We start from the raw sequence: 71,678 nt of genomic DNA on the forward strand, positions 1-71,678 counted from the left end.
ATGGTGCACCAGACAGTCCGGTGTACACCGGACATGTCCGGTGCGCCAGCCACATCACCAAAGCCGTTGCGATTCGACCGTTGGAGTTCTGACTTCTGGGCCCGCCTGGATGTCCGGTGCCGCACCGGACATGTACTGTTGAGTGTCCGGTGCGCCAGTATGGGCGTGCCTGACGTCTGCGCGCTCTGGCGCGCATTAATTGCTGTTGCAGGCGACCGTTGACGCGAAGTAGCCGTTGCCCCGCTGTTACACCGGACAGTCCGGTGTACACCGGACATGTCCGGTGAATTATAGCGGAGCAGCCTTTATGATTTCCCGAGGCTGCCAAGTTCCGGAGCCGTGTCTTCTTGGAGCACCGGACACTGTCTGGTGTACACCGGACAGTCCGGTGAATTATAGCGCGCCGGCTCTGAGAATTTCCCGAGGCTGAGGAGTTCTGGGCGAAGTCCCTTGGTGCACCGGACACTGTCCGGTGCGCCACCGGACAGTCCGGTGCGCCAGACCAGGGAGCCTTTCGGGATGCCTTTAGCTCTCTAATTTGAACCCAACTTTGGTCTTTTTGATTGGCTTGTTGTGAACCTTTGACACCTGTATAACTTATACACTAGAGCAAAACTAGTTAGTCCAATTATTTGTGTTGGGCAATTCAACCACCAAAATTATTTAGGAACTAGGTGTAAGCCTAATTCCCTTTCAATCTCGCCCTTTTTGGTGATTGATGCCAACACAAACCAAAGCAAATATAGAAGTGCATAATTAAACTAGTTTGCATAATGTAAGTGCAAAGGTTGCTTGGAATTGAGCCAATGTAAATACTTACAAGATATGCATGGATTGTTTCTTTATTTTTAACATTTTGGACCACGCTTGCACCACATGTTTTGTTTTTGCAAACTATTTTGTAAATCCTTTTCAAAGTTCTTTTGCAAATAGTCAAAGGTAAATGAATAAGATTTTGCAAAGCATTTTCAAGATTTGAAATTTTCTCCCCCTGTTTCAAATGCTTTTCCTTTGACTAAACAAAACTCCCCCTGAATGAGATCCTCCTCTTAGTGCTCAATAGGGTTTTGATATATCATTTTTGAAATACTACTTTCTCCCCCTTTTGAACACAATAAGATACCAATTGAAAAACTCCAATTTTTAAAATAAGGTGGTGGTGCGGTCCTTTTGCTTTGGGCTCATACTCTCTCCCCCTTTGGCATGAATCGCCAAAAACGGAGTCATTAGAGCCCTCGAAGCACTTTCTCCCCCTTTGGTCATAAATAAATGAGTTAAGATTATACCAAAGACGAAGTCCTTTTGCTCTCTCCCCCAAAGATGGAGAGTGGCTCGGAGCGACGGCGAAGGATGAGTTACGGAGTGGAAGCCTTTGTCTTTGCCGAAGACTCCAATTCCCTTTCAATACACCTATGACTTGGTTTGAAATACACTTGAAAAACACATTAGTCATAGCATATGAAAGAGACATGATCAAAGGTATACAAATGGGCTATGTGAGCAAGTTAGTAAAAGAAATTGCGCGAATCAAGAATATTGAGCTCATGCCTAAGTTTGTTAAAAGTTTGTTCATCAAGAGGCTTGGTAAAGATATCGTCTAATTGATCTTTAGTGTTAATGTAAGAAATCTCGATATCTCCCTTTTGTTGGTGATCCCTAAGAAAATGATACCGAATGGCTATGTGCTTAGTGCGGCTATGCTCGACGGGATTGTCCGCCATCTTGATTGCACTCTCATTATCACATAGCAAAGAGACTTTGGTTAATTTGTAACCGTAGCCCCGCAGGGTTTGCCTCATCCAAAGCAATTGCGCGCAACAATGGCATGCGGCAATGTACTCGGCTTCGGCAGTGGAAAGAGCGACGGAATTTTGCTTCTTTGAAGCCCAAGACACCAAGGATCTTCCCAAGAACTGGCAAGTCCCCGATGTGCTCTTCCTGTTGATTTTGCACCCCGCCCAATCGGCATCCGAATAACCAATCAAATCAAAAGTGGATCCCCTAGGATACCAAATCCCAAACTTAGGAGTATAAGCCAAATATCTCAAGATTCGTTTTACGGCCGTAAGGTGAGCTTCCTTAGGGTCGGCTTGGAATCTTGCACACATGCATACGGAAAGCATAATGTCCGGTCGAGATGCACATAAATATAGCAAAGAGCCTATCATCGACCGGTATACCTTTTGATCCACGGACTTACCTCCCGTGTCGAGGTCGAGATGCCCATTAGTTCCCATGAGTGTCTTGATGGGCTTGACATCCTTCATTCCAAACTTGTTTAGAATGTCTTGAGTATACTTCGTTGGGCTAATGAAGGTGCCCTCTTGGAGTTGCTTCACTTGAAATCCCAAGAAGTATTTCAACTCCCCCATCATAGACATCTCGAACTTTTGTGTCATGATCCTACTAAATTCTTCACATGTAGACTTGTTAGTAGACCCAAATATAATATCATCAACATAAATTTGGCATACAAACAGGTCATTTTCAAGAGTTTTAGTGAATAAAGTAGGATCGGCCTTTCCGACTTTGAAGCCATTAGCGATAAGGAAATCTCTAAGGCATTCATACCATGCTCTTGGGGCTTGCTTGAGCCCATAAAGCGCCTTAGAGAGTTTATAAACATGGTTAGGGTACTCACTATCTTCAAAGCCGGGAGGTTGCTCAACATAGACCTCTTCCTTGATTGGTCCATTGAGGAAGGCACTCTTCACGTCCATTTGGTAAAGCTTGAAGCCATGGTAAGTAGCATAGGCTAATAATATGCGAATTGACTCAAGCCTAGCTACGGGTGCATAGGTTTCACCGAAATCCAAACCTTCGACTTGGGAGTATCCTTTGGCCACAAGTCGAGCTTTGTTCCTTGTCACCACACCATGCTCATCTTGCTTGTTGCGGAACACCCATTTGGTTCCTACAACATTTTGGTTAGGACGTGGAACTAAATGCCATACCTCATTCCTAGTGACGTTGTTGAGCTCCTCTTGCATTGCCACCACCCAATCCGAATCTTGGAGTGCTTCCTCTACCCTGTGTGGCTCAATAGAGGAAACAAAAGAGTAATGCTCACAAAAATGTGCAACACGAGATCTAGTAGTTACCCCCTTATGAATGTCGCCGAGGATGGTGTCGACGGGGTGATCTCGTTGGATTGCTTGGTGGACTCTTGGGTGCGGCGGCCTTTGTTCTTCATCCTCCTTGTCTTGATCATTTGCATCTCCCCCTTGATCATTGTCGTCATCTTGAGGTGGCTCATTTGCCTGATCTTCTACTTCATCAACTTGAGCCTCATCCTCATTTTGAGTTGGTGGAGATGTTTGCGTGGAGGAGGATGGTTGATCTTGTGCATTTGGAGGCTCTTCGGATTCCTTAGGACACACATCCCCAATGGACATGTTCCTTAGCGCGATGCATGGAGCCTCTTCATTACCTATCTCATCAAGATCAACTTGCTCTACTTGAGAGCCGTTAGTTTCATCAAACACAACGTCACAAGAAACTTCAACTTGTCCAGTGGACTTGTTAAAGACTCTATATGCCCTTGTGTTTGAATCATATCCTAGTAAAAAGCCTTCTACAGTCTTAGGAGCAAATTTAGATTTCCTACCTCTTTTAACAAGAATAAAGCATTTGCTACCAAAGACTCTAAAATATGAAATGTTGGGCTTTTTACCAGTTAGGAGCTCATACGATGTCTTCTTGAGGATTCGGTGTAGATATAACCGGTTGATGGCATAGCAAGCGGTGTTGACTGCCTCGGCCCAAAACCGATCCGAAGTTTTATACCCATCAAGCATGGTCCTTGCCATGTCCAATAGAGTTCGATTCTTCCTCTCCACTACACCATTTTGTTGTGGCGTGTAGGGAGAAGAGAACTCATGCTTGATGCCCTCCTCCTCAAGGAAGCCTTCGATTTGAGAGTTTTTGAACTCCGTCCCGTTGTCGCTTCTAATTTTCTTGATCCTTAAGGCGAACTCGTTTTGAGCTCGTCTTAAGAATCCCTTTAAGGTTTCTTGGGTTTGAGATTTTTCCTGCAAAAAGAGCACCCAAGTGAAGCGAGAATAATCATCCACTATTACAAGACAATACTTACTCCTGTCGATGCTTATGTAAGCAATCGGGCCGAATAGATCCATGTGGAGTAGCTCAAGCGGCCTGTCGGTCGTCATGATGTTCTTGTGTGGATGATGGGCACCAACTTGCTTTCCTGCTTGGCATGCACTACAAACCCTGTCTTTCTCAAAATGAACATTTGTTAGTCCTAAAATGTGTTCTCCCTTTAGAAGCTTGTGAAGATTCTTCATCCCAACATGTGCTAGTCGGCGATGCTAGAGCCAGCCCATGTTAGTCTTAGCAATTAAGCAAGTGTCGAGTTCAGTTCTATCAAAATCTACCAAGTATAGTTGACCCTCTAACACTCCCTTAAATGCTATTGAATCGTCACTTCTTCTAAAGACAGTGACACCTACATCAGTGAAAAGACAGTTGTAGCCCATTTTGCATAATTGAGATACAGAAAGCAAATTGTAATCTAATGAGTCTACAAGAAAAACATTGGAAATAGAATGGTCAGGAGATATAGCTATTTTACCAAGACCTTTGACCAAACCTTGATTTCCATCCCCGAATGTGATAGCTCGTTGGGGATCTTGGTTTTTCTCGTAGGAGGAGAACATCCTTTTCTCCCCTGTCATGTGGTTTGTGCACCCGCTATCGATGATCCAACTTGAGCCCCCGGATGCATAAACCTACAAAACAATTTTAGTTCTTGACTTTAGGTACCCAAATGGTTTTGGGTCCTTTGGCATTAGAAACAAGAACTTTGGGTACCCAAACACAAGTCTTTGATCCCTTGTGTTTGCCCCCAACAAACTTGGCAACTTCCTTGCCGGATTTGTTAGTCAAAACATAAGAAGCATCAAAAGTTTTAAATGAAAGACTATGTTAATTTGATGCACTAGGAGTTTTCTTCTTAGGCAACTTAGCACGGGTTGGTTGCCTAGAGCTAAATGTCTCACCCTTATACATAAAAGCATGGTTAGAACCAGAGTGAGACTTCCTAGAATGAATTCTCCTAATTTTGTCCTCGGGATAACCGGCAGGGTATAAAATGTAACCCTCGTTATCCTGAGGCATGGGAGTCTTGCCCTTAACAAAGTTAGACAATCTTTTAGGAGGGGCATTAAGTTTGACATTGTCTCCCCTTTGGAAGCCAATGCCATCCTTGATGCCAGGGCGTCTCCCACTATAGAGCATACTTCTAGCAAATTTAAAATTTTCATTTTCTAAGTTATGCTCAGCAATTTTAGCATCTAATTTTGCTATATGATCATTTTGTTGTTTAATTAAAGACATGTGATCATGAATAGCATTGATATCAACATCTCTACATCTAGTACAAATAGATACATGCTCAACGATAGATGTAGAGGGTTTGCAAGATTTTAATTCTACGACCTTAGCATGTAACATGTCATTCTTAGTTCTAAGGTCGGAAATAGTAGCATTGCAAACATCAAAATCTTTAGCCTTAGCAAGCAATTTTTCATTTTCAATCCTAAGGCTAGCAAGAGAAATGTTCAATTCTTCAATCCTAGCAAGTAAACCATCATCATTATTTCTAGAATTGGTAATTGAAACATTACAAACATGAGAATCAACCTTAGCCAACAAATTAGCATTTTCATTTCTAAGGTTGTCTATTGTCTCATGGCAAGTGCTTAGCTCACTAGATAATTTTTCACATTTCTCAACTTCTATAGCATAAGCATTTTTAACCTTAACATATTTTTTATTTTCCTTAATTAGGAAGTCCTCTTGAGAATCCAAAAGGTCATCCTTTTCATGAATAGCACTAATTAATTCATTTAATTTTTCCTTTTGTTCCATGTTAAGGTTGGCAAAAAGGGTACGCAAATTATCTTCCTCATCACTAGCATTATCATCACTAGAGGACTCATATCTAGTGGAGGATTTAGATTTAACCTTCTTCTTTTTGCCGTCCTTTGTCATGAGGCACTTGTGGCCGACGTTGGGGAAGAGGAGTCCCTTCGTGACGGCGATGTTGGCGGCGTCCTCGTCGTCGGAGGAGTCGGTGGAGCTCTCGTCGGAGTCCCACTCGCGGCACACGTGGGCATCACCGCTCCTCTTCTTGTGGTACCTCTTCTTTTCTCTCCTCTTGCCCTTCTTGTCGTTATCCCTGTCACTGTCACTTGATAATGGACATTTAGCAATAAAGTGACCGGGCTTACCACACTTGTAGCAAACCTTCTTGGAACGGGATTTGTAATCCTTCCCCTTCCGTTGCTTGAGGATTTGGCAAAAGCTTTTGATGATTAAAGCCATCTCCTCGTTGTCGAGCTTTAAAGCGTCGATTGGTTGTCTACTTGGTGTAGACTCCTCCTTCTTCTCCTCCGTCGCCTTGAGTGCCACCGGTTGTGCTTCGGATGTGGAGGGATCATCAAGCTCGTTGATCTTCTTTGAGCCCTTGATCATACATTCAAAGCTCACAAAATTCCCGATAACTTCCTCGGGGGTCATTAGTGTGTATCTAGGATTACCACGAATTAATTGAACTTGAGTGGGGTTAAGGAAGATGAGTGATCTAAGAATAACCTTAACCACCTCGTGGTCATCCCATTTCTTGCTCCCAAGGTTGCGCACTTGGTTCACCAAGGTTTTGAGCCGGTTGTACATATCTTGTGGCTCCTCCCCTTGGCGAAGACGAAAGCGACCGAGCTCCCCCTCGATCGTTTCCCGCTTGGTGATCTTGGTGAGTTCATCACCCTCGTGCGCGGTCTTGAGTAAGTCCCAAATCTCCTTCGCACTCTTCAGCCCTTGCACCTTGTTATATTCCTCTCTACTTAGAGAGGCAAGGAGTATGGTTGTGGCTTGGGAGTTGAAGTGCTCGATTTGGGCCACTTCATCCTCATCATAGTCTTCATCCCCTATGGATGGTACCTGTGCACCAAACTCAACAACATCCCATATACTTTTGTGGAGTGAGGTTAGATGAAATCGCATTAAATCACTCCACCTAGCGTAGTCTTCACCATCAAATGTTGGTGGTTTGCCTAATGGGACGGAAAGTAAAGGTGTATGTTTAGAAATGCGAGGGTAGCGTAGGGGAATCTTACTATACTTCTTGCGCTCTTGGCGCTTAGAAGTGACGGATGTCGCGTCGGAGCCGGAGGTGGAGGTTGATGAAGAATCGGTCTCGTAGTAGACCACTTTCCTCATCCTCTTTTTCTTGTCCCCACTCCGCTGCGGCTTGTGGGAGGAAGACTTCTCCTTTTTCTCTTTGTGTGAAGAAGATTTCTTCTCCTTCCCTTTGGAGGAGTCCTTCTTCTTCTCCTTCCCTTTGGAGGAGTCTTTCTTCTCCTTCCTCTTGGTGCGGGACTCTTCCGATGAAGTGCTCCCGTGGCTTGTAGTGGGCTTTTCGCCGGTCTCCATCTCCTTCTTGGCGTGATCTCCCGACATCACTTCGAGCGGTTAGGCTCTAATGAAGCACCGGGCTCTGATACCAATTGATAGTCGCCTAGAGGGGGGGTGAATAGGGCGAAACTGAAATTTACAAATATAAACACAACTACAAGTCGGGTTAGCGTTAGAAATAAAAACGAGTCCGCGAGAGAGGGTGCAAAACAAATCTCGAGCAAATAAGGAGTGTGACACAAGAATTTGTTTTACCGAGGTTCGGTTCTTGCAAACCTACTCCCCGTTGAGGTGGTCACAAAGACCGGGTCTCTTTCAACCCTTTCCCTCTCTCAAACGGTCCCTCGGACCGAGTGAGCTTCTCTTCTCAGATCACTTTGGGAATCAAACTTCCCGCAAGGACCACCACACAATTGGTGTCTCTTGCCTCAATTACAAGTGAGTGTTTGATCACAAGAAAGAATGCCAAAGAAAAGAAGCGATCCAAGCGCAAGAGCTCAAATGAACACTACAAATCACTCTCTCTAGTCACTAAGGCTTTGTGTGGAGTTGGGAGAGGATTTGATCTCTTTTGGTGTGCTTTGCAATGAATGCTAGCTCTTGTATAGTGGTTGGAAGCTGGAAAACTTGAATGCAATGAATGGTGAGGTGGTTGGGGTATTTATAGCCCCAACCACCAAACATGACCGTTGGTGGAGGCTGTCTGTTGTATGGTGCACCGGACAGTCCGGTGTACACCGGACATATCCGGTGTACACCGGACATGTCCGTTGCGCCAGCCACGTCACCAAAGCCGTTGCGATTCGACCGTTGGAGTTCTGACTTCTGGGCCCGCCTGGATGTCCGGTGCCGCACCGGACATGTACTGTTGAGTGTCCGGTGCGCCAGTATGGGCGTGCCTGACGTCTGCGCGCTCTGGCGTGCATTAATTGCTGTTGCAGGCGACCGTTGGCGCGAAGTAGCTGTTGCCCCGCTGTTACACCGGACAGTCCGGTGTACACCGGACATGTCCGGTGAATTATAGCGGAGCAGCCTTTATGATTTCCCGAGGCTGCCAAGTTCCGGAGCCGCGTCTTCTTGGAGCACCAGACACTATCCGGTGTACACCGGACAGTTCGGTGAATTATAGCGCGCCGACTCTGAGAATTTCCCGAGGCTGAGGAGTTCTGGGCGAAGTCCCCTGGTGCACCGGACACTGTCCGATGCGCCACCGGATAGTCCGATGCGCCAGACCAGGGAGACTTTCGGGATGCCTTTAGCTCTCTAATTTGAACCCAACTTTGGTCTTTTTGATTGGCTTGTTGTGAACCTTTGACACCTGTATAACTTATACACTAGAGCAAAACTAGTTAGTCCAATTATTTGTGTTGGGCAATTCAACCACCAAAATTATTTAGGAACTAGGTGTAAGCATAATTCCCTTTCAACTCTGCAACCAAACAAAAAATAGATCTGCTCCGTTCTAGCTTACCAAACACAGAACAGAGCGGCTCTGTTCCTAGAATCAGGGATGGAACGGCTCTGTTCTACTTGGCTCCTCAACCAAACACTAAGACCATAGAGTAATTGTTCACGTTTTTCTTTTTTCTTGTTTTGCGGACCTTCACTAGCTCGTGGCCTTATAAGAAATGGAACGTTGATTTTCCGGCGTCACTAGCTCTAGGTAACTATTAGTTGCATCAGCTACAAAAACGTTAAGGGCTTCAATGGGTTTGATGATTATTACCTGGCGTTTATTTTGCGAAGGTAATTTGACCTAGGTTATAATAATGATGATTTTTTGAGAATCAATAGTTTTTATGTCTCTAAATACTGAATTTATTTCGGTTTTTAAAAATGTGGTGGTTGGAAAGGTTAAGGATGGACTAGTTCCAAGTGTTAATCGGAGTTGAGAGACAATTATAGTAATTTAGGCCTTTGTTTTTTCCTTTGATCATACTACAAAGTAAGTGTAAACTAGTAGCTTGGTCTAAATAAGTCTAAAATGAGTCAGGTATGGTGCACACTAGTTAACTCTAGATCTAAGTAGCTTAGATGGGGCCTAAAAGTCACTTGAAACACAACCTGTTCACCAAGCTTTTGAATTGGAAGTGATTTTGGAGTGCTTAAAGACGTCAGACCTGAGAAACAATGTCGTTGATCCGATGAGTATCATTCGACGCATATATGTGGAATGCTAGTGAAGGCATGATTGTCAGACTTCGTGAATAGGGTCATCAGACCATTGTGCCTGAGTCCAGTGGTATGTGAAAATAGACAGAGAGGTTCTGGCAACATTGGACTAGTCCGACAGAGCCTGTTAGAGTAAGCAGTGCAACTACAACAACTAGGGTTCTTCCTAGAGGAGCGCCAAACTTTGTGAATAAGGTGTCCATTAGACTATTGTGTTCGGTCCATAGCCATCTAGAATGTGACCAGATAGGTTTCATGAGTGTTACAATGGCCCAACAAGGGATCATTGGATCATAGGCTCCTACATAACACTCTAATGGATGTATCTGACATAGTGAGGTCAATCTAACAATTGTATGTCATCGAACCAAGGGTGATGGTCCATCGCTTAGACATAGATGGTCTGATGCCTACTATTTCACCTTAGAGGTATCACAAAGGCTAGTTGGTGAATTGGAGTGTAGTCCCGTTGCTCATTTGGTTAGCTGAGGAAACCCTTTGGAGTGTAAGAGCCTTTGCCTAGTGAATAACTTGGGAGTTGGTATTAGCGCACTAAGAGTAGCTAATGTATATACGAGAGTCACCTAGAGGGGGTTGAATAGGTGATACCTACAAAACGCAACTTCAAACACGAACTTGGTCCAAATTAGGAGTTAATGCAAAATATGACCAAGTTGAAGCGTGAAGCAGGGTTCTCTTCACTTAATTGCTCTTTCAAGATATTTAATTAACTAAGATCAATATTGCAAGTGAAAGATGGAGCTTAGATATAGGAAGAAAAATCACAAAGAAACAAGCACAAGAGACAAGGTGATTTTTCCCGTGGTTCGGTCAAGCCTCAAATGCTTGCCTATTCCACGTTGTGGTGTCTTAATGGACAAGGGTTGCACTCAACCCCTCTCAAGTGATCCAACTATCAACTTGAGTGCCACGATCTTCCTTATATCGAATATAATCTCATCACAAGGAATCTCCATAAATTGTAGTCTCTTATAGCCGTACACAAAAATCAGAGTTACAACCCAGAGCACAACACAAGGGAGAGAAGCGAGTACACACACAAGAGAAACACATGAAGCAACATACCATAAGAATGAAGATCATAACACATCGCTCTCACAGAAAGACAAGAACAGCTCAGAACGATGCCTGGATCTCACTAGAATGTCATAAACGTGTTGTTGCAGAGTATGATAGTGAAGTTTTGCTCTTGGGGTGCTTGGGTATAGAAGGAGCACGTCATGGGTCCCTATTTCTAGCCCAAGACCAGCCCCTAGTCGTTGTTCATTCCTTCTAAATGTTGTTGAAATCCTGCTATTCTCGGGGGCACCAGATCAGGAATAGTAGCTTCATCCAAGGGATGTGACTGGCCTCTTCCATATCTGATCGGCACCGGATAAGTCCATTTCACCTCTGGACCGAGTGCCACATCATATAGTCGTTGGCTAGCACGCGTCCACAGGAGTTACCCGTTATAGGTAGTTCGGTGCACCACCGGACCACCTACTTGTTGGGGACTTGTTCTCAAATGCTATGAATTAAGAACAAGGCAACATAAAATATTAAATATTAATGCCCTTCATCCGCGGAAGCATTATCTCCCCAAGGATTTAATGAGCTTCGGACGAAGGCCATAAACAAAATATCACGAAAGTCATACCTTCGAGATTAGATTTGAAAAACAATATGAAGTAAAATGTAAAATATAAGGCATTATAGAAAGACATGCCGAAAATGAATAACAATATTCACATATATTTTATTATGTGAACCTAAATATTGAAACATAACATTTAGGTACATTTATACCTTCGTCTTAGCAGAAAGCAATAATTCCAGTGTAATGTGCCAGCAATAATTCCAGTGTAATGTCCAAAAAACACCTTCCCTGAGCTCGTTGACGAGAAACGATTCAGTTTCCCAGCGCATAGCGATCCCACCTTGCAGAGTTACTGTTTGGTCTCTGCGGTCCACCGCGCAGCGAGTGCAAGCGGCTGTCCGCCTGGTGTAAAAATCCTGGCGCTTCGCCTTCTTACCTGCAGTACTATATAAACAGACGAGTAGGTGTGAAGTTACCACAGCATTCATTGCTATTTGCACTGTTTTGCTGCCAAAATTTTTAACCATAGCCGAAGCTTGACTCTCGGAAACGAACGAAGCTCCAGCTTGAAGCCTGCTTCGTCAGAAGAAAAAAAACTTCGGAAGAAAAAGTATTTAATTCCCACAAATTCAGAATTAAATGGCCAGAGTGCGCTCTACCGCTAGGGTTGAGCGTGAGGGAGGCGAAGCTGAAGGTTCGGAGACTATTCCCATCTCCGAAGCGATGCAACGATCTGGGCTGGTAACTTCGGAAAAAATCCCCAGTGCTGATGTAGAACAAGCAGAACAAACAACTGCCGAAGCAGAAGAAGAAAACATTGAGGAAACTGATCCTGAAGATGATTATCGTATTGCTATGCCAAGTAAGCCCAGCCACTTGGACTTCGGAAAGTCTACTGTTTCGAAGGCTGATCTCTCCAAGATGGTAAAGTCAGGTTTTTTCAGTGAAAGTCAGAAGAAGCTACTACGCTTCGGGGGGGAAGAAACTACCCCAAAGCCGGAGAAGGATGAAATTATCATTTTCAAGAGCTTTCTAAAGGTTGGATTAAGATTCCCCCTGCATGGGATTATCGCAGAGGTATTGAAGAGGTTTGGTATCTACTTTCATCAGTTGACTCCTAACGCTATCGTTAGGCTTAGTGTTTATATCTGGGCCCTCCGAAGCCAGGCAGTGGAGCCGTTTGCGGACAGCTTTTGTCGAGTTCACGAGCTGCACTATCAGACGAAGGCTAGAAAAGATGGATTGCATGATAACTTTGGTTGCTATAATTTTGCTTATCGGAAATCCACAAAATTTCCTGTAATCAGCTACCGAAGCAAATGGGCGGCAGGTTGGAAGTCGGAGTGGTTCTATGTCAAGGTTGATGACGACAAGGAGAAGCTTGTGCAGAGTCCGCTTGAACTAATTTTCGGAGAAACCCGACCTCGTTGCAACATGACACCAGAAGGCCCAACCCAACAAGCGTTGGATGAATTCAGAATTATTGCAGAGCATATCAGTACAAGAGACCTGGTTCAGGAGTTTTTGGCTTTCAGGGTTTTTCCTAGTTTAAAAGAATGGGAAATGCCGAAACTAGAGGGGGAGAAAAAAGAAGGAGAACTTGTGCGGTTACCCTACTATTTCAAGTTTAAGAAATACTTTAAAACACCTTGCCAAGAGTGGTTGGATACAATTGAAGTAATGTGCAATGAAATACTCGGCAATTACTCCAAAAAAGAAGATCAGTTGATGACCGCGGCCTTCGGCACCCGTCCGAAGCGAAGACTGAATCGAGTGCTGGACGCCTTGGGTTTTGAATACCCTGACTACGAAAATCTGAATAAAGGTGTCGGAGGCCGGAAAAGGAAAAGGATAACCGAAGCCTTAAATGAAGATGAGAAAGAACCATCAAAGAAGAAAATTCCGAAGAAGAGGAAAGCGTCTTCTCCGAAGCAAAAAGTATCCGACGAAGAAGAAACTCCCGCATCACACTCTGCCACTGACGTGGAGGAAATTTTGAAGGTAATGACTGAATCCCTGCCTGCGAAGCTAAGTTCATTGGGGCCTCAACTGACAAAGTTTTTTCAGAAGGAAAAGGAGCCCGAAAAAACGAAGAAAACGACTAAAGCAAAGAGACAAAGAATCATCGGTGTGACAGAGGTCATTGACAAGACACCACCGAGAGCTTCAGCTCAGAAGATACCAGCGGCTGAGGGAATGACAAATATTGAAATCACACCTTCGGAGGTCGCGGCTGCCGAAGCTACCTCAATTGAAGATTTGAACTTGGAAAGCACAATTGAACACATCGACAAAATGCTGCTAGACATGGCCACAGAAGAAGCTACTACTGCCGCCGAAGAGGCCGTGGCCGCAGCGTCGGGGAAAGAAAAGGAAATTGCTGACGAAGCTTCAGAGGACGAGGCCTTCATGTTTCAAAATTTAGTTGGAGAAAAATTGTCTAAAACCGAAATAGAAGAGCTTAAAGAGTATGCCAAATCTTGCGGATATAAACCAGGAGCACTCCTCTTCGGAGGTATTGATGATGAAAAATTAGACTGTATCCGGAATCAAACTAGAGCTAAGGTTATCGGTACTCTGTCAAAGAGTATCGGTTTTCCGAAGCTAGAAACGGACATTAGCCGCTACCGACGACAACATATCGTTGGTAGTTTATTTTATTCCAATTTCAAGGTGAACTACTTTTCCCCTGACTTTTATTGTTTTGGATAATGAAGACATGTCTAACGAAGGTTGTTTTCATGCAGAGTATGCTGTTGAGCAAAGCTTTGAAAATGCAGCAAGATCTGGAAGACAAGAAACACGAAGTTATAATTGAAAATTTAGAAGGCAAAATAAAAGAGCAATCAGCTACTATTGAAAAGAAGAACTTCGAGCTTCAAGCGACTGAAGGCTTATTGGCGGAAGCCGAAGCTAAAATAACAGAACTGAACACGAAGCTTCTCTGTCAATCTGAACAGTTTGAACAAGAAAAGCAAGAACTTAATGCAAAACTTGAAGTCGAAGTCCAACAAAATTCAGATTTGAAAAAACTATTGGCGGGCCTTCAAGACAAATGTTTGGAATTTAGCAACAAATGTATTCAACGACTGAGAAAAATTTTCCACTCAGTCGGAGCTAGCAGTGAGAAATTCACCCCGTCAGCTGAAGATTTACCAAAGACCTTCGAACATATTGAGGGTGAAATTGATGAGCTTAACGAAGTTATTGCCGTCCATATCCTTCAATCTGTATGAACCGGGTCTTGACGAAGATGCTACCAAAAAAGGTCCCTCCCATTTCAACTGCAACTTGCCCACTGTATCTGGGTTAGCCACTCGCCGAAGCACCAAATGTCCTGGCTCAATATTCTTTAGCCGAACCTTTCTATCACGCCATTTGATTGTTTCGGCTTGATACTTATTGATGTTCTCCACAGCTTGAAGCCTGATCCCTTCTATAGCATCTTTTTCCACAGAATAAACAGCTTCAGAATCTGACTCTGCCGAAGCTACTACTCTTATTGATCCAGTTTTGGCTTCCTCCGGAGTTATTGCTTCGTCACCAAACAATAGTTTGAATGGAGTAAAGCCTGTTGACCTTGATATTGTTGTGTTGTGGCTCCATACCACTTTGATTAATTGATCTGGCCACTTTCCCCTAGGTTGATTGAAGATTAACTTCATTATTCCTGTCATTATAATGCCATTGGCTCTTTCAACGAGTCCGTTTGACTCCGGATGCCTGGCTGATGCAAAATGGATCTTCGTACCAATTTGATCACAGAAATCTCTGAAAGCTTCGGAGTCGAACTGTGTTCCATTATCTACAGTGATGGCCTTTGGTACCCCGAAACGACAAACAATATTCTGCCAGAAAAACTTTTGAATGGTGGCCGAAGTTATTGTGGCTAAAGGCTTTGCCTCAATCCATTTAGAAAAATATTGTACAGCCACTACAACATATCTTAAGTTTCCTTGGGCCGGTGGTAACGGACCTAACAAGTCAAGGCCCCACCTTTGCAATGGCCAGATGGGTTGTATGAGCTGGGTTAAGGACGAAGGTTATTTTTGATCTCTTGCACATTTCTGACAACCTTCGCACTTTTGAACTAATTCCGCTGCATCCGAAGCTGCCTTCGGCCAATAAAACCCTTGACGGAAAACTTTTCCAAGTAACGGCCTAGATCCAATGTGAGATCCGCACAGGCCTGCATGTATTTCTTTCATCAATTCTATGCCTTCGGTTCTAGATAAACACTTGAGTAGTGGAGCACAAACTCCATGCTTGTACAACTCCCCTTCTATCATGACATATGGACGAGCTCTTGCCTCTATCCTCCTGTTATAAGTTTCGTCATCTGAAAGGAATTTACCCTGAAGGTAAGAGATGATCTCAGTTCTCCAATCTTCGCTATAAACAGGAGATATATTGAGGACTGCTCTTTCAAGAAGTTCCACTGAAGGTGCTTTTATTGTTTCAAAGAACACATCCGAAGGTAAGGGCAGCCCCTGTGCTGCTGACTTAGCTAGCAAATCAGCATGCTCATTTTGTCCTCGAGGGATATTTTTGACAGAAAATCCTTCGAAGGAAGCTTCGACTCTTCGGACCGTGTCTAGATATTTTTCAAGTTTCGGATCTTTAGCCTTGCAACTCTTGTCGATATGACCCGAAACGACCTGGGAATCAGTTTTAAGAATGGCCCTTCTGACTCCCATTGCTTTTAACTTCCGAAGACCCAAAAGCAGGGCTTCGTACTCAGTAATATTGTTTGTACAACTAAAATCGAGTCTTGCCGCATAACAAGTTTTAACTTTGGATGGTGAGACCAACACAGCGGCTGCTCCTGCTCCGAAGGTTCCCCAAGACCCATCGCAAAACACTGTCCATACTTCGGCATCTTTATTTGTTTCTTCATCCTGAGCCCCTGGCGTCCAATCGGCGATAAAATCTGCCAACGCTTGAGACTGGATCGAAGATCTATGCACATAATCAATGCAAAATTCATTGAGTTCTGCAGCCCATTTTCCAATCCGCCCAGTAGATTCTCTATTTCTCATAATATCCTTCAACGGCTGTGAAGAAGGAACAACAATATTGTATGCTTGAAAGTAATGCCGAAGCTTCCTGGATGCCATCAAAACAGCATATAACACCTTCTCCAATTCTGTATAGTTTTTCTTTGATATACTAAGAACTTCAGATACAAAATACACTGGGACCTGCTTCTTGACTTGGCCATCAAGCTTCTCCTGAACAAGCGCTGCACTTACCGCTGAGTGTAAAGCTGCCACATATAATAACAAAGGAGCCCCTGGCGTTGGTGGAGTTAATGTTGTTAAATCTATCAGATATTGCTTCAGTTCCTCGAAGGCTTTTTGTTAGCTTGGTCCCCATTGAAAGACTTCGGCTGATTTCAGCACTTCGAAGAATGGTAAATTTCTTTCTGCTGATCTGGATATAAATCTATTAAGAGATGCCAACCTCCCTGTCAATCTTTGGGCCCCCTTTTTTGTAGTTGGTGGCTCCATTCGAAGTATAACTTCAATTTTACTTGGATTAGCTTCAATTCCCTTTGTTGAAACCAAGCATCCAAGAAATTTCCCCTTCTTTACTCCGAAGACACATTTTTCTGGATTCAACTTTAGGCCAGCTTGTCTGAAACTGGCGAAGGTCTCCTGCAAATCAGCAATGTGATTTTCCTGTTTCGTGCTTTTTACAATGATGTCATCAACATAAGTTAGCACATTTCTGCCTATCTGAGACTGGAGAACCTTCGCAGTCATTCTGCTGAAACTTCCTCCAGCGTTCTTGAGCCCCTCAGGCATCCGAAGGTAACAATATGTTCCACTAGGGGTTATGAAACTGGTCTTTGGCTCATCCTCCTTCTTCATCCTAATTTGATGATAGCCTGAATAACAATCGAGAAGACTCATAAGCTCTGACGAAGCTGCTGCATCAACTAAAGAGTCTATCCTTGGTAAAGGGAATTCGTCCTTCGGACAGGCCTTGTTGAGATCTGTAAAATCGATACACATTCGCCATTTGCCATTGGCCTTTTTTACCATAACAGTATTAGCTAGCCATTCTGGGTACTTTACTTCTCTGATAACTCCTGCACTGAAGAGTCTTTTGACTTCATTACGAGCACCTTCGGCCTTGTCATCAGACATTTCCCGAAGCCTCTGCTTTCTGGGTCTGAAGGATGGGTCAACATTGAGCGAGTGTTCAATAACATCCCTGTTAACCCCGCAAAGATCATTGGCTGACCATGCAAAAACATCTTTGTTGTTGAACAAAAACCTTATCAAGGTTTTCTCCTGTTCTTCGGATAATTGAGAGCCCAACAGCACCCTCTGCTCTGCTATGTCCTCACATAAGAGCATGTGCTTCGGCTGATCTGCTGAAGCTGCTTTCTCCCTTCTAAATTTATATTGTTCACAAGCTTCAGCTCCATCTATGTTATGGATTGCTTTTGAGTCAGTCCAGTTTCCCTCAGCCCTTCTGGCAGCTTCCTGACTCCCATGAATAGCAATGGGTCCTTGATCCGAAGGTATCTTCATGCAGAGGTAAGCAGGATGAAGAATTGCTTCGAAAGCATTGAGGGTGCCACGACCAATAATTGCATTGTAAGGGTATTCCATGTCAACAATGTCAAACACAACTTGCTCAGTTCTGGTGTTGTTGATGAATCCGAAGGTCACTGGCATGGTGATCTTGCCCAGTGCTACAATCTGTCTTCCTCCGAAGCCACAGAGAGGGTGTGTAGCATCATGAATCTTATCTTCTGGCTCTTGCATTTGCCTGAAGGCCTTAGCAAATATGATATCAGCTGCACTGCCTATATCAACCAAGACATTGTGGACCAGAAACCCTTTGATAACGCAAGAAATAACCGTAGCATCGTTATGAGGAAAATCCTTGAGCTGAAGGTCCTCCTGGGAGAAGGTGATTGGTATGTGGGACCACCTTGACTTGATGAAGGGTCCCTGCACTCCAACATGTTGTACCCTTCTCTGCGCCTCTTTCTTTTGCTTTTTGTTGGCTGGTTCTGAGCACGAACCACCTGTTATCGGGAGCACCAGCTTCGGAGCCGAAGCAGCTCCAGCTCGATCGTTGAACGAAGCCATCAGCTCAAAAAAGTGGAAGTGAGTTCACCGGAGGTGGGCGCCAATGTTGGGGACTTGTTCTCAAATGCTATGAATTAAGAACAAGGCAACATAAAATATTAAATATTAATGCCCTTCGTCCGCGGAAGCATTATCTCTCCAAGGATTTAATGAGCTTCGGACGAAGGCCATAAACAAAATATCACGAAAGTCATACCTTCGAGATTAGATTTGAAAAACAATATGAAGTAAAATGTAAAATATAAGGCATTATAGAAAGACATGCCGAAAATGAATAACAATATTCACATATATTTTATTATGTGAACCTAAATATTGAAACATAACATTTAGGTACATTTATACCTTCGTCTTAGCAGAAAGCAATAATTCCAGTGTAATGTGCCAGTGATTACAAGATTGCGTGAACAGTACAGAGGTACTGTTCACCTATTTATAGGCACAGGGCGTAGCCTCTGAGGAATTATAATCATATCCCTCATAAGGGATTACAACGGTGACTCAAACATTTATGGACTAAAAGGTCATTCTACTTTTATGTCGGTTTGCAGATTCCGAAGCTTCATGAAGAGGAACCTTCGGTCATCTCATACTAACAGCTTCAGCCGAAAACTGCTTCTTCCTACAAGACCTTCGGCGACGAAGCATAGTCCCAACACTACTATAGAAGGTCTCGTGTTTTTTTATAAATAAAAACCCACATCATATAGTCATTGGTCAGTGTCCACAGGAGTTACCCGTTATATGTAGTTCGGTGCACCACCAGACCACTTACTATAGAAGGTCTCGTGTTTTTTTATAAATAAAAACCTGAGACTTAAAAATTCAATCGTATTGGTGGTTTGGTGCACACAGACCCGGTCTGTGTGTTAGGCCGCCTAGTGCTTGAGTTCCAGGCTCTGTAGGCCCGGTCCAGTGCACCACCGTCCTCGCCCGGTGAGGCCCAGAAGAGCTCAAGTAAGGCTCTTTTGAGCCTAACCTTTTCAATCTTCTTTTCAATCTTCTTTTGAGCCTAACCTTTTCAATCTTTACTTTTGGTGACCAACATCACTTAGATGGTTTTGTGGTCATCGAAAGTTCGGTGATCATTCAAAGAGCTTGTGAGTGACCTAAGTCAAGGTATAAAAGAACCAGACTAAGACTCCCATTCTTTTTAAGTTTGGGATTAAATTATTACAAACTCTTAGTTATCGAGTCATGATTTTTAGGACTAAATTACCACCATTCAGTATTGTTCGTTTCATATTTGTTTTCATATTTTCTCCTCCGAATCGGATCAGATACGAATATTACTGTGTTGTGTCGGATAAGATTTAAATGGATATCGACACCTTAAGTATCCAACTTTGAGTATAAAGATATGGATGAAATACTGAATACCCGAACTTGAATACGAATCAGATCGCATCTTTCATAGACGGATCGAATTCAAATACAGATGGACAATATCCACACCATTCACATCCATACCAGTGAGGTGGCTCGGACGACACCAAACACTAGTCGTCACCTCCTTCCCTCTCCGCCTTGCCGCCACTAGAGTAAGCAGCTAAAAGTCTCGAGCGGCTTGCGAGGACTATGGCAGTGTTTTCCTTCTCGTGTCATCGCGACTTTAGGCCTTATAGACATGACGTGTGTCAGCGCCATAATGGGTGCCCATGCCAGCACTCCCCTCCTTAATCAAATAACTACAATCTCGAATCCAGTCTAACTAATATCAAATTGACCAAATCGAAAAATCTATGTACCTTAATTGATGGTCTGACTGCTCTACTGTGCTAATACCTAGTTGTCTCGTCTACACGAACCATTGTCTTGTTTGCGCTGCTGTCTAACTATACAGTCGGATCACTAGTATACGACCATACAAATCTAAATGCCTCGGTGCTGTTGGGCGCCCCGTGGCCCAACAAGCATTACCTTGGCCCTACCCATTGTCCACTAGGGCGGCCGTGCTGGAATAGCCCAATCACAGTGTTGTGTATGAACCTTAGATGCGGCACATCGAGGTAGATCTAGGATGACTCGATTTTATTTTATTTTCTTATCTTTTTATAAAATATCTGTAGGATTGGCACAACTGTATTTTTAGTTTATTTTACTAGTTAAATGACCGAACCATGGACTGGCCAAAAAAATAGCTTTACCTTACTTTTAGTATTCAGAAAGCGTTAGTTTATTTTACTATTTAAATGACGGAACCATGGACTGGCCAAAAAATAGCTTTACCTTACTTTTAGTATTCAGAGGGAGTAGAGGTTACAAGAGTAGATATATTTAATTAATAATATAGAATAATCCAGAATAAAGATTAAAAAAACAGAGGAAGTAGTACTACAGAGCGTGGTCTTTGGAACAAACGCCGGAGAGCAACAGTTGCGTACGGTTGCATACCAACGCCATTTCGGAGGCATATACTCCGGTATGGGTAAAGAGATATGGGTAGACAGTAGGCTAGGTGGGTAGGGGTAGTACTATCTTTGAGCACAAAAACACGCAGCTGGCCGCCCCGCCCGGCTGGACGACACGAGACGCAAAGGATTTCCCGCAGCTGCACCTGCACCGTACCCAGGCTTTTGATCCCTCCGAATCTTCCGTGTGAGCCCTGCTTTCCTTTCCCCACTCGCGGCATCCCTATCCACTTCTCTGTGGGGCGGGGCCCATAGAGGCGGGGCCATCAGGAACAGGAGAGGGGCGGGGACAGAGTCGGGCCCTGCAACAGGCGACAGGTTCGGGTTTGTGCCCTTCGGCCATTCGAAAGTCGAAACGAGAGGCGCGGTTAATGGGCGGGTCCCACAAAGGATCCCCTGTGGCCAGTCGCTCTCTGTGACCTCGAGCGTTACTTTGTGATTTACTAGTGCACTCTGTCTCCGTTTCAGAGATAAAACAGCTACGTTAGCCGTCTACGTGCTTAACCTTTAGCCCTAACATCCATGATGCCGAAACCATACGTTACATGTAGATATATCGCATGCTATGTATATAGCATATCTAGATAGCGCATGTTGTTTTATACATCATTTGGAGCAAGAAAATTGTACCAAGAAGATATTTTATCTCGTTTTTATCCTGTACTTGTGGCATAAGTGAACCAGCGCATATGACAACGCCTAAATTTCACAAAACATAGCAACTATTATAGGGACACGTACAATTCATCGTCACAAAATGTTTGTCATGCAAAGCTTCCACACCAAGGTACCTACTTCATCTCATACTCAAGGACATTGTAGCTAGATAGATATTTCCATATCAACAAGTCACAACAACAGGGAAAAAGATGCATACTGCTCCACGGTGGGTCGAGGGGGATTGGAGGGGATTAAATCCCCTCATAGTCAAATAGGAGGAAATTTAATCTCTCTCTATCCTTTCTAATTCCCTACAACCGAATAAGCTCTAAATGGAATAAAGCATGTTAGCCTTCATCCATTCAAGCGTGATAGATAACACATCGGTAGACCCACTTTGTGTTGTGTGTTCAACTTCAAGTCCATCGAAGGAAGAACGTGGACCAAGGCTAATTATTTTTTTTAGAAATACTAGTGTGGAACAATGCAATATATCTCAATTAACACATATATATCCGATGCGTGCGAGACAAGTTATCGGAATATAACGTGTAATAACTTCATGGATTTGGTAATAACAACCAAAAAGTCAGGCCCGCCACCCATTTTAGACAACATGCTTATTACGCAATAAATAAACTAGGAGCTGAGAACATGTAACGAGTTTTTCTCATTTCTATTTTTACCCACCACGACTAGCAGTCGATAAGTAGTCCGCATTTCCTCTTGATACGAGGGAGGAATCAATTTCAGCCAAAAAAAAAAGAAAAGAAAAAAGAAATCGTTCCGCCACTACCACTACCAGCGGTCAAAATGGAAGGTGCTCTGAGTATCAACTTTTAATAGAGTTCGTACAAGAAAAACCGAATTGACCAATTCTGAACTTTCTGAGGAACATAGGAATCTCAGAGAAATTGCTGGGTTCCATACTGGTGCACAGGGACCAAGGAAAGCACAGGTTAAAAGTACTGCTTGTCAGCCAAGGAGGGCAATTAAAATGAGAAGAAAAGCAACCTACTAATAATCTTTATTAAGCCAGCAGTGAGTGAGTGTAGTGAGAGAAGAGAACCATCCATCTATATCTCCGGCGCAAGCAAGCAAGGCACGCCCGACGCCGATGGATCGACGATGCCTGGCTTCTCCTAACCAACTCAGCCCAAAGCCGTCGCGTCGCCCCCAACTCCCCACCACCCAAATTTAAACCCACCTCCCACCAACGCACCGCTCTCTCCCCTCGACCCCACTGCGCTCATGGCCCCACGCCCGTCTCTTTTCACTGACAGGTCAGCCAGCGTAGACGTGGGCCACAGCTGGTCAGTCTCAGGTGGTAGGGCGCGTCCCAGGGCCGCCGCGCGCGCCGCGGTGCCGTGCTCCGCGGTTGCGGTCACCGGGCGTCACCGCGGGGTACCGTATAAAGGGCGTGCACCCCCTGTCTCGCGGCCCGCGTTTGGGTAGGTAGTTGCTGCTGTGCTGTTCCCCCCCGTCTGTCCCTGAGAGGCCCGCGGCGTCTCCGCTTCGCCTCACCACCCACCACCTCCTCCTCGCCGGTACCCCTCGCCGGAGCCAGCGAGCTTCCGGCGAAGAAATCCGGCGGGCACACCACACGGGGGCGGAGCAGGGGGGAAGGGGTCCGGCGCCGGAATGGGGGCAAGCGGCCGGGTGCTCAACGCCGTCGTCGCTGGTGTCGCGTCGCTCTAGGGTTAGGTAGGTGTCCGTAGCTTTCTCCTTCGCTCCCCCTCCCTCCCCTTTGCCGCCCGGCGTCGCATTGGGGTCCCGTGCCGACCGCCAGGCCGCGTGATCCACCCGTGCTCGAGCTCGGAGAGGCTCCCGGTTGCGTGGCATGGGGCCATCTCTTCCGCCTGCTGCCGCTGACTGGGAATTCGGCACCATTTCTTCGCTCTGAGGAGTAGTAGGTGGCAGCAGTCGCCGATCTGGTGAGCCTCCACTCGCTTCCCGTTGTATACATGGATGCTTTCTCTTGGGGATGTTTCAGTTTTCGGAATTTGTTGGAAGCTCCCCTTGTATCCTTACTTGTTCTGTTTCCCTTGCTTGCTGTGTGTGATCTGAGCTTGAATTCGGGGGCTGACAATTGATTTGGGCTGTGCTCCGCGGAATTCCTCGTTTTGTTTTGGTGGTTCCTTTCATCACAAGGGACTTGCTTGTTTGGAGCTCGTAGAGCCCGAGGCGCATTAAATTCCACATCTTATGCGCTGTTTTATTGGGGAAATTAAACATTTCTCTCGCAAGTTTGTGGGATTCGCACTCTGATTTGTCAAATCTACTGGTTCTGGTTCAGAAGTATTGACTTTGGAAGCTCACAAATCCCCCTTTTTTCCCCTCTGCTGCCCGTTGGCTCGGTTGCCATAGATTCACAGATTTCTGCGCGTAAAATTGCTCTGATTCACCATGTTTACCCCCATCTACACTTCATCTTTTCCGCAAATTTTATCAGTTTTGGCTTGATCCCAAGCAATTTAGGCACGGTGTTGTTGTCAAGGTTTGTGCCTAACACGTTATATGCTCTGGACGCCTGCAGGATGCCATCTCAAGTCATGGATCCGAGGCGCCACCTCTCCCAGTTCAGCAATCCAACCGTGGCTGCGTCCTCCTTCTCTGAGGAGCAGTTTCGCCTTCCCACAGAGGTAATAATCTGCAGTTGCAGAATTGTTGCCCCATTTATTGGTTTTTCTGTTTTTGTTAGCTTATGCTAAGACCAGTGATGCCTTTATTGTCTTAGTTCATGTTTGATACCTATCATTTTGTTATTTGATCATCTTTCTTGAGTCTTGACTATGGTATGTACTGATTTTTTTAATCTGTCTTTGCAGAGGCAGGTCGGATTTTGGAAGCAGGAGTCGCTGCATCACATTGGTGAGTACTGAATTTGATTTAATATCCCTTAGCTTTGTGCTCATTTCCATGCAAAGGATGCCCTGTCGCTGCAAAAATTCACGCGTTGATGTGGGGGGCATTTTGTGCATTAACAGTCACAACATTTTATGCATGACTAAATAGCATAAATAATTTGTTTGCATGTGATGAATATGATTTTAGCTTACCCTAACTTTACGGGAATAATAGGTTTTGTTTTTGGTGTTGTCCTGATGGACATGATTTGTTGCACTTTCCATTTGCTGTTTCTGTATTTAGGTCAAGCCATTGTTTTGTAAAGGATTTTTGACATATTTGATGTCCAGGTTATCCTTTGATAAGAAATTGGTTGTGCTAGTTGATACCTTATTATTACTTTTTATTTATTTGGCGCTCGTGTCATACTCTCTCTTTGTTATCACAATGGCTCATGCATTTTGTTGTTCGTTATCAAGATGTCTTATCAAAGCAAGATGTTTTTATTGTTGTCAGGAAGCAAGTCAGTTGCATCTTCTCCAATTGAAAAGCCCCAACCCATTGGGACAAAAACTGTGGGTCGGGTAGAACCACAACCATACAAGCTGAGAGACCAGAAGACTGCATTTAGCCTTGAGCACAAGACTTTTGGTCAAGAGAGACATGTTAACCTACCACCATCTCTGTGGAGAGCTGATCAAGACCCTAACCTCCAATCTGATCCATCTTTATTTCCCGATGGAAGGAGGACTAGTCCAAATGAGGCCTACAACGAGAATGGGCTTTTCTCAAGCTCCCTATCAGAAATTTTTGACAGAAAATGTGAGACATCTTACTCTGGCACTTTCATCAACTTAATTAGAGCAACTGATTATACTGTAGTGAGCCTGAACCATGAGAACCATTCTCTTCATCATAGAAAATGCATTGAACTGTATCACATATTCCATAGCAAGTATTGTGTATGGGTGCACCTTGAAATCAACAGAAGGGAATAAAAAGTACAACAAAGGATATCAGTGAGTATGAAAGGGAAGAACAAATAAAAAGACTTAACATCTTTTCTTTACCATTTTTGCATCTTTTTTTAAGGAATCTTACCTGCTTTATTTTTCTTTGGCCTAAGAATCCTTTCACTTTAGTTTGGTATCATTATCCTTCTATTTTCAGTCACATCTTGTGCAATGGGCAGTCAGACACTTAAATCATTGCTGTTGTAATAAGCAATATATTGTTCCTATTTATTGCTTCCTAACCAGTTCTATGCTTAAATATGTAGTGGGACTGAGATCCATGGATGTGCGTCTACGCCAGCCAGTTCAAAAGGTTGATCTAACTCATGTAGATGATGAGCCCTTTGAGTTAACAGAGGAAATCGAGGCGCAAATAATAGGAAACATACTTCCTGATGATGATGACCTACTATCAGATGTTCTTGATGTTGGGTACACAGCCCATGCTAACATGGGTGATGATGTCGATGATGATATATTCTACACTGGAGGCGGGATGGAACTGGAAACCGATGAAAATAAAAAAAATACAGAACTTAATGGAGCTAATGATGGTCTTGGGTTGCTAAATGGCACAATGAATGGTGAACATCCATATGGGGAACACCCTTCAAGAACTCTTTTTGTCCGAAACATTAATAGCAGCGTTGAGGATTCTGAATTAAAACTCCTATTTGAAGTATGTTCCGTCTTTCCATTCCGCTCAAACCTATTGTTCTTGTACAGAACATTTGTTTCTGAAAATAATTTACTCTTTACCCACAGAATTATGGAGAAATCAGCAACCTTTACACTGCCTGCAAACATCGTGGTTTTGTGATGATATCTTACTATGACATAAGATCAGCATGGAATGCCATGAGGGCACTTCAAAACAAGCCACTCAGACGTAGAAAACTTGACATACATTACTCCATTCCGAAGGTATTCACAACTCTATGTCTTACTGGCTTGATTTGTAGACATATTTTGCCCAAGGATGCCATTATTTATGTAGTTTACAGTTTTTAGTCTTGTAGTGCTTGTGCTAATTGTTACCTTTTTCTCCCTTAGGACAATCCTTCGGAGAAGGATATTAACCAGGGGATGCTTGTTGTATTTAATGTTGACCCCTCTATAACAAACAATGATATCCATCAGATATTTAGCGAATATGGTGACATAAAAGAGGTATCTATGCTCTTACATTTACTACCAACTACATTCTAACTAGAACTATAATGTCTTAAATTAATTGCAGATTCGCGATGCACCGCAAAAGGGCCATCACAAAATTATAGAATTTTATGATGTCAGAGCAGCCGAAGGTGCAGCTCGTGCTTTAAACAGGAGTGATCTTGCTGGCAAGAAAATAAAACTGGAGACTGGCCGTCTGAGTGGTGCTAGACGGTATGTCTTTGAAATGCGAATATTGCTGTTCATTCTCATATTTCATCAGCAATACTTTCTTTATTACTTTTGTTCACTCCGTATTTAACTGTTGATCATTTGATCACAGCTTTAGTGAACCTTAGGTCATTTTTGGCAAGCTGAACGATTCTTGCATAGGCATCACTGGTATATAGTAGCATCACTTATTCTATATGATGGTACCTGTGGATAGGATGCACATTAGTTATGTGCCTGGGTTTTTTGTTTTCTTTTCTCAAGCGGAAAATCTCTTCCTGGAGCTGTAAACATTGCGCTATTTTTATTTTGTCATGCATAGATAGTTACTTAATATTTGTTTGTTTAGTTCTGTGTGTGGGATCTCATGTCCTAAACAAAACACATTTTTGTTTATTCTTTTATATTGTAGTCCTAATTCTTTGTATACATTTAGGTGTGTTGATAGATACTTGTATGTTAGTTATTAAGTTTATCCAGAAAGACTAATTAATTGACGCAGCATTCTAAACTCCATTCTACAAAATTTTGAAAACATTGGTTTTAATCACTGATCTAACATTGATTTTAATGTTGTTTTATAACAGTTCAACACAGCACATGTCCAAGGAGTTGGGGCAGGAAGAATTTGGTGTATGCAAACTGGGCAGTCCAAGCACAAATAGCCCTTCATTGCCTTCATTGGGTATGATGTTTATTTTTTTCATCTTTATTGTATGTCATGTACTCATGTCTATGGATGCATTTCCTGACGTGGAGGATTATTCTTCAAGGTTCATCTAATATAGCAGCAATGACATCTTGTGGACGTGAAAATGGGAGTATGCATGGTTTGCATTCTGGACTTCTCACATCAATGAGCCCGTTCAGAGAGGCTTCATTTCTGGGTCTATCATCTACCCTACCACAGAGCCTGTCCTCTCCCATTGGAATTGCTTCTGCTGCAACTCATAGTAACCAGGCTCCCCTTGGTGAGCTCAGCCACTCTCTTAGTCGGATGAATGGGCATGTGAATTATGGTTTTCAAGGCTTGGGTGCTATTCATCCCCATTCTCTTCCTGATGTTCACAATGGAGCAAATAATGGCACCCCTTACAATCTGAACACCATCACACCTGTTGGTGTCAATAAGAACTCAAGAACAGCTGAAGCAGTTGACAGCAGACATCTTCATAAAGTGGGTTCTGGCAATCTCAATGGGCACTCATTTGATCGTGCCGGTGAAGGAGGCAAGTTTGTAAATTTTGACATCCTAGTCTCCATTTTTATGTTTGACCCTATTCTCTCCCATTTCCATTCTTTAAGCATGTGCTTTGTAATAAAGCTGTTAGGTTTATCAGGATTGTGAAAGCTAAACTGTGAAAAGTTGATCAATTAATGCATGTTATTTAATTGATCCCTGCATGACTGCATGTGTACCAATTTTTGCAGCCATGGGATTTTCAAGAAGTGGAAGCGGTCATAACTGTGGTCACCAGTTAATGTGGAATAATTCAAATAACTTCCACGGTCATCCCAATTCTCCTGTGCTGTGGCAAAATCCCGGATCATTTGTAAATAATGTACCGTCTCGCCCCCCAGCACAAATGCATGGAGTTCCAAGAGCACCATCACACATGATTGAGAATGTTCTTCCAATGCATCATCATCATGTGGGCTCTGCGCCAGCAATCAATCCGTCACTTTGGGACAGGCGGCATGGCTATGCAGGGGACTTGACAGAAGCATCAAGTTTTCATCCTGGCAGTGTTGGGAGCATGGGATTTCCTGGTAGCCCTCAGCTTCATGGTCTGGAGCTAAATAGCATATTTTCTCACACTGGTGGGAGTCGCATGGATCCAACTGTGTCTTCAGCTCAGATCAGCGCACCATCTCAACAGAGAGGTCCTATGTTCCATGGAAGGAATCCTATGGTCCCCCTTCCTTCATTTGATTCACCTGGTGAGCGGATGAGAAGCCGGAGAAATGATTCAGGTGTTAACCAGTCTGATAATAAGCGGCAGTATGAGCTTGATGTTGACCGCATAATGCGGGGGGAAGACTCACGAACTACACTGATGATAAAGAATATCCCAAATAAGTATGTTTTGAGATCACTCAGTTTTATGCTACATTTATGTTCTGTCTCAATAAAATTTCTTTTGTTCTGGTTGGCTCTTTTGGGTTTCAGGTATACCTCCAAGATGCTCTTGGCTGCTATTGATGAAAGTCATAAGGGCACTTATGATTTTATTTACTTGCCAATTGATTTTAAGGTAGATTGAATTTAACTCATAACCTTGTATTAGTTGAGACTACTTGTCTGCTCATGTTACTAAATGAGATCAATCTCCTTTTCAGAATAAATGTAATGTCGGCTATGCTTTCATCAACATGACCAATCCTCAGCATATCATTCCGTTTTATCAGGTGAGAATTATTCAATTAAATAAGTGCTACTGTATCGTGCAGTTATGGCTATTTTGACTTTTGATCAACTTATATGGCTTGCCAAATTTGTACTTCGATAAAATATCCATCTGGAACATGGATGTGTGCTATCCTGAGCTATTTTTTCATCGTTTTTCAGAGTTTTAATGGTAAAAAGTGGGAGAAGTTTAACAGTGAGAAGGTGGCATCACTTGCTTATGCCAGAATCCAAGGGAAAACAGCCCTGATTGCTCATTTCCAGAACTCTAGTTTGATGAATGAGGACAAACGCTGCCGCCCCATACTTTTCCACTCAGATGGTCCTAATGCAGGAGATCAGGTATGCTTATTTTGTATTTTGTCCTGGGTACTTTCCCTCCTGTCTTTTTCTCCGGTTACATTATGTACTGTTGTCTTGTGAGTTGTGACAAGTCTTCTCTATACCATCGTACAAAGTCATCCGTATACACCTTAAATCCTTGATGGGCTGATGGCAGCTAAAAACATAGGTTTTGTGCAAATAAAAAGGTGGAAGTTAAATGCCCACCTGCCATTTTTGCTGCATTAACTGCCTAACTGGTAACGACTCCACAATTATAGAAAATGTGACATCTGTGGTTACCTTTTTCATCTCGCTGTTTTCAAAGCAAGTTTGGTACATACTACATAGTTTGCAATCGTACCATACTTATATGGTCCCAATGTCTGCTTAATAATTTCAGAACTTGCTCTATTTTTGTGCCTGCAGTGCTTTTAAGCATATGGTTGCAATTTTGACATTTTGTCGTGATCTTTCTCAGGAACCTTTCCCCATGGGTTCAAACATCCGAGCCAGGTCTGGGAGATCCCGGACTTCTTCGGGTGAAGAAAATCACCATGACATCCAGACAGTCTTGACCAACGGTGACACTTCTTCCAATGGAGCTGACAATTCAGGTCCCACCAAGGATACTGAGTAGCTGAACTGCAGCTTGCTGCATCGCTAACCACAAAGGCCCAAGTTATTACTTTTTGCAGACCTATTTTCAGTTCTAGCCCCTCCCTTCCCATTTCGATTTTGTTTGTTAAGTCCTCCCGATCTGTATTTATTAACTTGCATGATGCGGGTCACCGAAGACTTAGGCTGCTGCAGAAGTTTTGTCTCTGGCGGGAAGCTATATGCAAGAGGGTGGTACCGGTTCGTTCCCCAGAATCTATGTGCTTGTTAACCTGAAGGCCGAGAAAGGCGAAAAGGCGCAGGGAGAGCCTCCAGATTTTGGTCGCTGTAAGAATTAACCCCATGTTGTACAGCTGGTCCCAGTAATTTGTGCTGAGGGGAGAGTGAAGGAGTCATTTGATCAGTTTTTAGTGGTGGTGTGTGGAGAGGAAGAGTCTTGCCTGCTTTTCCTTTTTGAACTTTCTTTTGTGCCTTCACCTGTGTTACATTTTGAGTCGAGGGCTCCTCTTAAATTGTGTGCAGAGGGGCTCGATTTTGTTACCCCAGAACAAGGCGCATGTGCGTCGGCGTCGTCTTCTGCCACCGTATCTATCGACCTTATGTACATCTTCATCTATATATAGTATGAGTTTTGATGTCATCTATTTCTTGGATGTCTCACAAGGTTATTTATTTGTATCTACGTGTCTGTTATGCTTGTGGTGTGTAAAGCCTCTGTGAATCTTATGCTTGGTTGCTTACTATGTGAGCATGAATGCAAGCTGTGAGCGTGTAATCCTTGTTCAAATCCAGAGTATACCAACAATAGCTAATTGTTTGTACATTGCTATGGTTTCTATATGTAGATCTTGCTTAAATGGGATATTTATATAAACATGATTCAAACTTATAGATTCTTGGATTGCGCCAAAGGGAGACAATCGACTTGCAGTTGGTGCGCCTATGTATTGAGACAAACCAATGCAGCGGCGGTGTCATCCCTGTTGGCATGGCGGATTCGGCGGTGCGTCTCACACGGTTTTAACGCGCGGTGGCGTGCCCCTAGGCTTTGATCATGTGGATTCGGCTGCGCCTCGCGGTGCACCTAGAGTTTTGCCCTAGACACACAGGTGGCTTTGTGGCAAGGAGAAAGGTGGAGATGACGGGTGGAATGCCCCTAGGGTTTGATCATGTGGATTCGGGCTGTGCCTCGCGGTGCACCTAGAGTTTTGCCCTAGAGACACAGGGTGGCTTTGTGGCAAGGAGAAAGGTGGAGATGACGGATGACGACATGTAGATGTGGGGTGAGACAAGATGAAATTTTCTCTTGTTTTTTTCCACACTCGTGAGATGGATGGTGAGGGAGGGAGTACTAGACTATAGATGATCAAATGGGCTGTGCTTGTTAACCTGGCTTGAGACACGACCCATTTAATAGTGTCGTAAGTACGATTCAAAGTGGGTAGTGCCGATCCAGTTCAAGATTCATGTCATTTTTTGTTTGCCTTCTCGATCCGAAATGCTGACTTGGTCCGACACGATTATAATTTTTATTTTAAAATGATTGGTATATATATTTTATTTTTAAATTATTAGTGTATATATATTTAAAATATCGATCTTTCGTGTATAACACAAATGAATGAGGGTAGAGCTCTCACTGTTTAACGACAGGTCCAGGGATCCAACCACATAAATAATATATATATAGGAAGCGATTTTACAAATCACAAGTCGTGGCCCTCCATATCACCCACCCGGCTACGTCGAAAGAATGCCAAAGTGGACTGATTAAAAAAAAAGAAGGCAAAATCGTGTTGTTTACCCTCCGAATATTTTGCTTGAACTTTTGAAAAACGACTACACCGAACAAAACCGATGTAGGGGCAGCTTTCGTGTACAGAATACATAAACTGGGGTTGGTGATATAAGATAAGGCCACGATAGGAAATACAGGAGCTGCCGAAAGTAACCCGGCGTCATCAGCAGTCAGCACCACTCGCAAGTAGTCAAAATGGGCTGCTGAGGCTGTCACCTGTGACATCATAGGGACTGATTGCGACTGTGAATAATAAAACTAACAAACGCAAGCTCGTCAGAACAGAACTAATCAGTAATCACACACACACACACACAAAATTACACAAGAAAGATAAAGAATCCAAAGAGTACGTGAATGGAACAAAAGACGAGCATGCCGCTCACGAGCGGCCGCCAGATACAATATCTATAAATTGGAGTGCCTCTGTTCCACTTAGAATCAAACAAAACAGTGTCAACACTAGAATAGAACAGTTCTATCATAACATACTCTAGAACTAAACACTACCTTAGTCTACACACACCAAATTATTATGAGACAAAAGTTACCACAGGAACATAGTTAAGGAAATGTGATCACAATTCACAGAAAAAATAAAATAAATGTACCAAGTCGAGACCTAAACTGAGCTACAGAACAAAGTTTTCAGCCTTGTCAGATACAAGGGAGGAGCAACTACTGATCATCCACAATCCTATTGGCACCAGCAGTTTGTACCAACAGGATAAAGAATCCACAAATATATGCCTATCTATCTCGTCAGTGTATGCGTAATTCTCAATCCCGTAGCTTCTCTCAACACATGTTCATCATAGTCATGGTCACTGGTCAGGGACGAACTTAACCTCCCGCCTCCGCCCTCTACCCGGTCAGTCTGTTGACTTGATGTCTCACCACTGCAGCTACTTATCTGGTATTGACTTGGACTCCTAGTCTTAGAGGCCGGGCTCTCTGTATTGTCACAGGACTACCAGGATGCTATGGGTATATGATGTCGTAGTGCTCCTGCGTGTACAGCACGGTCACTCGGGGAACTTCATGATCAGGGGGTACCTGGTGATAACGACGTGGCCAACACGTGCTTCTTGGCATATCATCTTGGGAATCTTGGCCGCCAGTATAGAGGTCTTGACCATCTACTTGAAAGAGGTACTCCACTCGCAGAGGCACCCGAAGCGCCCTGACTAGTGCTGTTATCTGAATATGATCTGTAAAGACCTTACGCTGGATAACTTCTCGAAAGCACCACTGTTTTAAATAAAGAGAGATACGAGGATAGAACCAAGTAATCCAAGAATCCAAGGTAAACTAGCGGTGCTACTTACCTCGGTGAGAGTGTAACCTTGGCTGAGCTCAGGTATAAGTGGTTCAAACTCTTGCCTGTGCGAGCATATCCAGATAGCTGCTACCAATCTGAGGAAAGTAAAAACTGGCCAACAAAATGTGTTTGAACAATGAACTAGAAATTAGGATTACAAGTGGAGGAAGGGCTACTCACTGTCGTCTATCCTCTTGTTATCTCTGAAGAACTCAAGAAGTTTCTCCATGCGGTAGCTGAAAAATGGCACATGTTCGATACATTATGTGAAATGCAGTGGCTGCAACGCTCTGATGGAATTGCTGGGAAGAAACATGTTATAAACCTGTTAATTGTCGGTACATGCTTCCCTCGTCTTTGTGTCTTCCATCTCATTACTTTATTTATTAGCTTCTTAAATGCCTAAACGAATCAGATATTTTCTTGCAATAAGGCTTTACACAGTACTGACTGTTTATAACAAGGTGCAAAAAGATATGACCAACGTAAGATTTGTCTGCGCCACTTCTACCAGTAAACAACTATAAGATAGTAGTTGAGAAAGAAAATATTTAATAAGCATGTAGGATTAGTATTTGATCAGATGGCCACACAAAGCAGCATGGGTGTGCATTGTCTTGGTGTAAGGAAGAAACATGATCTCTTTTATCTCTCTACAACGATGTCTCATGATGCTGTTCTGTAAAAATGAACTTATGTCAACATGTATATTTATTAGCATTAGATTGTTACATTTCCAATAAATTCAAATTTGAACCCATGAACAGGTTGTAAAATTGTGATGGCATGCCCCTATTCCACTACATTGAAACAATGGTGCATATCCTGCAAACGACAGAAGGGAAAAAAGTAAAGTGAGATGCCAGATCCAGCTTGCAGTTTGATGTTGGTTGAAGAAATGGTCTATTAAACATGTTTATCTCAGAAATGGCAAACGTGGAGGTGAGAGCTTACTTTGTGGCTCCTGGAAAATTCGGAGGCCCACGCCCACCCAAGGCGTGCATGTTGCCTAGCCACTCCTTTAACAGCAGCAAGAAGACGGTGCTCCTCATGTGTATCCTGCCTATCAAGAACTTGCTCCTGTTTTAGAGTGGCGCAAACTGGGGTGTTAACCACAAAACATAAATATTATTCAAAGGAAAAGGGAGGACATTTACGAGGTATGAAAATATGAAGCTCCTGTAGAAACACTCTCCATCTCCATGCACAGGCCTAAATTCAGAATATTCACGACAAAGGTTCAGAGCATGTAAATGCAATTCCACTCCTTGTACAGCAACCATTGCAAAGAGATCGTAATGCCTAATGAGCTCGGTTATGTGAACTTTCTGCACAAAAACAAGAGCAAAAAAAAAAAAAATCAAAACAAAATGATCTGAACCAGGAAGCAACAGTTCTAAAATGGGATTGTAATTTGTTAAGTTTTCATGTTTCCACATTATAAGAAAACCTTAAGCCACTAATAAATGCAATGTTTTTGCTGATATTGATTTGTTAGGTGAATGAAGGCAGGGCTGGTGCAGTGGTGGAAAAGACTAGTCTCGGTTTATCACTTTCTCAGACCCCACTCATGTGGAGTCTTTGGTATTGGGTCTACCCTTTTAGTTTGTTCCGTGAATGAAGAAAGAACATATACTGCATTTCCTGAATTCAATATAAACTCGAAGCCGATTAAGGTCTCATCCCATCACAAACCAATACTATCAATTAGAATAAGCATGTAAATAATGTATGGAGTCAAACCTGGTAGTTCACATCAGGTGTCGTGTAATTTCGGTTGGAGTTTCCTATCCTGTCAAAAAACTATTTCACATAAAATGGGTTAAAAATTTCACATTTTTTGGCAGGATTAGATTAGAAGCAACAGTAAATAATTAATGCCAAGACCCAACAGTTCACAGAAGGAAACAATGGAGAAGGCAATGGAACTTTTTAAAGATATTACTACAGTAATATCCAAGATCTTATGTATCTGACAATTGCCTCTTTTACTAATCATATACTAACTTCAGCTATTAGACTATTCATCAACATCAGAATCCTGTATGTTTGGCTTCAGAATTCCTTAGAAACACGGCAACAAGGACAATTTGTGGTACAATGAAGAATAAGACATAAATACTGACCGTTAATAATATCAGTGTAAGCAATAACACTTCGCACTTTTCAAAATTATAAAAACATCACAAAAATGTTGTTTTTTGCACTTGAAATTCCATTTCTGATCACAATAGTAATAAAAAATCATATAATCTTGGCAGAACAGAAACTATAAACATCTGCCATTGCTTTCATCTCTATGCTACACCCATTTTGAACATGATCTCCTGCCAGAATATATTTTATCGTCCCAATATTTCATATAAGCATGGATAGAACAAAGACTGAACAATCCTGATCCAACATCTGAAACACAAAAAATTGGCACAAGAGTGCTCACACCAGTTACCAATCACAACCAAAGATGAAGAAATATTCAGGTCATATTGTACCTTTCTCCAGAGCGGTTTCTTGTCTTTCACCTGTTCCAAAACTAACATCAAATATTCAAATAAAGGAGCAGTGATAACAAAATTGGCACTTATCGAGCCTTGTCAGCTACTCAAAATATGATTATGCTTTAGTCCAGAAATCAGCCAGGCAAAGGCTAAAACCAGCAATGCATGTATTCAGCCTATGATCTAAAGAAACTACATTGGTTTATGCTATCTCAAATAAACATAGGGATGGGCCCTTACATATTTGACGGTGAAATGAAAGCATGACAACAAACTGAACAGAAATACCGATTACAACAGCGCAAGAACATGCACCTAAAAAAGTCTCTGCAAGATCGTTGCCACTCTAAGCAACAAAGAAAGAGAAACTGGCCCCAACGTCTGCCTAAGGATTCCACCCCTGCTCCAGGATGCCATACAATTTCTTAGCCCCGGACTCCAGTATCCTAAAATCCTCCCCACAAGATCCCCATGAACGGCAGGATTCGATCTCCCAAATGCAAAATCACAAGAAAACAGGAATCGCTCAAGAACGTAGTCAAAATATCTAGGAAATAACACCTGCGCATTCCGTTCCCTCGGTATTACCTCAGCCTGATATAGACTCAAAATCTCTCTTAGATGCTGATATTACCTCAGCCTCGGCTTTCTGGTCCGTTTCCCCGTTCCGCCGGCACTCCACCATCAGTTCATCGAACACGTCCTTCAAATCGAAGCGACTCTCTCTGTCACCATCTCTCATCGCCATGCTGCTCCCCCACACCTCGTGGAATATGCTGCGGGGCGGAGAGGGCGGGCTGGGGGGCTTGCCGCCCGAGGAGCTCGGAACTCTGGTTCTCGAGGCGGAGGGAGGGCGTGGAGGAAGAGGGGGCTTGCCGCCTGCGGAGCTCGGACCTCTGGTTCTCGAGATGGAGGGAGGGCGTGGAGGAAGAGGGGGCTTGCCACCTTCGGAGCCCCGTCGGAAAAGAGACATGGTCTCGTCGCCCTTCCGTTCGGCCGCCGCGGCTGTGGCGGCGGAGGGGTCCCGGTCTCCGGCTTCCGGTGGCCCATGGACCTCTTCTTCAGTGATCTCGGACTGCGGAGCAAGGGAAGGCGGCTCTGCAGAGACGGCGGCGGCGGCGTTGGACTCCTGCTGCTCGCGCAGCAAATGGGCCGAGTCTTCGGTTTCGGTGTCTTCTTGGTTCTTTCCTGAACAAGAGGCCATCGTGGCGGGAAGAAAATCCTGACGGGAAAGGGGTGCGGAGGGTCTGTTTCAACAAATCTGGAAGAACGAGGGGGCGGAAGTGAAATACGTGGAGGGCGTCGTTTTTAACTGTGGAGATGATGGGGGGCTATTTATAAAAGCCGTAACGGTCACTCGGTCAGTATCATGAAGATACGAGAATGGGGCAGCACAAGGGATTAGTCATTGGATGATTGTTGCTGTTAATCACAGGACAAAGTAGATTAAAGTTTTAGTGCATATATACTCTTGTGAACTTGCATATGTCAAAGCGAATACGTATCTTGGATACGCTGCAAACCTAGTGTCCTAGTGTATCCATGCATCATAGCTTGCATAGACTGGATATTTATGTAGATGCAGTGCTAAAGAGTATTTGGTTTATAGGAACTAATGTTTAGTCCCTATATTTTATTTTATTTTAGTATCTTCACAAATACGTTCCATATTTAACAATTTATGGACTAAAATATAATAAAATGAAGAGACTAAAGATTAGTCCATAGAAACCAAACACCGTCTTTGTTCCATGCTAGACTTTCAATTATTTGTTGAGGGAGTGAAGGACCCACTTGAAATGGCTATTCTTGATGGTCGTCAACTTGCACTGAAAGTAGTTCCATATCATTTTCCCGATCCCATCAAAACATCGATTCAAATTTGAACTATTTGAATAGTGCTTGTCGGTACTCTGAATATGAGGTGCACACTCCTGCTATGTTTAAGTGAAATCCCGATGGCCACCATTGAGGATTTCACGGGCAACTCGCCCAACGTGGGGTTGAGGCCCATAGTCGGTACCCTAAATATGGGATACCCACCCCTGCTATGTCAAAGTGAAACCCTGGTGGCCACCATTGAGGATTTCACGAGCAACTAGCCCAACACGGGGTTAAGGCCCACCATATGGAGTCGTGGCCAAGCCAGACCCGTCTCCTGGGCTGGATCACAATCTCCATTAAGCCCCATAAAGGGAGGAATCAATAACTTCAGCTATAGATCACGGATCCTGCAAATAGAACCCGGACCTCTTTGTGGACCCATCAGATCCATGGAGAAAGGAGTCCGAAGGGAGCACAAAGCCCCGGAGAAGAAGACACTCTCTGGCTTCAGCACCGAGCCTTCGGAGTGGCTTCGAGGCTAGAAAATACCATCCAAACCTCATGCCAGGTGAGGTCCGATGTCGCCACGTATACGGACAAGTGCGTCCAGCGCCTGGACCCCATCGGGAGAGGTCTGAGCCCACGATCAGAGAAGGCCTAGGAGTGCCATGTCATTGCTTATTTCCGGGCCTGCCTCTTGTCCAGGCAGAGGTATGGTGCCGATGCATGGCCAAACGCACCCGAACGATGCCTGACGAAAGCCTTTGACATAGGTCCCGCCAGTATTAAGTGCGGATGGGATGCATACTTGCCCGCGCTGGTGACGGGTAGCGTATCCCTAGCATTAAATGCACTTGGCGCGCCAAACCCGTTACGTGCGGATTTTACAGTTACCCGCATGTTACCGAGGTAAGGGCATTGACCTAATGTGTCTGTTGGGGGTATGCTTCGTAGCCGAAGATTCTAAAGAAAGAAACACCTTCGGCAGATCCTCTCAAAAGCAGTGACGAAGCTATCACCTATAAAGCTTCGGCACAGTGACATGTCTCAAGACGAAGGGGTGAACCGACTTAAAGATGAAATGACCTAAAGACCCATGATATTCTGTCATTATTGTAGTTGATTGTAAAGGGCATAAATGTAATTATACACAGGCTGCGCCCTGTGCCTATAAATAGGTGAACAGTACCCCTGTACTGTTCACGCAATCTTATAATCGCTGACACATTACGCTGGAATTATTGCTTTCTGCCAAGGCGAAGGTATAAATGTACCTAAATATTATGTTTTAATATTTAGGTTTGTATAATAAAATATGTGAATAATCTTATGTGTTTTTGATATATCATTCCCTTATGTTTCATATTTTTTATACTTAATCCTACATTGTTTTATAACTCTAATCACGAAGGTATGACCTTCGTGATATCTTACTCATGGCCTTCGTCCGAAGTTCATTAAATCCTTGGGGATATAATGCTTCAGTGGACGAAGGGCATTAATATTTAACATTTTATATTGCCTTGTTCTTAATTCATAGCATTTGAGAACAAGTCGCCAACATTGGCGCCCACCTCTGGTGAACTCACTTCCACTTTTTGAGTTGATGGCTTCGTTCAACAACCAAGCTAGAGCTGCTTCGGCTACGAAGCTAGTACTCCCGATAACAGGCAGTTCATGCTCAGAGCCAGCCAACAAGAAGCAGAAGAAGGAGGCACAGAGAAGGGTACAGCATGTCGGGGTGCAGGGACCCTTCATCAAGTCGAGATGGTCCCACATCCCAATTACATTCTCCCAAGAGGACCTTCAGCTCAAGGATTACCCTCACAATGATGCTATGGTTATTTCTTGATCAAAGGATTTCTGGTCCACAATGTTCTAGTTGATACAGGCAGTGCAACAGATATTATATTTGCTAAGGCCTTCAGACAGATGCAAGAGCCAGAGGATAAGATTCATGATGCTACACACCCTCTTTGTGGCTTCGAAGGAAGGCAGATTGTAGCGCTCGGCAAGATCACGATGCCAGTGACCTTCGGATTTGTCAACAATACAAGGACTGAGCAAGTTGTGTTTGATATTGTCGACATGGAGTACCCCTACAATGCAATCATTGGTTGTGGGACACTCAATGCTTTTGAAGCAATTCTTCATCCAGCATATCTATGCATGAAGATACCTTCGGATCAAGGGCCTATTGCTATTCATGGAAGTCAGGAAGCTGCCAGAAAGGCTGAAGGAAACTGGACAGATTCAAAAGCAATTCATAATATAGATGGAGCCGAAGCTTGTGAGCAATACAAGTACAGAAGGGAGAAGGCTGCTTCGACCGATCAGCCGAAGCCCATGCTCTTATGTGAAGATATAGCAGAGTAGAAGGTATTGCTGGGATTTCAATTGTCTGAGGAACAGGAGAAAACTCTAACAAGGTTTTTGTTCAACAACAAAGATGTCTTCGCATGGTCAGCCAACGATCTCTGTGGTGTCAACAGGGATGTCATTGAACATTCGCTCAATGTCGATCCATCCTTCAGACCAAAAAAGCAAAGGCTTCGGAAAATGTCTGATGACAAAGCTGAAGGTGCTTGGAATGAAGTGAAAAGACTTCTTAGTGCTGGAGTCATCAAAGAAGTAAAATACCCAGAATGGTTAGCCAATACTGTTATGGTGCAGAAGGCCAATGGTAAATGGGGAATGTGCATTGATTTTACTAATCTCAACAAAGCTTGTCCAAAGGATGAGTTCTCATTACCAAGAATAGATTCTCTAGTAGATGCAACAGCTTCGTCAGAGCTCATGAGTCTACTAGATTGTTATTCAGGCTACCACCAAATCTAGATGAAGAAGGAAGATGAGCCAAAAACCAGCTTCATAACCCCCAGCGGCACATATTGTTATCTTCGGATGCCTGAGGGGCTCAAGAATGCTGGAGGAAGCTTCAGTAGAATGACAGCGAAAGTCCTTCACTCTCAGATAGGCAGAAATGTGCTAACATATGTGGATGATATCATAGTAAAAAGCACGAAGCAGGAAAATCACATTGCTGATCTACAGGAAACATTTGCTAATTTTAGGCAAGCTGGCCTGAAGTTGAATCCAGAAAAACGTGTCTTCGGAGTAAAAAAGGGAAAATTCCTTGGTTGTTTAGTTTCAATAAAAGGGATCGAAGCTAATCCAAATAAAATCGAAGCTATCCTTCAGATGGAGCCGCCAAGCACAAAAGAAGGGGGTTCAACGGCTGACAGGAAGACTGGCATCTTTGAATCGATTCATATATAGATCAGCAGAGAGAAATTTAACATTCTTTGAAGTGCTGAAGTCGGCCGAAGTATTTCAATGGGGATCAGCTCAGCAGAAGGCCTTCAAAGAGCTGAAGCAATACCTGATAGATCTAACAATGTTAACTCCACCCGCGCTAGGGGCTCCTCTGCTATTGTATGTGGCAGCTTCGCACTCTGTAGTGAGTGCGGCACTTGTATAAGAGAAGCTTGAAGGACAAAATAAAAAGCAAGTCCCAGTATATTTTGTCTCTGAAGTATTAAGCCTATCAAAGAAAAATTACACAGAGTTGGAGAAAGTGTTGTATGCTGTATTAATGGCTTCCAGGAAGCTTCAGCATTATTTCCAAGCTTACCATATAATTGTTCCCTCGTCACAGCCTCTGAAGGATATTATGAGGAACAGAGAAGCTACTGGAAGGGTTGGAAAGTGGGCTGCGGAGCTCAATGAATTTACCATTGATTACGTGCACAGATCTTCAATTCAATCCTAGGCGCTAGCATACTTCATTGCTGACTGGACGCCAGGGGCTCACAAAGAAGGGACAAACAAGGATACCGAAGCTTGGACGGTGTTCTGTGATGGTTCTTGGGGAACCTTCGGTGCAGGAGCAGCTGCAGTCCTAGTAGCACCTTCAAAAGTCAAAACATGTTTTGCAGTCAAACTGGACTTCAGTTGCACAAATAATATTGCTGAGTACGAAGCACTTCTTTTGGGGCTTCGAAAACTAAGGGCAATGGGAATAAGAAGGGCCATCCTGAAGACTGATTCTCAAGTTATTGCTGGCCATGTGGATAAGTGCAGCAGGGCACGGGACCCAAAGCTAGAAAAATATCTGGATGCAGTCCGAAGGTTGGAAGCTTCCTTCAAAGGGTTTTCCGTCAAAAATATTCCAAGAGGTGAAAATGAGCATGCGGATTTGCTAGCCAAATCAGCGGCTCAGGGGCTCCCTTTACCCTCTGAAGTATTTTTTGAAACAATAAAAGCACCTTCGGTTGAGCTCATGGAAAGAGCAGTGCTCACCATTTCTCCAGTGCACAGTGAAGATTGGGGAACTGAAATAATATCTTTCCTTCAAGGAAATTGTCTTTCAAGTGACGAAGCTTATAACAAAAGAATGGAGGCAAGAACAAGACCATATGTCATGATAGAAGGGGAATTGTATAAACATGGAGTTTGTTCACCACTCCTCAAATGTTTATCAAGAACTGAAGGTATCGAATTGATGAAGGAGATACACGCAGGTCTGTGTGGATCTCACATCGGATCTAGGCCCTTGCTGGGAAAAAATTTTCGTCAACGATTTTATTGGCCGAAGACAGCTTCAGATGCAACATAGTTAGTTAAAAAATGTGAAGGCTGTCAAAAATGTGCAAGAGATCAGAAACAACCTTCATCTCTAACTCAGTTAATATAGCCCACTTGGCCGTTGCAAAGGCGGGGCCTCGATTTGCTAGGCCCACTTCCACCAGCTCAAGGAAATCTAAAATATGTTGTAGTGGCGGTAGAATATTTTTCTAAGTGGATTGAGGCAAAGCCTTTAGCCACAATAACTTCGGTCACTGTCCAAAAATTTTTCTGGCAAAATATTGTTTGTCGCTTTGGAGTGCCGAAGGCTATTACTGTGGACAACAGAACACAGTTCGACGCTGAAGCTTTCAAAAAGTTTTGTGAACAAATTGGCACGAAGATTCATTTTGCATCGGTCAGACATCCGGAGTCAAATGGACTTGTTGAAAGAGCTAATGACATTATAATGACAGGAATAATGAAGTTAATCTTCAATCAACCCAGAGGAAAGTGGCCAGATGAATTGATCAAAGTGGCGTGGAGCCACAACACAACAATATCAAGGTCAACAGGCTTTACAACATTCAAATTATTGTTTGGTGACGAAGCAATAACCCTAGAAGAAGCTAAAGCAGGACCAATAAGAACAGTGGCTTCGGCAGAGGACGAAACTGATTATTCTGTGGCAAAAGATGCTATAGAAGGGATCATGCTTCAGGCTGTGGAGAACATCAATAAATATCAAGCCGAAACAATAAAATGGCGTGACAGAAAAGTTCGGTTAAAAAACATCAAGCCAGGGCACTTGGTACTTCAGAGAGTTGCCAACCCAGATACAGTAGGCAAGCTACAGTTGAAGTGGGAAGGACCTTTTCTGGTAGTATCTTCGTCAAGACCCGGTTCTTACAGATTAAAGGATATGGACGGCAACGACATTCCTAGATCTTGGAATGCGGATGAGCTTTGGCGATATTATGTATAGCTTGATGTAATCTTTTTATTTTTTCCTATGGCACCCTTTTCCTTTCTAAAGGGGAGAAAGGTTTTTAATGGGGCCATAGCATGTAATTTCTCTTTTTCTTATTTCAGCTCTACAAGAGCAATATCCCCCAAAAATGTAAATGTAAAAGCTGAGCATGCACCATCGAGTGCAAAGAGAAAAGAAAAAACAGGGAGAAGCTCAAAAGACGTCCCTAAGGGGATGCAGAGCATGACGAAGCTACAAAAAGCCGTTCCTAAGGGAGCGCAGTGTAAGTTTTCTGCTCAAAAGTCATTCCTAAGGGAATGCAGAGCTTACAACGAAAAGTCAACGCTGATTCCGCCGAAATATAAGGCGAAGCGCGAAAAGTCAACGCGATACCGCCGAAATAGAAGGCGAAGAAGTTCAAAAGACGTTCATAAGGGAATGCAGAACTTACAGCGAAAAGTCAGTGCTGATACACCGAAAAATAAGCGGTGAAGCCGAAAAATAAACGGCAAAGAGACTTTGGTTATTCCTAAGGGGATGAAGGCTATGGTTGTGGCTTCGTATGCGTGTGTTTGGACATTCATTTGCACGACACATTACATCATACATTCGCATTCATAAACATTCATTTAGACATACATAGGATCATCATCATCATCATAACACAGGCAGTTGCTTCGGCTCAAAAGACAAGGCTTCGGCAAAAAGAAAAAGAAGCAGTTTTTATGCTTCACTGTGTACAAAAATAAGGGAATGTGTTTTTGCCTTCGGCTCAAAAATGCTAATTTCGTTCACACCGAAGCACTTTATACATTGATGGAAGGGTAAGAATATATTACAAGGTATGGACAAAGTTCACAGAGTAAAATTTAGTTACATTATTCTTTACAAAGGTTATTACAAGAGTTCTTAGAGTTTTTTCTACAGTTATTGAAAGTCGCCTAGAGGGGGGGGGGTGAATAGGGCGAATCTGAAATTTAGAAACTTAAGCACAACTACAAGCCGGGTTAGCGTTAGAAATATAAACGAGTCCGAGAGAGAGAGGGTGAAAAACAAATCGCGGGCAAATAAAGAGTGATACACGATGATTTGTTTTACCGAGGTTCGGTTCTTGCAAACCTACTCCCCGTTGAGGTGGTCACAAAGACCGGGTCTCTTTCAACCCTTTCCCTCTCTCAAACGGTCACTTAGACCGAGTGAGCTTCTCTTCTCAATCAAACGGAACACAAAGTTCCCACAAGGACCACCACACAATTGGTGTCTCTTGCCTTGGTTACAATTGAGTTTGATCACAAGAAAGAGTGAGAAAGAAAAGAAGCAATCCAAGTGCAAGAGCTCAAATGAACACAAATGTCGCTCTCTCTAGTCACTATTTGATTTGGAGTGATTCCGGACTTGGGAGAGGATTTGATCTCTTTGGTTGTGTCTAGAATTGAATGCTATAGCTCTTGTAATGTGTTGAAGGTGGAAAACTTGGATGCCATTGAATGTGGGGTGGTTGGGGTATTTATAGCCCCAACCACCAAAAGTGGCCGTTGGAAGGCTGCTGTCGCATGGCGCACCGGATAGTCCGGTGCGCCACCGAACACTGTCCGGTGCGCCAGCCACGTCATCCGGCCATTAGGGTTCGACCGTTGGAGCTCTGACTGGTGGGGCCTCTGGGCTGTCCGGTGGTGCACCGGACAGGTCCTGTAGACTGTCCGGTGCGCCGTTTGTCGCTGCTCTGACTCTGGCGCGCACTGTAGCGCATTGAATGTGTTTGCAGTCGACCGTTGGCGCGAAGTAGCCGTTGCTCCGCTGGCACACCGGACAGTCCGATGAATTATAGCGGAGCGGCCTCCCATTTTCCTGAAGGTGGCAAGTTCAGCTTCGAGTTCCTTGGTGCACCGGACACTGTCCGGTGGCACACCGGACAGTCCGGTGCGCCAGACCAGGGTGCCTTTTGGGATGTCTTTTGCTCTCTATATTTGAACCCATCTTTGATCTTTTTATTGGCTTGTTGTGAACCTTTGGCACCTGTAAAACTTATAGACTAGAGCAAACTAGTTAGTCCAATTATTTGTGTTGGGCAATTCAACCACCAAAATCAATTAGGAAAAGGTGTAAGCCTATTTCCCTTTCAATCTCCCCCTTTTTGGTGATTTATGCCAACACAAACCAAAGCAAATATAGAAGTGCATAATTGAACTAGTTTGCATAATTGTAAGTGCAAAGGTTGCTTGGAATGAAACCAATATATTCTCATAAGATATGCATAGATTGTTTCTTTATATTTTTAACATTTTGGACCACGCTTGCACCACATGTTTTGTTTTTGCAAATCCTTTTGTAAATTCTTTTCAAAGTCTTTTTGCAAATAGTCAAAGGTAAATGAATAAGATTTTGAGAAGCATTTTCAAGATTTGAATTTTTCTCCCCCTATTTCAAATGCTTTTCCTTTGACTAAACAAAACTCCCCCTTTATAAAATCCTCCTCTTAGTGTTCAAGAGGGTTTTAGATATTAGTTTTTGAAGAGGGTGTTCCAATTTTGAAATTCTATCAAAAATAAGATACCAATTGAAAAATTCATTATTTCACAATCTTTTCTTAACTCAAATTTTGAAAATTGGTGGTGGTGCGGTCCTTTTGCTTTGGGCTAATACTTTCTCCCCTTTGGCATGAATCGCCAAAAACGGATACTTGAGTGAAATATAAGCCCTTCCAACTACTTTCTCCTCCTTTGGCAAACAAAATATGAGTGAAGATTATACCAAAGTTGGAGAGTGGCTCGGAGCGACGGCGAAGGGTGAGTAATTGATGGAGTGGAGTGGAAGCTTTTGTCTTCGCCGAAGACTCCAATTCCCTTTCAATCTATGACTTGGTTTGAAATACACTTGAAAACACATTAGTCATAGCATATAAAAGAGATATGATCAAAGGTATATTAATGAGCTATGTGTGCAAAACATCAAAAGAAGTTCCGAGAATCAAGAATATTTAGCTCATGCCTAAGTTTGTTAAAAGTTTGTTCATCTAGTGGCTTGGTAAAGATATCGGCTAATTGTTCCTTAGTGTTAATATATGCAATCTCGATATCCCCCTTTTGTTGGTGATCCCTTAGAAAATGATACCGAATGGCTATGTGTTTAGTGCGGCTATGCTCAACGGGATTATCCGCCATGCGGATTGCACTCTCATTATCACATAGAAGAGGAACTTTGGTTAATTTGTAACCATAGTCCCTAAGGGTTTGCCTCATCCAAAGCAATTGCGCGCAACAATGGCCTGCGACAATATACTCAGCTTCGGCGGTAGAAAGAGCTATGGAATTTTGTTTCTTTGAAGCCCAAGACACCAGAGATCTTCCCAAGAACTGGCAAGTCCCCGATGTGCTCTTTCTATTAATTTTACACCCTGCCCAATCGGCATCCGAATAACCAATCAAATCAAATGTGGATCCCCTAGGGTACCAAAGCCCAAACTTAGGAGTATAAACTAAATATCTCAAGATTCGTTTTACGACCGTAAGGTGAGCTTCCTTAGGGTCGGCTTGGAATCTTGCACACATGCATACAGAAAAGCATTATGTCCGGTCGAGATGCACATAAATAGAGTAAAGAGCCTATCATCGATCGGTATACCTTTTGATCGACGGATTTACCTCCCGTGTCGAGGTCGAGATGCCCATTGGTTCCCATGGGTGTCTTGATGGGCTTGGCATCCTTCATCCCAAACTTGTTTAGAATGTCTTGAATATACTTCGTTTGGCTAATGAAGGTGCCCTCTTGGAGTTGCTTCACTTGAAATCCTAAGAAGTACTTTAACTCCCCCATCATAGACATCTCGAATTTTTGTGTCATGATCCTACTAAATTCTTCACATGTTGATTCGTTAGTAGACCCAAATATAATATCATCAACATAAATTTGGCATACAAACAAATCATTGTCAAGAGTTTTAGTAAATAAAGTAGGATCAGCCTTTCCGACTTTGAAGCCATTAGCAATAAGAAAATCTCTTAGGCATTCATACCATGCTCTTGGGGCTTGCTTGAGCCCATAAAGCGCCTTAGAGAGTTTATATACGTGATTTGGATACTCACTATCTTCAAAGCCGGGAGGTTGCTCAACATAGACCTCTTCCTTGATTGGTCCATTGAGGAAGGCACTTTTCACGTCCATTTGATAAAGCTTGAAGCCATGGTAAGTAGCATAGGCAAGTAAAATGCGAATTGATTCTAGCCTAGCTACGGGTGCATAGGTTTCACCAAAATCCAAACCTTCGACTTGTGAATACCCCTTGGCCACAAGTCGGGCTTTGTTCCTTGTCACCACACCATGCTCATCTTGTTTGTTGCAGAAGACCCACTTGGTTCCTACAACATTTTGGTTAGGACATGGAACTAAATGCCATACCTCATTCCTAGTGAAGTTGTTGAGCTCCTCTTGCATCGCCATCACCCAATCCGAATCTTGAAGTGCTTCCTCTACCCTGTGTGGCTCAATAGAGGAAACAAAAGAGTAATGTTCACAAAAATGAGCAACACGAGATCGAGTAGTTACCCCCTTTTGAATATCACCGAGGATGGTGTTCACGGGGTGACCTCGTTGGATTGCTTGGTGGACTCTTGGGTGTGGCGGCCTTGGTTCTTCATCCTCCTTGTCTTGATCATTTGCATCTCCCCCTTGATCATTTCCGTCATCTTGAGGTGGCTCATCTTCTTGATCTTCTCCTTCATCATCTTGAGCCTCATCCTCATTTTGAGTTGGTGGAGATGCTTGCGTGGAGGAAGATGGTTGATCTTGTGCTTGTGGTGGCTCTTCGGATTCCTTAGGACACACATCCCCAATGGACATGTTCCTTAGCGCGACGCATGGAGCCTCTTCATCACCTATCTCATCAAGATCAACTTGCTCTATTTGAGAGCCGTTAGTCTCATCAAACACAATGTCACAAGAAACTTCAACTAGTCCGGAGGACTTGTTAAAGACTCTATATGCCCTTGTGTTTGAATCATATCCTAGTAAAAAGCCTTCTACAACCTTAGGAGCAAATTTAGATTTTCTACCTCTTTTAACAAGAATAAAGCATTTGCTACCAAAGACTCTAAAATATGAAACATTGGGCTTTTTACCGGTTAGGAGTTCGTATGATGTCTTCTTGAGGATTCGGTGTAGATATAACCGGTTGATGGCGTAGCAAGCGGTGTTGACCGCCTCGGCCCAAAACCGATCCGAAGTCTTGTACTCATCAAGCATGGTTCTTGCCATGTCCAATAGAGTTCGATTCTTCCTCTCCACTACACCATTTTGTTGTGGCATGTAGGGAGAAGAGAACTCATGCTTGATTCCCTCCTCCTCAAGGAAGCCTTCAATTTGTGAGTTCTTGAACTCCACCCCATTGTCGCTTCTAATCTTTTTGATCCTTAAGCCGAACTCATTTTGAGCCCGTCTCAAGAATCCCTTTAAGGTCTCTTGGGTATGAGATTTTTCCTGCAAAAAGAACACCCAAGTGAAGCGAGAATAATCATCCACAATAACTAGACAGTACTTACTTCCGCCGATGCTTATGTAAGCTATCGGGCCGAATAGGTCCATGTGTAGGAGCTCGAGTGACCTGTCAGTCATCATGATGTTCTTGTGTGGATGATGAACACCAACTTGCTTCCCTGCCTGACATGCGCTACAAATCCTGTCTTTCTCAAAATGAACATTTGTTAGTCCCAAAATGTGTTCTCCCTTTAGAAGCTTGTGAAGATTCTTCATTCCAACATGTGCTAGTCGGCGATGCCAGAGCCAGCCCATGTTAGTCTTAGCAATTAAGCAAGTGTCGAGTTCAGCTCTATCAAAATCTACTAAGTATAGCTGACCCTCTAACACTCCCTTAAATGCCATTGAATCATCACTTCTTCTAAAGACAGTAACACCGGTATCCGTAAAAAGACAGTTGTAACCCATTTTACATAATTGCGAAACTGAAAGCAAGTTATAATCTAAAGAATCTATAAGAAAAACATTGGAAATGGAGTGGTCAGGAGATATAGCAATTTTACCCAATCCTTTGACCAAACCTTGATTTCCATCCCCGAATGTGATAGCTCGTTGGGGATCTTGGTTTTTCTCGTAGGAGGAGAACATTTTCTTCTCCCCTGTCATGTGGTTTGTGCACCCGCTATCGATGATCCAACTTGAGCCCCCGGATGCATAAACCTACAAAACAATTTTAGTTCTTGATTTTAGGTACCCAAACGGTTTTGGGTCCTTTGACATTAGATATAAGAACTTTGGGTACCCAAACACAAGTCTTTGACCCCTTGTGCTTGCCCCCAACATACTTGGCAACTACCTTGCCGGATTTGTTAGTTAAAACATAAGATGCATCAAAAGTCTTAAATGCAATGTTAGAATCATTTGATGCAATAGGAGTTTTCTTCTTAAGCAATTTAGCATGGGTTGATTGCCTAGAACTAGATGTCTCACCCTTATACATAAAAGCATGATTAGGGCCAGAGTGAGACTTCCTAGAATGAATTCTCCTAATTTTGTGCTCGGGATAACCGACAGGGTATAAAATGTAACCCTCGTTATCCTGAGGCATGGGAGCCTTGCCCTTAACAAAATTAGACAATCTTTTAGGAGGGGCATTAAGTTTGACATTGTCTCCCTTTTGGAAGCCAATGCCATCCTTGATGCCAGAGCGTCTCCCACTATAGAGCATGCTTCTAGCAAATTTAAAATTTTCATTTTCTAAGTCATGCTCATTAATTTTGGCATTAAGTTGAGCTATGTAATCATTTTGTTTCTTAATTAAAGCTAGGTGATCATGAATAGCATCAACATTAATGTATCTACATCTAGTACAAATGGAAACATGCTCAACAGTAGATGTAGAGGGTTTGCAAGTTTTTAGTTCAACAATCTTAGCATGTAAAATGTCATTTTCACTTCTAAGATTAGATATGGTAACATTTCAAACATCTAAGTCCTTAGCCTTAACAATTAGTTTTTCATTATCATTTCTAAGGCTAGCAAAAGAAACATTTAATTCTTCAATCTTAGCAAGTAATTTAACATTATCATCTCTAAGATTGGGAATTGAAGCATCACAAACATTTGAATCAACCTTAGCAATTAAACTAGCATTCTCATTTCTAAGGTTGGTAATGACATCATGGCAAGTGCTTAGCTCACTAGATAATTTTTCACATTTTCTACTTCTAGAGCATAAGCATTCTTAACCTTAACATGCTTCTTATTTTCCTTAATTAGAAAGTCCTTTTGGGAGTCCAAGAGTTCATCCTTCTCATGAATAGCACTAATTAATTCATTTAATTTTTCTTTTTGTTGCATGTTTAGGTTGGCGAAAAGGGTACGCAAATTATCCTCCTCATCACTACAATTATCCTCATCACTAGAGGTTTCATATTTAGTGGAGGATCTTGATTTTACCTTCTTCCTTTTGCCGTCCTTTGCCATGAGGCACTTGTGGCCGACGTTGGGGAAGAGGAGGCCCTTTGTGACGGCGATGTTGGCGGCGTCCTCGTCGGAGGAGGAGTCGGTGGAGCTCTCGTCGGAGTCCCATTCGCGGCACACATGGGCATCGCCGCCCCTCTTCTTGTGGTACCTCTTCTTTTCTCTCCTCTTGCCCTTCTTGTCGTCGCCCCTGTCACTGTCACTAGATAGTGGACATTTTGCAATAAAATGATCGGGCTTACCACACTTGTAGCAAACTTTCTTGGAGCGGGGCTTGTAATCTTTCCCCCTCCTTTGCTTGAGGATTTGGCGGAAGCTCTTGATGATGAGCGCCATCTCCTCATTGTCGAGCTTAGAGGCGTCGATGGGTTGTCTACTTGATGTAGACTCCTCCTTTTTCTCCTCCGTTGCCTTGAATGCGACCGGTTGTGCTTCGGGCGTGGAGGGGCCATCTAGCTCGATGATTTTCTTTGAGCCTTTGATCATCAACTCAAAGCTCACAAAATTTCCTATTACTTCTTCGGGAGACATTAGTGTATATCTAGGATTACCACGAATTAATTGAACTTGCGTAGGGTTAAGAAAAACAAGTGATCTAAGAATAACCTTGACCATTTCATGGTCATCCCATTTTGTGCTCCCGAGGTTGCGCACTTGGTTCACCAAGGTCTTGAGCCGGTTGTACATTTCTTGTGGCTCTTCTCCTTGGCGAAGCCGGAAGCGACCGAGCTCCCCCTCGATCGTCTCCCGCTTGGTGATCTTGGTCACCTCGTCTCCTTCGTGCGCCGTCTTGAGTACGCCCCAAATCTCCTTGGCGCTCTTTAACCCTTGCACCTTGTTATACTCCTCTCGACTTAGAGAGGCGATAAGTATAGTGGTGGCTTGGGAGTTGAAATGTCGGATTTGGGCGACCTCGTCCGAATCATAGTCTTCATCCCCCGGTGATGGTACCTGTACTCCAATCTCAACAACATCCCAAATGCTAGTGTGGAGTGAGGTTAGATGATGCCTCATTTTATCACTCCACATATTATAATCTTCACCATCAAACATAGGTGGTTTGCCTAATGGGACGGAAAGTAAAGGAGTACGTTTGGAAATGCGAGGGTAGCGTAGGGGAATCTTACTAAACTTCTTGTGCTCATGGCGCTTAGAAGTTACGGACGACGTGTCAGAGCCGGAGGTGGATGGCGATGAAGAGTCGGTCTCGTAGTAGACCACCTTCCTCATCTTCTTCTTCTTGTCACCGCTCCGACGCGACTTGTCGTGTGAAGGGGATCCCTTCACCTTGTTGGCGGACTCCCCGGATGGAGCCTTCCCATGGCTTGTGGCGGGCTTCTCGCCGGTCCCGATCTCCCTCTTGGCGGATGCTCTCGACATCACTTCGAGCGGTTAGGCTCTAATGAAGCACCGACTTTGATACCAATTGAAAGTCGCCTAGAGGGGGGGGGGGTGAATAGGGCGAATCTGAAATTTAGAAACTTAAGCACTAATACAAGCCGGGTTAGCGTTAGAAATATAAACGAGTCCGAGAGAGAGGGTGAAAAACAAATCGCGGGCAAATAAAGAGTGAGACACGATGATTTGTTTTACCGAGGTTCGTTCTTGCAAACCTACTTGAGAGCACCTAGAGGGGGGGGGGGTGAATAGGTGATCCTGTAAAACTTGAAACTTAATGCCACAAAACTTGATTAGGAGTTAGCACAATAAAGCCAAGTGGCTAGAGAGGAGTTCTTGCAAGACACGATAACCACAAGAAGATAAACACAGATAGACACAGTGGTTTATCCCGTGGTTCAGCCAAGTTCAACACTTGCCTACTCCACGTTGTGGCGTCCCAATGGACGAGGGTTGCAATCAACCCCTCTCAAGTGGTCCAAAGACCCAATTGAATACCACGGTGTTTTGCTTTGTTTACTATATCCCGCTTGCGAGGAATCTCCACAACTTGGAGCCTCTCGCCCTTACAATTTGATGTTCACAAAGAAGCACAGAAGTAAGGCTGGGATGAGCAACGCACACAAGACACAAAATCAGAGCACAACACGCACACAAGTCACAACTCGAGCTCACAACACAACCCAAAGAGTTCTATACTCAAATGGAGCTCTAGTTGCTATCACAAAGAAACGAATGCGTGGAATTGGAGTCTTGGTGCTTAGGAATGCTTAGAGAATGCTTGGTGTCCTCCTCCATGCGCCTAGGGGTCCCTTTTATAGCCCTAAGGCAGCTAGGAGCCGTTGAGAGCATTGAAGGCAATTCTTGCCTTCTGTCGCCTGGCGCACCGGACAGTCCAGTGCACCACCGGACACTGTCCGGTGCGGATTTGTTTCCTTCTTTGGCGAAGCCGACCGTTGGAGATTCAGAGCCGTTGGCGCACCGGACACTGTCCGGTGCACACCGGACAGTCCGGTGCCCCCTTCTGACCGTTGGCTCTGCCATGCGTCGCACGCGGATTACGCGGCCGACCGTTGGCCCGGGCGACTGTTGGCTTACCGGACAGTCCGGTGCACCACCGGACAGTCCGGTGATTTATAGCCGTACGCCGCCGACGAAACCCGAGAGCAGCCAGTTCGCCAAAGCCAGCCTGGCGCACCAGACACTGTCCGGTGCACCACCGGACAGTCCGGTGCACCCAGACTGCGCAGAGTCTTGGCTGCCGAGCCAAGTCTTTTCCAAATTGGTCTTTTCCTGTTACTAGCACTTAGACACAATACATTAGTCTTCAAAACAATGTACTAAGTCTTAGAAACATACCTATACTCTTGATTTGCACTTATTAAGTCTTTGGCACAAATATTACTCAAGACATTTGTGTGGAGCACTTAATCACCAAAATCTTATAGAAATGTCCCCAGGGTACATTTCCCTTTCAATCTCCCCTTTTTGGTGATTAATGCCAACACAACAAAAAGCAACTAAAAGAAGTGCAACATCAATGCAAATGAGAATACAAATTTGTTTTGATTCAAATTTGGCATATTTGGATCATTCTTTGCCACCACTTGGTTTTGTTTTTGCAAATCAAACTCGATTTCCTATCTCTAAGTCAAACACACTTGTTGAGACATAAAGAGAGTTGTTCCAAGAGAAATTGATCAAAGATTTCAAAAACTCCCCCTTTTTTCCATAATCAACCATTCTCCCCACAAGAGGCCAACTTTTGACAAAAGAGACAATAAGAGATTTTTTGACAAACCAAAAGCTCTATTTTCAAAATTCTCAAGTGGTAGCTGATCCATTTGTTGCTTTGGCCTTATTTTCTCCCCCTTTGGCATCAAGCACCAAAACGGGATCAATCTTGGCCCTTAAACCCCATTGCCTCACCAAAATCTTCAATTAAGAGTAAAAAGGCAATAAGAGCAGGAAGATGAACTTGGAGTTAGTTACTCTTTCATCGGAGTGCAGTGGAAGTCTTTCATGGTCCAAGTCCAACTTTCCCTTTCAATCCACCTTTGAGACTAAATTAAGAACACTCAAGCATATGGTTAGACTCAAAGGGTCAAGTTGTAGCACATCTCCCCCTAACTATGTGCTTCACTCACACATGGACTTTTGAGGTCCGGGGAGTGTTTGTACAACTTGAACACCATAAAACAACAAAATGCTTAAGGAACATGATCAAGGCATAAAACACATGTATGCTACAAATCAATCCAAGTTCCGCGAATCTAAGACATTTAGCTCACTACGCAGCCTGCAAAAGGTCTTTTCATCTAGAGGCTTGGTAAAGATATCAGCTAGCTGGTTCTCGGTGCTAACATAAAACACTTCGATATCTCCCTTTTGCTGGTGGTCTCTCAAAAAGTGATGCCGGATGTCTATGTGCTTTGTGCGGCTGTGTTCAACAGGATTGTCCGCCATGTGGATAGCACTCTCATTATCACATAGGAGTGGGACTTTGCTCAGATTGTAGCCAAAGTCCCTGAGGGTTTGCCTCATCCAAAGTAGTTGTGCGCAACACTGTCCTGCGGCAACATACTCGGCCTCAGTGGTGGATAAGGCAACAGAAGTTTGTTTCTTAGAGCTCCAAGACACCAGGGACCTTCCTAAGAATTGGCACATCCCCGATGTACTTTTCCTATCGACCTTACATCCAGCATAATCGGAGTCTGAATATCCAATTAAGTCAAAGGTAGACCCCTTTGGATACCAGATCCCGAAGCAAGGCGTAGCGACTAAATATCTAAGAATTCGCTTCACGGCCACTAAGTGACACTCTCTTGGATCGGATTGAAATCTAGCACACATGCATACACAAAGCATAATATCCAGTCTACTAGCACATAAATAAAGTAAAGACCCTATCATAGACCGGTATGCCTTTTGATCAACGGACTTACCTCCTTTGTTGAGGTCGACGTGTCCGTCGGTTCCCATTGGAGTCTTTGCAGGCTTGGCGTCCTTCATCCCAAACCTCTTGAGCAACTCTTGTGTATACTTCGTTTGTGAGATGAAGGTACCATCCTTGAGTTGCTTCACTTGGAACCCAAGGAAGTAGTTCAACTCGCCCATCATTGACATCTCGAATTTCTGAGTCATCACCCTGCTAAATTCTTCACAAGACTTTTGGTTAGTAGAACCAAATATTATGTCATCGACATAAATTTGGCACACAAAGAGATCACCATCACAAGTCTTAGTGAATAAAGTTGGATCGGCTTTCCCAACCTTGAAAGCATTAGCAATTAAAAAGTCTCTAAGGCATTCATACCATGCTCTTGGGGCTTGCTTAAGTCCATAGAGCGCCCTAGAGAGCTTACACACGTGGTCGGGGTACCGTTCATCCTCGAAGCCAGGGGGTTGCTCCACGTACACCTCCTCCTTGATTGGCCCGTTGAGGAAAGCGCTCTTCACATCCATTTGGAACAACCTGAAAGAATGGTGAGCAGCATAGGCTAACAATATGCGAATTGACTCTAGCCTAGCCACAGGAGAAAAAGTCTCCTCAAAGTCCAAACCTGCGACTTGGGCATATCTTTTGCCACAAGTCGTGCCTTGTTCCTTGTCACCACCCCGTGCTCATCTTGTTTGTTGCGGAACACCCACTTGGTTCCCACAATGTTTTGCTTGGGACGAGGCACCAGTGTCCAAACTTCATTTCTCTTGAAGTTGTTGAGCTCTTCCTGCATGGCCAGCACCCAGTCCGGATCTAGCAAGGCCTCTTCTACCCTGAAAGGCTCAATAGAAGAGACAAAAGAGTAATGCTCACAAAAATTAACTAATCTAGAGCGAGTAGTTACTCCCTTGCTAATATCACCCAAAATTTGGTCGACGGGATGATTCCTTTGAATCGTCGCTCGAACTAGAGTTGGAGGTGTCGGTTGTGCTTCTTCCTCCATTTCATGATCATCTTGTGCTCCCCCTTGATCACACGCCTCCTCTTGATGAACCTGTTCATCGTCTTGAGTTGGGGGATGCACCATTGTTGCGGAAGAAAGTTGATCTTGCTCCTTTTGTTCCTGTGGCCGCACATCTCCAATCGCCATGGTGCGTATTGTGGCCGTTGGAACGTCTTCTTCATCTACATCATCAAGATCAACAACTTGCTCTCTTGGAGAGCCATTAGTATCATCAAATACAACGTCACTAGAGACTTCAACCAAACCCGATGATTTGTTGAAGACCCTATACGCCTTTGTATTTGAGTCATAACCTAACAAAAACCCTTCTACAGCTTTGGGAGCAAACTTAGAATTTCTACCTTTTTTCACTAGAATATAACATTTGCTCCCAAATACACGAAAGTAGGACACATTGGGTTTGTTACCGGTTAGAAGCTCATACGAAGTCTTCTTGAGGAGGCGATGAAGGTACACCCGGTTTATGGCGTGGCAAGCCGTGTTCACGGCTTCCGACCAAAACCGCTCGGGCGTCTTGAACTCTCCAAGCATCGTCCTTGCCATGTCGATGAGCGTCCTGTTCTTCCGCTCTACCACACCATTTTGCTGTGGTGTGTAGGGAGCGGAGAACTCATGCTTGATTCCTTCCTCCTCAAGGTACTCCTCCACTTGAAGGTTCTTGAACTCGGACCCGTTGTCGCTCCTTATCTTCTTCACCTTGAGCTCAAACTCATTTTGAGCTCTCCTTAGGAAGCGCTTGAGGGTCCCTTGGGTTTCAGACTTATCCTACAAAAAGAATACCCAAGTGAAGCGGGAAAAATCATCAACTATAACAAGACCATACTTACTTCCTCCTATGCTTAGATAGGCGACGGGTCCGAAGAGGTCCATATGAAGCAACTCCAAAGGTCTTGATGTGGTCATCACATTTTTGGTATGATGAGAGCTTCCCACCTGTTTACCTGCTTGACAAGCTGCACAAGGTCTATCTTTTTTGAAGGTTACGTTTGTTAGACCTATCACGTGTTCTCCCTTTAGAAGTTTGTGAAGGTTCTTCATCCCCACATGTGCTAAACGACGATGCCATAGCCAGCCCATGCTAGTCTTAGCAATTAAGCATGCATCTAGACCGACCTCCTCTTTTGCAAAATCAACTAAATAGAGTTTGCCGTCTAATACACCCTTAAAAGCTAATGAACCATCACTCCTTCTAAAGACAGACACATCTACATTTGTAAATAAGCAGTTATATCCCATATTACATAATTGACTAGCGGACAACAAATTATATCCGAGCGATTCAACTAAAAACACATTAGAGATAGAATGCTCGGAAGAAATAGCTATTTTTCCTAGTCCTTTAATCTTGCCTTGATTCCCATCACCGAATATGATTGAGTCTTGGGAATCCTTGTTCTTGACGTAGGAGGTGAACATCTTCTTCTCCCCCGTCATGTGGTTTGTGCATCCGCTGTCGATAATCCAGTTTGAGCCCCCGGATGCATAAACCTGCAAGGCAAATTAGGCTTGGGTCTTAGGTACCCAACTTTTGTTGGGTCCTACAAGGTTAGTAACAATAGCCTCAGGGACCCAAATGCAAGTCTTGTCTCCCTTGCATTTGGCCCCCACCTTCTTAGCAATCACCTTTTTATTTTTGCATGAAAGAACAAATCTAGTATTGCATGCAAGAAATATAGTGGTAGATTCATTACATACTTTCCTAGGAGCATGAACAACATTTTTCCTAGGCATATTTCTACCATACACATTAGAGGAACTTGAAGCAATCATGGCATGTGAAGCAAGAGCATTATAACTTCTATTATAATGAACATCCCTAGAATGTCTCCTACCATGGTACATGAAGGCATGGTTCTTTTGAACACTATTTGTCATAGGGGCCTTCCCTTTCTCCTTGGCGGGAATGGGAGCCTTATGACTTGTTAAGTTCTTGGCTTCCCTCTTGAAACCAAGCACATCCTTAATTGAGGGGTGTCTACCAACCGTGTAGGCATCCCTTGCAAATTTTAGTTTATCAAAATCATTTTTGCTAGTTTTAAGTTGAGCATTAAGACTAGCCACTTCATCATTTAGTTTAGAAATGCAAACTAGGTGTTCACTACAAGCATCAACAGTAAAATCTTTGCACCTATTGCAAATCATAACATATTCTTCACGAGAGGTTGATTTACTAGCTATTTCTAACTTAGCATTCAAATCATCATTAACACTTTTTAAGCTAGAGATAGATTCATGGCATGTAGACAATTCACATGAAAGCATTTCATTTCTTTTAACTTCTAAAGCAAGAGAATTTTGTGCTTCTACAAATTTATCATGTTCTTCATACAAAAGATCCTCTTGCTTTTCTAATAATATATTCTTATCATTCAAGGCATCAATCAACTCATTGATCTTATCAATCTTAGTTCTATCTAAGCCCTTGAACAAACTAGCGTAGTCTATTTCATCATCGCTAGATTCATCATCACTAGAAGCATAAGTAGACTTTCGAGTGTTTACCTTCTTCTCCTTTGCCATTAGGCATGTGTGATGCTCGTTGGGGAAGAGGGATGACTTGTTGAAGGCCGAGGCGGCGAGTCCTTCGTTGTCGGAGTCGGACGACGAACAATCCGAGTCCCACTCCTTGCCAAGGTGTGCCTCGCCCTTAGCCTTCTTGTAAGACTTCTTCTTTTCCCTCTTCTTTTCTTGTTCCTGGTCACTATCATTATCGGGACAATTAGCGATAAAATGACCAATCTTACCACATTTGAAGCATGAGCGCTTCCCCTTTGTCTTGTTCTTGTTGGGATGCTCCTTGCGACCCCTTAGCGCCGTCTTGAAACGCTTGATGATGAGGGCCATCTCTTCCTCATTGAGCCCTGCCGCCTCAACTTGTGCCACCTTGCTAGGTAGCACTTCCTTGCTCCTCGTTGCTTTGAGAGCAACAGTTTGAGGCTCATGGATTGGGCCATTCAACGCATCATCAACGTATCTTGCTTCCTTGATCATCATCCGCCCGCTTACAAACTTCCCAAGTATTTCCTCGGGCATCATCTTGGTGTACCTAGGATTCTCACGAATATTGTTTACAAGATGTGGATCAAGGACAGTGAAAGACCTAAGCATTAGGCGGACGACATCGTGGTCCGTCCATCGTGTGCTTCCATAGCTCCTTATTTTGTTGACGAGGGTCTTGAGCCGGTTGTACGTTTGGGTTGGCTCCTCGCCCCTGATCATTGCGAATCTCCCAAGTTCGCCCTCCACCAACTCCATCTTGGTGAGCATGGTGACGTCGTTCCCCTCATGCGAGATCTTGAGGGTGTCCCAGATCTGCTTGGCGTTATCCAAGCCGCTCACCTTATGGTATTCATCCCTGCACAATGATGCTAGAAGAACAGTAGTGGCTTGTGCATTTTTGTGAATTTGCTCATTGATAAATATGGGACTATCAGTGCTATCAAATTGCATTCCACTCTCTACTATCTCCCATATGCTTGGATGGAGAGAGAACAAGTGACTACACATTTTGTGACTCCAAAATCCGTAGTCCTCTCCATCAAAGTGAGGAGGTTTCCCAAGTGGAATGGAGAGTAAATGAGCATTTGTACTTTGCGGAATACGAGAATAATCAAAAGAAAAGTTTGAATTGACCGTTTTCTTTTTCTCGTAGTTGTCGTCGTCCTTTTGGGAAGAAGCGGACTCGTCGCTGTCATCGTAGTAGACGATCTCCTTGATGCGCCTTGTTTTCTTCTTCTTCCCGTCTTTTCTTTTGTGGCTTGAGCCCGAGTCAGTAGGCTTGTCATCTTTTGGATCATTGACGAAGGACTCCTTCTCCTTATCATTGACCACCATCCCCTTGCCCTTAGGATCCATCTCTTCGGGCGATTAGTCCCTTACGTGAAGAGAACGACTCTGATACCAATTGAGAGCACCTAGAGGGGGGGGGGGTGAATAGGTGATCCTGTAAAACTTAAAACTTAATGCCACAAAACTTGATTAGGAGTTAGCACAATAAAGCCAAGTGGCTAGAGAGGAGTTCTTGCAAGACACGATAACCACAAGAAGATCAACACAGATAGACACAATGGTTTATCCCGTGGTTCGGCCAAGTTCAACACTTGCCTACTCCACGTTGTGGCGTCCCAACGGACGAGGGTTGCAATCAACCCCTCTCAAGCGGTCCAAAGACCCACTTGAATACCACGGTGTTTTGCTTTGTTTACTATATCCCGCTTGCGAGGAATCTCCACAACTTGGAGCCTCTCGCCCTTACAATTTGATGTTCACAAAGAAGCACGGAAGTAAGGCTGGGATGAGCAACGCACACAAGACACAAAATCAGAGCACAACACGCACACAAGTCACAACTCGAGCTCACAACACAACCCAAAGAGTTCTATACTCAAATGGAGCTCTAGTTGCTATCACAAAGAAACGAATGCGCGGAATTAGAGTCTTGGTGCTTAGGAATGCTTAGAGAATGCTTGGTGTCCTCCTCCATGCGCCTAGGGGTCCCTTTTATAGCCCCAAGGCAGCTAGGAGCCATTGAGAGCATTCCATGAAGGCAATTCTTGCCTTCTGTCGCCTGGCGCACCGGACAGTCCGGTGCACCACCGGACACTGTCCGGTGCAGATTTCTTTCCTTCTTTGGCGAAGCCGACCGTTGGAGATTCAGAGCCGTTGGTGCACCACCGGACAGTCCGGTGATTTATAGCCATACGCCGCCGACGAAACCCGAGAGCAGCCAGTTCGCCAGAGCCAGCCTGGCGCACCGGACACTGTCCGGTGCACCACCGGACACTCCGGTGCACCCAAACTGCGCAGAGTCTTGGCTGCCCAGCCAAGTCTTTTCCAAATTGGTCTTTTCCTGTTTCTAGCACTTAGACACAATACATTAGTCTTCAAAACAATGTACTAAGTCTTAGAAACATACCTTTACTCTTGATTTGCACTTCTTAAGTCTTTGGCACAAATATTACTCAAGGCATTTGTGTGGAGCACTTAATCACCAAAATCTTATAGAAATGTCCCAAGGGTACATTTCCCTTTCACTACTCCCCGTTGAGGTGGTCACAAAGACCGGGTCTCTTTCAACCCTTTCCCTCTCTCAAACGGTCACTTAGGCCGAGTGAGCTTCTCTTCTCAATCAAACGGAACACAAAGTTCCCACAAGGACCACCACACAATTGGTGTCTCTTTCCTTGGTTACAATTGAGTTTGATCACAAGAAAGAGTGAGAAAGAAAAGAAGCAATCCAAGTGCAAGAGCTCAAATGAACACAAATGTCGCTCTCTCTAGTCACTATTTGATTTGGAGTGATTCCGGACTTGGGAGAGGATTTGATCTCTTTGGTTGTGTCTAGAATTGAATGCTATAGCTCTTGTAATGTGTTGAAGGTGGAAAACTTGGATGCCATTGAATGTGGGGTGGTTGGGGTATTTATAGCCCCAACCACCAAAAGTGGCCGTTGGAAGGCTGCTGTCGCATGGCGCACCGGACAGTCCGGTGCGCCACCGAACACTGTCCGGTGCGCCAGCCACGTCATCCGGCCGTTAGGGTTCGACCGTTGGAGCTCTGACTGGTGGGGCCTCTGGGCTGTCCAGTGGTGCACCGGACAGGTCCTGTAGACTGTCCGGTGCGCCGTCTGTCGCTGCTCTGACTCTGGCGCGCACTGTAGCGCATTGAATGCGTTTGCAGTCGACCGTTGGCACGAAGTAGCCATTGCTCCGCTGACACACCGGACACTGTCCGTTGCTTCACCGGACAGTCCGGTGAATTATAGCGGAGCGGCCTCCCATTTTCCCGAAGGTGGCAAGTTCAGCTTCGAGTTCCCTGGTGCACCGGACACTGTCCGGTGGCACACCGGATAGTCCGGTGCGCCAGACCAGGGTGCCTTTTGGGATGTCTTTTGCTCTCTATATTTGAACCCATCTTTGATCTTTTTATTGGCTTGTTGTGAACCTTTGGCACCTGTAAAACTTATAGACTAGAGCAAACTAGTTAGTCCAATTATTTGTGTTGGGCAATTCAACCACCAAAATCAATTAGGAAAAGGTGTAAGCCTATTTCCCTTTCAGTTATCTATTCAAGCTTCATTAGTATCCATTAAGCTTCGGCTTCATCGCCCGTTAAGCTTCGGCTTCGTCTTCTTACTCTTCAGCTTCGTCGGCTTCATCATCCTGTACATATTAAAGTATTGTAAGGAAGATTCAAGTTTGAAGGAAGAGGTAAGCACAAGGTATGATTTTGTTACCGACTTAAGATGACTCCGAGCTTCATCACCAGCTATGCTTCGTCCACCCTTTGTCCATACCAGTTTTATAAATCTATTTGCTATGCTTCGGGCAAGGTTGGGAATATTATCCAAAACTGCTGGTGATAAACTGAAATTGGGTCTATTGACTACCTTTCCATGTTCGCAACCGGATTTCAGGAAGGCGACAGCTGTGCCCCGAGAAGCTACCAGGGCACAGAAGTCACCATGTCCAGCTATAATTTCATCAAGGTCATCAATTTCACCCTCGATATGTTCCAAGGCCCCCGCCAGGTCTTCAGTCGAATGATTAAATTTTTCACAGCTGGCTCCAACCGAATTGAAGACATGCTTCAGCCGTTGTACACATCGATTACTGAACTCCAGACATTTGTTTTGAAGCCCTGTCAATGATTTTTGCAAATCTGAACTTTTCTGGACCTCGGCCTCAAATTTTGCATTAAGCTTCTGCTTTTCTTGTTCGAAGCTTTCTGACTGGGAGAGAAGCTTCGTATTTAATTCTGCTATTTTAGCTTCAGCTTCTGCCAATAAGCCTTCGGTTGTCTGAAGCTCGAAGTCCTTCTTTTCAAGAGCAGCTGATTGATCTTTTATTTTGCTTTCTAAACTCTTAATTATAACTTCGTGTTTTTTATCTTCAAAATCTTGCTGCATTTTCAAAGCTTTACTCAACAGCATACTCTGCATACAAACAACCTTCGTTAGAGAACATCTTCGTTGTTAAAAACAATAAAAGTTAAAGAAAAGTTGTTTACCTTGAAATTGGAATCGAATAAACTACCGACGATGTGCTGTCGTCGATAGCGGCTAATGTCCGTATCGAGCTCCAGGAAACCAATACTCTTTGATAGAGTACCAATAACCTTCGCTCCGGTATGATCTCGGACACAACCTAACTTTTCGTCATCGACGCCACCGAAGAGAAGTGCCCCCGACTGATATCCGCAAGATATGGCATATTCTTTTAGCTCTTCTTTTTCAGCCTTCGTCAACTCTTGTCCAACTAAGTTTTGAAAGTTGAAAATTTCATCTTCCGAAGTGTCTTCGGCTATTTCTTTATCCTTTTCGGGCTCTGGGGTCATAGTCTCTTCGGTGGCTGCAGCATCTTCTTCTGCGGCCATGTCTAGCAGTATCTTATCAATATTAGCAATTGTGCTTTCTAAGTGAATATCTTTGGCTATGGCAGCTTCGGCAGCTGTAACTTCCGAAGGTGCAGCTTCGGTAGCTGTTGTGCTCTCAACAGCTGGTGCCTTCGGAGCTGAAGCTTGTGGTGGTGTCCCTTCAATGACTTCCGTCACTGTAATGATTCTTTGTTTTTTCGGCCTAGCTGCCTTCTTCGTTTTTGCGAGCTCCTTTTCCTTCTGAAAAAGCTTCGTCAGATGTGGCCCTAGTGGACTTAGCTTGACAGGCAAAGATTCAGTCATTACCTTTAAGATTTCCTCCACGTCAGTGGCAGAGGGTGTTGCAGCAGTTTCTTCTTCTTCATCAATTGCTTTCTGCTTCGGAGCTGTAGCTTTTCTCTTCTTCGAAGCATCTGATTTCAGCTCAGGCTTCAGCTTTTTCTTTTTCAATTGTTCTTCATCGTCTTTCATCGATTTAGTAGCTTCTTTATTCAAAGCACCAGCTACTCTCTTTCTCTTTTGCCCTTCGACATCCTTGTCTAGCCGCTCGTAGTCGGGATACTCAAAGTCCAGAGCATCCATTACTCGGTTCAACCTTCGCTTCGGATGGGTGCCAAAGGCTGCAGTCATTAGTTGATCTTCTTTTTTAGAATAATTGCCGAGAATTTCATTGCACATTACTTCAATTGTGTCCAACCACTCTTGGCAAGGCACTTTGAAATGTTTCTTGAATTTATAATGATAAGGCAACCGAATAAGTTCCCCCTTCTTCTTTTCTCCCTTAAGCTTCGGCATGTCCCACTCTTTCAAAGTTGGGAACACTCTGAAAGCCAAGAATTCTTGCACTAAGTCCCTAGTGCCGATATGCTCCGCAATAACTCTAAATTCAGCCAGAGCAATTTGGCTTGGACTCCTTGGTGTCATGTTGCACTGGGGTCTGGTCTCTCCGAAGATTAATTCTAGCGGATTCTGGACCAACTTCTCCTTTTCTTCGTCAACTTTGACGTAAAACCACTCAGACTTCCAGCCAGCTGGCCACTTGCTATGATAGCTGATCACTGGAAATTTTGTACTCTTGCGATAGGCAAAATTGTAGCAGCCAAAGTTTTCATGCAGCCCATCTCCTCTAGCCTTGGTCTGATAATGAAGCTCGTGCACTCGGCAGAAGCCTTCGGCAAATGGTTCCACCCCTTGGCTTCGGAGAGCCCAGATATAAACGCTAAGCCTAACGATAGCGTTAGGAGTTAATTGATGAAAATAGATCCCAAACTTCTTCAAAACATCAGCAATCATCTTATTTAAAGGAAATCTTAAACCAGCTTTAAAGAAGCTTTTGAAGACCACGACTTCATCCTTTCCTGGCTTCGGAGTAATCTCCTCCCCACCGAAACGAACGAGCTCCTTCTTCGCTTCACTGAAATAGCCCAAATTCATCAGCTTCGGCATGTCACCTTCGGAAATGGTGGATTTCCCAAACTCCAGGTGGCTGGGTTTAGTTGGCACTACGCTGTAATCATCTTCTGACTCAACTTCCTCAGCATCAGCCTGCTCAGCTTCAGCGGCAGGTGCATCCTCCGATACTACCAGCCCTGAACGCTTCATCACTTCAGAGATTGGAGCAGTTTTGGCACCTTCGACTTCCTCTCTGTCGTGAGTAACCCTAGCCATTGAACGTACTCTGGCCATCTGATGATTGAATTTCTTGTTTTTCGAATAAAGTTGAATTTTTTTAACTTTGCCGAAGCTCTTTCTTGTTACGAAGCTTGAGTAAAACAAATAGCTTCGGATGAGGATGCAGTAAGCAAGCTTCGGTTTTGGTCAATATTTTGGCAGCAAAACAGCGCAATAGCAATGAATGCTGTGGTAACTTCACACCTACCCGTCTGTTTATATAGTACCGCAGGTGGGAAGGTGAATCGTCAAGTCTTCCGCACCGGACAAACAGCCACCCGCACTCACTGAACGGTGGGCCACAGAGTTCGGAAGGTGAATCACCAGGGCACGCGTAACTGCTGCAAGATGGGGCCACCTCAAGCACGGATTATTTTAATCGTTTCTCACCAACGAGCTCGGGGAAGGTGTTTTTCGGATCTTCGGCATCCCAAAGCCTAAAATATTTTTTCACGGATCAAGCTCGTTATGAAAAACGATCTAGCATCGCGAAGGGGCTACTGTTGGGGGTATGCTTCGTAGCCGAAGATCCTAAAGAAAGAAACACCTTCGGCAGATCCTCTCAAAAGCAGTGCCAAAGCTATCACCTATAAAGCTTCAACACAATGACATGTCTCAAGACGAAGGGGTGAACCGACTTAAAGATGAAATGACCTAAAGACCCATGATATTCTGTCATTATTGTAGTTGATTGTAAAGGGCATAAATGTAATTATACACAGGCTGCGCCCTGTGCCTATAAATAGGTGAACAGTACCCCTGTACTGTTCACGCAATCTTGTAATCGCTGGCACATTACGCTGGAATTATTGCTTTCTGCCAAGGCGAAGGTATAAATGTACCTAAATATTATGTTTTAATATTTAGGTTTGTATAATAAAATATGTGAATAATCTTATGTGTTTTTGATATATCATCCCCTTATGTTTCATATTTTTTATACTTCATCCTACATTGTTTTATAACTCTAATCACGAAGGTATGACCTTCGTGATATCTTGCTCATGGCCTTCGTACGAAGTTCATTAAATCCTTGGGGAGATAATGCTTCAGTGGACGAAGGGCATTAATATTTAATATTTTATGTTGCCTTGTTCTTAATTCATAGCATTTGAGAACAAGTCGCCAACAGCGTTGTTTGGGCACCTTTCGTTATGACTTCCACTGTTCTTTGTGCGTTACCGAGGCATGAAGAGATGGGCGGAGTTGACGCAACGATGCTGCCCACACCTACGCACAGTAGCGTATCAGGCTATTCTGCAACCTACAATAGGGGTTGCACATGTACTTCGATTAAGGCGAAGCAGGAGGATAGAATGTTAGGAGCTTGTGTGATGACCAAGAAGGGATACATACTAAGGAAGATCTAGCGTTGTTAGCTCTATCCGGTGTTTCCCGTTCCATATTGTAAACTCTCCTAGGCCCACCTACCAGGGCCTAAACTCCTTGTAACGTGCCTCCCTTGGATTATAAAAGGGAGAGCACTTCTCTGTAGCAGGGGAGGTCGATTCAGACTCAAACAGATGACTCCCAAGTTCTCAAGCAATACAACTCATAGTGGATGTAGGGTATTATGCTCTGGTGGCCTGAACCACTCTAAACCCTTACGTTCTCGTGTCCATCTGTCAGGCTAGGCAAACACCTAAGCCTACTCCTCATATGAGGACCAGGGCGAGTGCAATCCGCCACCCAGCCGAAGGATTTGCCAGTCTGACATTTGGCACGCTAGGTTGAAAGTTACCTAGAGGGGGGTGAATAGGCAAGCAGAAACTTTTTCAACAAAAACTAGAAACGAACTGGGTAAAACCGGTTCAGCCGGTGTCAAAACCGGTACAACCGGTTTACACGAGCTCAACTAAAGAATGAGATATAAAACTGAATTGATCTCGAAATTCACCCAGTTAACTTTGGAAATGAGATGTTCTAGATGATCCACATGGTTCAAAGTAGTAGATATGAGAAGGGCACTTCTCAAAATCCACACACCAAAAAGATATAAATAAATCTTCCACGGAATGGTGAGAGAACGAAGAACACGAACAAACACAATGAGCAAGAACACAAGAGACACAAGAATTATCCCGAGGTTCAATCACACCACCAAGGTGCCCTACTTCCTCGTTGAGGCGCCCACAAAGAGCCGGGTCTCTTTCAACCCTAATCCTCCCTTTGCCGACCACAAAGGTCAAGCCCACACACTAATCTTTGCTCAAACGAGCGGGTAATACAAACTTTATTGTGGTCTTCCACAAGATTTGGAGACTCACAAGAGACACCTAGTCGTCTAGGAGCTAGAAGCTCTAAGAGTATGAATCCACAAAGAACTCAATGTAGTACCAAAGCTCGAATCAAGAAGAACAAGAAGGATTTGGAGATGAAGCACAAAAAACCGCAACTCTCAATCTTACTCAAAGATTTCCCTACAAAGATTTGAAATGGGAGAGGCAAGATGTGTGTGAGAGAGGGTGGGAGGTGTTTCTCAGGTTAGGAATGGAGTTTGGTGTGTGCTCTTGTATGGGGGAGAGAAGTAGGAGTGAGTATATATAGGTGGGGCTCCAAAACTAGCTGTTTTTGACTTTTCTGCTAAAAAACCAGTTGAACCGGTTTCCGGTAGACTAAAATTTGGTTCAGTGGCTGGCTGAGTAGGTAGCTGGACCGGAGCCAAAACCGGCTAAGATGGTTTTCAAAAAAACTGAACACAGACTTGTGGCTGGCTGAGTAGAAAGGTGGACTAGGGCCAAAACCGGCTGAGCTGGTCCAAAAACCACCTGAGCTGGTATTTGACTACCAGCTGAACCAGCCTAAAAACGAGCTGAACCAGTATTTCCCAAAGAGCAATTTTGGCCAAGATAAACTTAAAAATGTTGTACTACATACTTTCACTAAGGATTAACAAGGGTAAAATAGAAGTTTTGGATCAAGAATTTTGAGCTTTATTACCAACACCAACCTTCTTTTTGGACCCCCTTGATAATACGATGATTCCTATACTCAAGTTAAATAAAATATAATTAAGTGAACTCCTTGAGTCATTGGTGTCTCATGTGTGATTTTTCCAAGCCGTTGCTTCATAAGGATCACAAACATCTTTGTTTCACCTTTTGAAACAAACATAAATCGAGCATGTGACTTGAACCATTTCACCATATATGAGATCAACTCATGGCTTCAAGTCACCTTACTGATGCATCAACACAATATAACTCTTCATAGCTAATTAGTTCATCGACTTAGTGCAAGTACTCTCTTGTTCACCTTAGCAATGGTACCTCAGTCCACAAGCCATCGCTTGGCCTTCACCTTCGCTTAGTTCCTCGAATCCCTTTCCTTACTATCTTCACCCTATCAAGCCATTCTTGAGTCACATCATATTGAGCATCCGTTGAGAGAATCATTTCTTCGATATTTTGAGCCTTGCTTGAATGTCATCTAGATATAAATGCTAAGATCAATCAAGCTCTAGTTTGATTCTCATAGAAGCATATATGGACTAATAGTAATATGGTCAAGCCAATTCACGATTCCTCATATCTTATTCACTTTGGCTTGATCAATCCTCTTAATCACTTCAACCTCTATTCTGATCATATTTATGCATAGTGATTTCTCAGGTCTTGTCCATATATTCAAACCAATATAGAGACCATATTATAACCATTTGCATTGTCTCACTGGTTATTTAACCTTGTGCTGAACCTTTGTTCACTGATCATTATACACTATTCAAGTATGTTTGACATACTGAATTTCCTATTCAACACTTAACAAACTTGTTAGGCCTTTAAATGTGTTGTTATCCAAATCACCAAAACCCACAAAAGGGATGAATGCCCTTTCATAGGTAGGGGATGAAAGGGAAATAGGCCTTAAACCTTTTCCTAAATGATTTTGGTGGTTGAATGCCCAACACAAATAATTGGACTAACTAGTTTGCTCTAGATAATATATTCTACAGGTGCTAAAGGTTCAACACAAACCAATAAAAAGATCAAAGTTAGGGTTCAAAAGAAAGGAGCAAAAGAAACCGAAGAGAACCCTGGTCTGGCGCACCAGACTGTCTGATGTGCCACCGGACAGTGTCCGGTGCACCAGGGGCGATCGACTCAAACTCTTCACCTTTGAGTTTCTGCAGAGCCGCTCCGCTATAATTCACCGGACTGTCCGATGGGTCACCGGACTGTCCGGTGTGCCAGCGGAGCAACGACTAAGAAGCGCAACGGTCGACTCCAACGGTCGCCTACAAACATGAACAGTGCGCAGACAGTTCGCGTAGAGTCAGAGCAGCGCCAGAAGGCGCACCAGACAGTGAACAGTGCCTGTCCGGTGCGGCACCGGACTGTCCGGTGACCCAAGATGTCAGAGCTCCAACGGTCGAAGCTGTCAGAACCCTAACGGTTGGGCGACGTGGCTGGCACACTGGACTGTCCAGTGCGCCCATCGACAGACAACCTCCCCAATGGTTGGTTTGGTGGTTGGGGCTATAAATACCCCAACCTCCACCACTTCAAGCATCCAAGTTTTTTAGACATCTCATTCAATACAAGAGCTAGTGCAATCAATACAAGACACAATTCAATAGAATCAAAGCCTCTCCAAGTCCCAAATCCACTCCAAACAAATAGTGACTAGAGAGAGAGTTTTGCTCGTGTTCTTTGAGCTCTTGTTCTTGGATCGCTTTCTTCTTCCTCATTCTTGTTCTCAAGACACTTGTAATCAATGCAAGAGACACCAAGTTGTGGTGGTCCTTGTGAGGGCTCTAAGTGACCCGTTTGATTAAGGAGAAAGCTCACTCGGTCTAAGTGACCGTTTGAGAGAGGGAAAGGGTTGAAAGAGACCCGATCTTTGTGACCACCTCAACGGGGACTAGGTTTGCAAGAACCGAACCTCAGTAAAACAAATCACCGTGTCACTCGCTTTATTTCTTGGTTGATTTGTTTTCGCCCTCTCTTTCAGACTTCAATTTTATTCTAATGCTAACCCTGGCTTGTAGTTGTGCTTAATTTCTATAAATTTCAGTTTCCACCTATTCACCCCCCTCTTGGCAACTTTCAATTGGTATTAGAGCTGGTACTTCATTAGAGTTTAACCACTTAAAGTGATGTTGGGAGGATCCGCCAAGAGGGAGATGGAAACTGCCACAAGCCACGGGAAGGCTCCATCGAAGGAGTCCGGCGCCAAAGGAAGGGAGGAATCACCTCCCCGCGTCAAGTCACATCGGAGTGGCGACAAGAAGAAAAAGATGAAGAAAGTGGTCTACTACGAGACCGACTCTTCATCGCCCTCCACCTCCAGCTCCGACGCTCCGTCCGTCACTTCTAAGAGCCATGAGCGCAAGAAGTTTAGTAAGATTCCCCTATGCTATCCTCGCATTTCTAAACACACTCCTTTACTTTCCGTCCCATTAGGCAAACCACCGATTTTTGACGGTGAAGATTATTGTATGTGGAGTGATAAAATGAAGCATCATCTAACCTCACTCCACGCTAGCATTTGGGACATTGTTGAGTTTGGAGCACAGGTACTAACCGTGGGGGACGAAGGCTATGATTCGGACGAGGTCGCCCAAATCCGGTATTTTGACTCCCAAACAAAATTCAATAGCTTTTTCTACCGCCGAAGCCGAGTATATTGCCGCATGCCATTATTGCACGCAATTGCTTTGGATGAGGCAAACCCTCAGGGACTATGGCTACAAATTGAGCAAAGTCCCTCTCCTATGTGATAATGAGAGTGCAATCCGCATGGCGGATAATCCCGTTGAACACAGCCGCACTAAGCACATAGCCATTCGGTATCACTTTTTGGGGGATCACCAACAAAGGGGGGATATCGAGATTGCTTATGTTAGCACAAAAGAACAATTAGCCGATATCTTTACCAAACCATTAGATGAGAAAACCTTTACCAAACTTAGGAATAAGCTAAACATTCTTGATTCTCGGAACTTTGATTGATACTTTGCACACATAGCTCATTTATGTACCTTTGATCATATCTCTTTTATGTCTACGACTAATGTGTTTTCAAGTGTATTCCTATGCTAAGTCGTAGATTGTAAGAGAAATGGAGTCTTCGGTGAAGACAAGGCTTCCACTCCACTCTATCGGTATTATTTACCCTTTGTCGTCACTCCACACCACTCTCCACTTTGGTATAATCTTCACTCATATCCATTTGTACCTTTGAGGAGAAAGTAAAGTGGGCTCTCAAAAGACTCCGTTTTTGGCGATTAATGCCAAAGGGGGAGAAATGTTAAGCCCAAAGCAAAAGGACCGCACCACCACCAATTTCAAAGTTTTTAAAAGAAGTTTTCAAACCACCACCAATTTCAAAGTTTTTAAAAGAAGTTTTCAATTGGTATCTAAATCTTTTTCATATTGGTAAAACCCTCTTGAACACTAAGAGGAGAATTTCATTCAGGGGGAGTTTTGTTTAAGTCAAAGGAAAAGCATTTGAAACAGGGGGAGAAAATTTCAAATCTTGAAAATGCTTCTCACAATCTTATTCATATACCTTTAACTATTTACAAAAGGACTTTGAAAATTTTTTCCAAAAGAATTCGCAAAAACAAACAAGTGGTGCAAGCGTGGTCCAAAATGTTAAAAGAAAGAAAGCAATCCATGCATATCTAGTGAAAGTAAAAAGTTGGTTTAATTCCAAGCAGCCTTTGCACTTAACTTATGCAAACTAGTTCAATTATGCACTTATATATTTGCTTTGGTTTGTGTTGGCATCAATCACCAAAAAGAGGGAGATTGAAAGGGAAATAGGCCTTAAACCTTTTCCTAAATGATTTTGGTGGTTGAATGCCCAACACAAATAATTGGACTAACTAGTTTGCTCTAGATAATATATTCTACAGG

General features: G+C 43.7%; 2 protein-coding genes across 9 annotated transcripts; one reads left to right on the forward strand and one right to left on the reverse strand.

Moving 5' to 3' along the window:
- Positions 1 to 22,829: 22,829 nt before the first annotated feature.
- On the forward strand, positions 22,830 to 30,646 carry LOC100193681 (Protein MEI2-like 1). 2 transcript variants are annotated; one of them, XM_008682961.4, is made up of 15 exons: positions 22,830 to 23,090; positions 23,923 to 24,028; positions 24,215 to 24,257; positions 24,750 to 25,055; positions 25,513 to 25,925; positions 26,012 to 26,170; positions 26,300 to 26,416; positions 26,487 to 26,635; positions 27,220 to 27,317; positions 27,406 to 27,861; positions 28,064 to 28,712; positions 28,803 to 28,887; positions 28,973 to 29,041; positions 29,202 to 29,381; positions 29,842 to 30,646. In XM_008682961.4, exons 2-15 carry the CDS (start codon positions 23,924 to 23,926, stop codon positions 29,998 to 30,000), a joined length of 2,988 nt encoding a protein of 995 aa, XP_008681183.1. In that variant the 5' UTR covers positions 22,830 to 23,090; position 23,923; the 3' UTR covers positions 30,001 to 30,646. The 2 variants fall into 2 exon arrangements, with proteins under 2 accessions (XP_008681183.1, NP_001345788.1); NM_001358859.1 differs by having other exon boundaries at positions 22,854 to 23,320; positions 29,842 to 30,622.
- A 1,694-nt stretch (positions 30,647 to 32,340) lies between these two features.
- LOC103627205 (uncharacterized) lies at positions 32,341 to 36,809 on the reverse strand. Of its 7 annotated transcripts, none has more exons than XM_008647503.3 (9): positions 36,230 to 36,809; positions 35,590 to 35,619; positions 34,841 to 34,900; positions 34,255 to 34,425; positions 34,052 to 34,177; positions 33,423 to 33,499; positions 33,278 to 33,333; positions 33,105 to 33,208; positions 32,341 to 32,987 (listed from the first exon to the last, which is right to left on the reverse strand). In XM_008647503.3, the coding sequence occupies exons 1-9, from the start codon at positions 36,797 to 36,799 to the stop codon at positions 32,973 to 32,975; spliced, it is 1,209 nt and encodes a 402-aa protein (XP_008645725.1). In that variant the 5' UTR covers positions 36,800 to 36,809; the 3' UTR covers positions 32,341 to 32,972. The 7 variants fall into 7 exon arrangements, 2 of the variants coding, with proteins under 2 accessions (XP_008645725.1, XP_008645724.1); XM_008647502.3 differs by having other exon boundaries at positions 32,341 to 33,027; XR_002262423.2 differs by having other exon boundaries at positions 33,423 to 33,922; positions 34,052 to 34,425; positions 34,841 to 36,791.
- Between the last annotated feature and the right edge of the window lie 34,869 nt (positions 36,810 to 71,678).

The sequence above is a fragment of the Zea mays genome, chromosome 5 (assembly GCF_902167145.1).
Source record: "Zea mays cultivar B73 chromosome 5, Zm-B73-REFERENCE-NAM-5.0, whole genome shotgun sequence".
Taxonomy (NCBI): Eukaryota; Viridiplantae; Streptophyta; class Magnoliopsida; order Poales; family Poaceae; genus Zea; species Zea mays.

What these genes read in the sequence shown, in the direction of transcription:
- LOC100193681 (XM_008682961.4), top strand. Translation starts at nt 23,924, where the DNA reads ATGCCATCTCAAGTCATGGATCCGAGGCGCCACCTCTCCCAGTTCAGC. An exon ending in CGTCTGAGTGGTGCTAGACG is followed by an intron (nt 26,636 to 27,219) that starts GTATGTCTTTGA and finishes GTTTTATAACAG; the next exon opens with TTCAACACAGCACATGTCCA. An exon ending in ATAAAGAATATCCCAAATAA is followed by an intron (nt 28,713 to 28,802) that starts GTATGTTTTGAG and finishes TTTGGGTTTCAG; the next exon opens with GTATACCTCCAAGATGCTCT.
- LOC103627205 (XM_008647502.3), bottom strand. Translation starts at nt 36,799, where the DNA reads ATGGCCTCTTGTTCAGGAAAGAACCAAGAAGACACCGAAACCGAAGAC. An exon ending in AGAAACCGCTCTGGAGAAAG is followed by an intron (nt 34,901 to 35,589) that starts GTACAATATGAC and finishes TATGTGAAATAG; the next exon opens with TTTTTTGACAGGATAGGAAA. An exon ending in CACCTGATGTGAACTACCAG is followed by an intron (nt 34,426 to 34,840) that starts GTTTGACTCCAT and finishes GTTTTTGTGCAG; the next exon opens with AAAGTTCACATAACCGAGCT.